This window comes from Heterocephalus glaber, unplaced genomic scaffold, assembly GCF_053883595.1.
Source record: "Heterocephalus glaber isolate CG9 unplaced genomic scaffold, H.glaber_assembly_v1.0 deba00001613, whole genome shotgun sequence".
NCBI lineage: Eukaryota > Metazoa > Chordata > Mammalia > Rodentia > Bathyergidae > Heterocephalus > Heterocephalus glaber.
In genome coordinates this window covers 8,286,617-8,358,705 of record NW_028258384.1, presented here as the reverse complement: position 1 = coordinate 8,358,705, position 72,089 = coordinate 8,286,617, and the positions used below count along the sequence as shown (strand labels likewise).

The 72,089-nt window shown below is 36.9% G+C and overlaps 4 pseudogenes; 2 read left to right on the top strand and 2 right to left on the bottom strand.

The window, feature by feature from the left end:
• The first annotated feature begins 22,999 nt into the window (after positions 1-22,999).
• LOC101713461 (tRNA methyltransferase 10 homolog B-like) lies at positions 23,000-23,953 on the top strand (annotated as a pseudogene).
• Positions 23,954-26,179: 2,226 nt separating this feature from the next.
• Positions 26,180-29,098, top strand: LOC101705155 (oxysterol-binding protein-related protein 6 pseudogene; annotated as a pseudogene).
• Positions 29,099-43,872: 14,774 nt separating this feature from the next.
• Positions 43,873-57,342, bottom strand: LOC101713816 (lysosomal dipeptide transporter MFSD1-like; annotated as a pseudogene).
• Positions 57,343-68,168: 10,826 nt separating this feature from the next.
• Positions 68,169-69,095, bottom strand: LOC101714162 (uncharacterized; annotated as a pseudogene).
• Between the last annotated feature and the right edge of the window lie 2,994 nt (positions 69,096-72,089).

The following is a 72,089-nucleotide window of genomic DNA, read 5'->3' as shown; positions in this document are numbered from 1 at the left end:
ATATATAGAGAGAGAGGATATATATGTGTGAATATATATACATATATATGTGTGTGTATATGTATATATGTGTGTATGTGTATATATGTATATATATTTGGATATATATATATACATATATATATCCTAATTAAATACTTGAGATATTTGAGGAATATAGAGTTTCAGTACACAATATTTTGAACATTTTTGGAAGAGTAAGAAGTACAATGATGCTGGCTGGTGACTCTTAGCATCATTGGACATTTTAATAAAGGGAAATAATAAGGTCAAAGTTTCAAATTTATACCCGCAGATACACATAAACAATTTAATGCTTTTAGATGAGTGCTAAAGAAAAATCTTCTCTCTATCAGTCATAGGGCTAAATTTACTAAGAACCAAGCACAAACCATCATAATGTGATTCATGAATTACAGTACAAGTTTAATGCTCAGCTTGAAAGAGTATCCACAGTTAAAGTGATGCACTGATTGGAAAAGAATGGGATCCCATTAATAGGACTGAAGGTGTTTGAGAACAACATGAATACCATAGTAATACATGCTTACCCATTTTTATTTTTTTCCACTGTTTATTGGCATATTTTAGGTATACAATGCAGTTACATTCATCATTGGGATCTTGTACCTTTACATGATGTATCTTGGTTCTCATTTTTTACCCATTCCCCTGCCCTCCCTTCACCCTCTCCAGTCTTCCCTATTTACAAAGACTTTGTTTCTATTTATTTCCTTTTCTCATATTTTTCTCTCCCCTTCTTTCCTTTCCCTACCCTTCCCACTCTCCTTACTCCTTCAGACCTTTTCTTCCTATTTCACAATATCAATTGCACATTGTGATCCTTATTTACACTTTTAGTTTTTCACACCAGAGAAACTATTTGGTGTGCCCTATTCATTTCACTTAAGAGTATGGCCTCAATGTGCATACTTAGCTATAAATGTCTCTAGTTTCTAGTTCTTTATGATGCATTCTCATTTTTATAGCAGCACAGTTCACAATATCTAAGCTGCAGAAAGTCTAGATGCCCATCAATGGATGACTGAGTAAAGAAAGTGTGGTATATATGCACAATAGAATTTTACTGAACCATAAATTTGGGTGAATTTGAATGATTTTTTTAGGAAAATATATAGAGCTTGAGATATAATTTGAAGTGAAATAAGTCAAATTAAAAAAGTTAAATATTGCTTGGGTTCTCTTACATGAGAAACCTAATAATAAATTGAAGAGTAAAATAAAAGCGCTGTTTGAGATAGGAGACAAACATCAGGAAAAGTGAGAGGGTTGGGTAAAAAGAAGGGAAGGGATTGGAAATTATCAAGAATATATGTATTTCCCCCAATCAAATACAAATACCATTTATTGCAATCTCGAGCTAATAAAGTTTTGAAAATTAGATCATATAATTATTTAAGGATGAATATTCAGAGAATCCTATGAAGATAATCCAGCACTTTAAAAAGTACAGAGTAATACAATTTATACAACTAGCAGATAAATACAAAACATTTCAGCCTATTACATTATGGTTTAATTATGTATTCTGAAAATAGGTTTTTTTAAATAGTAATGAATGATGGCTATAACTAATATGGAGATATGAAATACATAACCCTTTTTATTACATTTGTCTAGATCCCTTAAGTATGTGGGAATAATAATAGTTTCTCTTAAAATTTGGTAACAAAAATGTATTCTTTTTAAAACATACTTAACAATTCATACTACACATGGTCTGTGAAAATATAAAATTTTCATATTAAAAATTTCCCAATATTTTCATTTCTATACATATTACCTCTTTGACAACTGTATCAGTCAACTCTGGCTGCCATCATATGTCATACACTGGGTAGTTTAAATAACCAAAATATCATCCTCATTTCTGCAGGCTCAACATCCAAATCAAGTTTCTGTTTGATTTAATTTTTTGTAATGGCTCTTTACTTGGCTTGAAGATGGATTCCTCCTTGCTATGTTTTTATATATCCTTTCTTCAATGTATTTACATGCTGATAGGAGAGAGAGAGAGACTCTGCTGTCTGATGATATTATTTATCCTTAGTTACTTCCATAGACAGAGGTTGTATCTTCAAATTAAGTCATAGTGAATATTAGGATGTCATCATTTGAATGTTCATTGGACCCACACTTTAATTCAGTAACAGTAATTGCAACTTAACTTCTATATTCTCTATTAATAAATGGCACCTAACAAGATTAACAATTAATAAGACATAATGAACAGTACTGGCTATAAAAAATCATATGATTACTATATTAAAATCATTTATATAATGAGCTGAAAACTAAAACAGTGATTGATGTTCAAAATATCAATACTCAAAAACACTAGTGCAGATTTGGGTTTCAAATTCTAACCAAAAATCTCCATTAAATGAACTCATTCTATTTTTTTCTACCTATCTATCATCTCTTAACGTAGCTAGCCTCTTGAAATATTCTGGAGAATAAAAATATTGCATATCTGTGGGCATTTAATATTTCCTTTTGAAATGAAAAGTAAGTCATTTATTGGCATGTAAAAGTGAATATAGATCATATATGTATGAACATGTCCAATAAATAATGTCAAAAAACAATCCAAAGTTCAAAATTATTAAATAAAGTGAAAAATTTGTAATGAAAATTACTAAATAATTTATCTTGAGTAACATTTAGGCTAAGAAATTACTATATTTTGTGTGAAAATTAAATGAAATAATATGTTTATTTTTAAATAATTTGCTATGAGATATTAGATCAATTGTATAGCACCAAAATTTCCCAAGCATTAACAAGCAATCAAAAACTTTTTACTGATAAAAAATATTAGTAATGTTAAAGCAATATTATTAGTAATAGTACTGATGGTATTACTATAATTCAAAATTAAAAAGTAAACATGATTTTTTTTGGCTTTGCTTGCAGTGGAAATAGGGGAAATAGGGACTTGTTGAAAATTAGCTTTTTGACCATCACAACAAATGTGTGATATGGAAATATTAACAAATTCACAGGTTTTCATGAAGAGCATATAAAGTAAAATGTTAAAATCCTGTTTGAATCTGTAAACAAACAGGGTGATAAAAGTTATGGGTTCTTAACACAGAGTTACAAAGCCAACAAAATTGATTTGGCATGTAAATTCTTTAGTGATAACCCGTCAACTTGTATACTTAAAATAAAAAGTTCTGTGATTAATTATATAAAATTAACTTCAACTATTAAATTACCTTTTATTACCCAACAAACACATGCTTGTCTATGTGTTTGTATAGATGGATATAACTATAGTAGCTTCTTTTTAAAAGAATATGTGTTTGTTTATTACATAGGCAAAGTTTAACTATTAAGATAAATTGGAGAGTAGTTTACCTTATTTCAGAACTCTGAAAAACAAGATAATTTTCATACTTTTATAAAAGGCAACTACTTTTGTAAGCTAAAATATAAAATTTTCATTTGAAATTATTAGTAATATATATATTTCCAAATTTTGAAATAAATTCATATGAAATTCTGTGGCACATTGATAATTTAATAATTTCTTTGAAAGTCAAAGTTTTATTATTCTACAAATATTATTATAAATTTTTCATATTAAACATGATAATCTTAATGTCTTCATTCACATGCATTAAAGTTTAGTAAGATGTCAAAAAGATTTGCTTTGTAACAAATTTTAGATAATTTCATTTAATCTTGACAAATAAATGTGCATATGATTCCTTTCTTGGACTTCAGTGACTTGGTATACAAGGGCCTTCTATGAAAAATTAAATAATTCTGGAAGAACTCCTAAAATTATTTGAATATAAAGTTCTCAAGACTAAGGATTGTATGGGCCAGGGATTTAGCTCAGTGGTGCAGCCGCCTGCCTTGCAAGTGCAAGGTCCCGAGTTCGATCCCCAGTATCAAAAAAACCAAACCCAAACAAAAAAAACTAAGGATTGTATGCTAGCCTTGGATACAGTAAGGGAAAACTGGAGAAAGAGATTGCCAAAGTAACATTTAATTTCAAATTTTTTCTGGAACTAACTGCATTTGAGAGCATACAATAATCAAATCATCATCATCATCATCATCATCATCATCATCATCATCCTAGAACTCTGAGAAATTGAGGCAGCAAGATTGCAAGTCCAATCCTATCGTGAGCAACACAGAAACTTACTGAGACCCTGTCTCAAAATAAGGAATATATAAAAGTTTTGGGGATGTATCTCAGTTTGAAGGCCTTTTGTTCAATCCATAGTAGTAAAATAATTAAAAAATAAAAACCAATAAATAGTTACTTCTCAATAGGAACAAACTTGTTCAAAGAAGAGAAATTTCAACTAAGCTAGAGAGATTTAACAATATATGAATTTAATAAACTTTGGTACTGAGACTAATCGTAATTCATCCTTAAATTTTACATGCTTCAACTATAAAATATCTCAGGTGAAACATATTGCAGAAGTTACCTAAGTCATTCATATTTTATCCTTGAAAAAGCGGTGATATTTATGGAAACAGATGAATACTGTATTCTTATTTTAGCTTTTTGTTACCTACCAAAAATGCTGTTCTTATAAAGTCAAATACAAGCCAATTATATGAGAATAGCATTCTGCATATTTTTCTTCCTTCAGAAGCATTCATATTATCTATTTCAATAAATGTGTATAATAAAATCTTTACAACAGTAATAAAAATGAAATATATGTTATTAGAATTTCTCTATTCTGCCTCATAACTCAGCATGAAAATAAAAAGAGATTACTTGAACAAGGTTTGACATTTAACTCATCTTATCTGGCACTTAATATTTAGCCAAGCTTTTTCTTCTAAGTAATCTGAAAATATTGCTGAGATAAGCTGAATGATTTATCATTACTTTACAAGTAAATTTAAGTCATTTGCCTAAAATCAGTTATAAAATTTTCTGAAGTAGTCTTTTGAACATAAAACTAGTGCCTACTAATGTTATGAATCTACTATTAATAAGATTCCCGGTTAATATGTATTGATTTATATCTTCTCATCCTTCTCTCTACCCCAACTAGAATATATCGATGTGTCAGTATTCCATAAAGATGTGTGGACTGAATAGTAATAGTAGTATCAAATCTCATTCCATCATACAATGACATTTTTAATCTTCAAGATAGCTCCTCATGAAAGACCTTTTATTCAGGACAAAATTGTCTATCAGTGATTATTTTGCCTCTATGCTCTTTAGTTTCTCAGTTTTCTTCCCTTAAATATTTTAGGGGTTGAACATACTTAAAACAGCATACTCATTGATAAATATACTACATCTTCAGTTTTTTGTGTTTTAAAAATATTTTAATAGCATGTTTGATCACTAAGAACATGAGATTATAAGATGATGGGAAAGCCAGGGATTTAGCTCAGTGGTTTCGCCGCCTGCTGCACAAGCTCAAGGACCCAAGTTCGATCCCCGGTACCAAAAAAAAAAAATGATGGGAAAGAGAATGACAACAGAAATGCCTCTTCCAAAAATGATTCAAAAAATAGAAATGAATAGTAATCATGAAACAAATTAGTTTTCTTCAAACAAATCTATTTGTACTTATTACAAGTTATGATAAATTATTGCTTAAAATATAAAGAGACCAAATCAAGTGTTCAGAAGAACCAGTTTGTTTACATAGAAAATATAATAAATCAATGCGTAGTTAACTTGGACTTTGCTGTTACAGATAAGACTTTGAGAGAAGTAAAACTTTGAGAGAAGTAAAATACATTCCCTGAGCAACATATATAGTGAAAGAGTTGAAACATGAAGACAAATTATAGTACTATTGCACTTTGACTTCTGGCCTAGTAAGATAGAAAGGGACTGAACAGATGTAATGTATCCCATCTGTAATGCCAATTTCACATTAAAGGCAAGTGTGTCAGTGAAGCTACTACTTGAGGAAACAGATTACTTTTTTTCAAATTGAACTTATACGGTAATAAAATTACTTTTTCATACCATTTAGTTTGGGATAATTTATAAAATAAATATTGGAAGTTAATATTATACACAGACAGTCTACTCACCAAGGAAAACATGGTTTATTTGAGATCTAGCAATACTTTTCTATTGCAGTGGTCATAACGGTAATGTGTGCAGCTATTTCCCAGCCAGGTAGTCAGAGAATACTGCCTTCAGCTGTTAAATAGCTATAGACCTATAGACACAGAAAAATTCTCTTGGGCCACACTATGCAAAGAAAAAGATGTCTTTCCATTCAGACCTACCTTAACTTGCCTGTCATTTATGGTTTTGGAGTGAATCTCAAGCCAAAGCTAGTATTTTTCTTTCAAACTCCCATAGATTTAAATTAAACAAACATACATATTATGAAAAGATGCTAAGCATAAATACCACAAATTATGTTCCAAATAATATTATTTGCTCATATACAATATTATACTCACATTTCATTACTTGGTCACAAGTTCTTTGGATTTAATAACAAATGCTTGCAATTCAAATGTCTTCCTTTTTATTTAATATCATTCTAAATGACCACAATATGCTTACTGAAGCAGTCACTGCATTGTATTTCCCTTATCCAATTTACCTTGTATTTGTTTATCTTTCCTGTAAAGAGTTCCCCAGTTATCATAATTATTAAAATTTGTACATTTTATTTACAATCATATCTGTCTTGCTATTCCTTCATACTTATATTAGGTCAGCTTAATTTTAGCTGTAGGCAATAACTTGTGTCAGTTATCTTAGTATCTTCTTGTCCCATTCCTTGTTAAAAATATCCTCCTTCCAGTTTCCTGAATTTTTTTGAAAGTATAAAATCACAAGGCCAGGTGATTATTCAACATAACATCTTTATATAAAAGTGGAAATGTTGATGCAAAGAAAAAAAAAAGAAGATTATGCTAAACACAGGAAGAATATCGCCAGTAAGCTAAAGAAACAGAACTGAAACAGTCTTCACTCACATTTCTCAGAAAAAAACAACATTACTGATATTTTCTTTTCAGATTTTAATCCTTTACAACTGTAAGATAATATTTTTGTTCAGTTAAGCTCCAAAGTTGCTGTTTTTTAAATTATTTTATGGCAGTTTTAGCAAACTAATACATAACTCTCATCTTTGATCTTTTTATTTGTTCCACTTTTTCACATAACATTAACAATAATCTTAGCTACTTCATTTTAACTCCATAATTACTCTTTCAATAATTCACTAACATCTGAGAGTATCTTGAGAAGAAATAGCAATGAGCATACTTTTTCCTTATAAATCCAGAAGATATTAATAATTATAGAGAATATTGACTAGAAACCTGTTTTTTACTGAAAGATCACTATTTAGGGAAAAGCTAATACCATCACCCAAGTACAGTTATTCTAAATATTTTAAAGGAGTCTCAAGTATTATTTTTCTCTCACAATCTTTTGCTTTGGCTCTTGAACAGTTCAATGATGAAAAACACCAAAATGAAGTAGGATGATATTATGGGTTGAATTGTACCACTCAAAAAAACATTTGAATTCTTAACCCATAGTACATCAAATTGTGATCTTATTTGGAGATAAGGTGTTAAAAGAGACAATCAAATTAAAATAAGGTAATTAATGTGGATGGTGATCCAATATGACTAATGTCTTTGCAAATAAATTGGAAGAGTTTAGACATAGAAATAGTTACACATAAAAAAAGATAGTATGAAGACATACAGGGAGAACACTTCCTGGTGTCTAAAGAGATATATCTCCAATCCAAGAAATATCAAAAAATGTAGAGAAAAAACAGAAGTTAGAAGAGGCAATCTAGTTATTTTCCCTTAGAGCTATCAATGAGACTATATTCCTGCCAATATCTTGATTTCAGAATTCTAATTTCTAGAAGTATTAGACAAAACTTTTTTGTTGGTTTAAGCTGCCTAGTAGTTTTGATAACAGCTCAAGAAGGCTAAGGTGAGTGTGATGGTTAATCTCAATTTTCAACTTAACAATATGGACAAATACCATGGAAATTCGTAAAGCACACTTCCCATTGTGTCTGGAAGTTGTTTCCAGAGATGATTGACATGTGTTAAGGCAAACTAAGGAAGGAAACATTTTCTACAAGTATATGGCATTATTCAACTGGCTGGGAACTCAGAAGGAACAAACTTAAAAAGAGGAAGCCAAATAGTTCAGGGTCTGTGTGTGTGTGTTTCTTGGCTACCATGTGATGAGGAGCTTTGATCCACCATGTGCTTCCCAGCATGATGTTCAGCATTGCCTCAAGATGACTGCAATAAAGGCAAGTGATCATGGATAAAAACATCAAAAATAAATCTTCCCCACTTTAAAGTGTTCTCCCTCTGGCATGTAGTCAAAGTGAAAAAAAGCTGACATACACAGTACATTAATTTAATTCCATTTCTTTATGTGTGTTTTAAGATAAGTGACATATGACAATGTTGTGAAAGCTCTAACTAGAAATTTTATCATACATTACTCAAACTATCTTGTCATTAGCACTATTGCTACTTTGCACTGTCAGAACACCAAGAGCATTTAAGAATCTGAGCCACAAGATCTAATAGTGAATTAAACCTTATTTAAACCTTATTTGTTGTTAAGATCTAGATATTTCCCCAAATGGTTCATTATATTCAAGGTTTGGTTGCCAGTTGATGGGCTTTGAGGATGTGATTGAATCATGAAGAATATAACCTCATCAATGGATTCATAATTTAGTGGCACTTTTGAAGATGATGAAGACTTAAGAGTTAAGTAAGACCTATTTGGATGAAATATGTCACTGGATGCATGATATTTGAGACAATGTCACTTCCCTGGCTGCTTCCTCTCTGGCTCCTTTAAATTCTCTCTTTTATTCTCAGCAACTATAAACTGAACAGCTTTGCTCCACCATGTTTTTCCACTAAAATGCTCTGCCTTACCATGGTCCCAGAACAAAAAACAAACAAACAAACAAACAAACCCAGCCTGCCAGCTATAGAGAGAAACCTATGAAAACATGATCTGAAATAAGTCTTTTCTACTTTATGTTGTTTTTCTCAAATATATTATCATGGAGATGTAAAGCTGACTAACACATTATCTTACACCATTTTTGTTCTATTTATGTGTGTAATACACAGAGAAGTTCTAGGTAAAAAACGATCAATTATTGTAGTAATTCTGAGATAGGAAGATAGGGCATGGTAAAGCTGGCTGAGGGAGTGAGACTGACCTGTTAATTACAAAATCCCAGGAAACGTGCACAATTGTTCCTAAAGTGCCATATGTGGGCTTCTCATGAGAATCTGTGATGTGTGGAATGAATAAAATGGAAACAATATGCCATCAAGAGCTCACTAACATAGAACCACACATTATCCCACTCTATACTCTAGGGCATAACTTTATCTTTAATTTTATTTGTATTGTTATTTTTCCTCCCATTTTAATCAGCCCCAACTCAATCTGCAGAGCCAGTTTCTCCTCTTTCATTTTTAATTTTTCCTACCTTGTGTTTTCTACCTCAAATAAATATGAATCTTTGCCAACATTTTTGTTCAATTCTTCAGACAAGATGGAAAGAACCTAGAAACCACCTCCAGAAGGAGACTTCAGCACCCCAAAACCTGGTAACATATTTGGCTTAGCCAGCCAGGAGTTCAGGTGAGGCCTTTGGGGCACATTTTTTTTCTCTAAAATGTCATGAATTTTTTTTCCTTCTACTTTTCCTGCCTCTCTCCCATAGCCTGAGAATCTAGGAGGCTTTCTCTCATGGAACTAGGAATAGTTTCCTAATGTGTTCCACCATGTAGGATGGGATGAGTGAAGAAAACTGGCCTCTGTCTTTTTACCTACATAACCACTTGAAGTTTACTTCCTATGGTAGTTAACTGATTGTCAGTTTGAGTGGGGAACACACAGCTGAATTGGGTCAGCATGGTTCCACACACTATGAGGAGGACTGTTGTTCAAATGCTATAAAAGGAGAATAGGAGGGATGGATTTCAGCTTATCTTCCTTGGAGGTGTGTCACTGAATCTGCTTTTATTTGGAGGAGTTTTGGCAGGTTTTCTTTGAAAGAGCTTTCTTTCTTCAGGGAGCTTCAATTCTCATCTTCATCTTGGATGTCATCTCCTGGCTTCTAGTGTATATCCTCAGCCTTCTGGCTCAGATTTTTCAGGTTTTTGGCACAGACACTTCAACGTGCAGCACTGACCCTTGGATCTTTCTAGCACAGAACCTTCAGTCACCTATTGTGGATCTTTTGGCTTCCAGATACAGAAATGCACAGGACATTGCCATGGGCTCCAAGCCTTTGATTGGTTTCTTAGTGTAGAGACAGATGTTTTGTACTTTTCTACACTTAACTGTAGTAAGCATTGACTAATACACATCCTCTTATGTTTTTTTTTTCTTGCTTGTGCTCACTCTGTGTGTTTGGTATGCCCTGTTGTCTATGTGTTTGTTTGTTGTATTTTACTATCCTTTTTGGAAATTAGCTTGGACTTTGCCTACTCCAGTCTGTTCATGGCTTTTTCTTTCTCAGAGTGACATTTTGGTCTGGGGCACTGTAGGAGGCCACTGTCAGATGTGTCAAAGCCCGGGTGTCTGGGAGTACTTGAGGACACCTCAGAACACAACTCTGTTGTTTAGGGCAGGCACATGTTGGAGTTTGTTACAATAATAATGAATCAGAATAGACTACCACACATGTACCACACTGCTATGCAAGATTGCCCCAAATGTTTTGTCTTACTGTGTCTTAGCTAAGCTGATGAACTACTAAAAGTTCTGAGGTGGAAAGTTTGGTTCCTACTTTCTTGTGATATCTTCTCCATGCATGTTCTTTTCTTTGGTAACCTAGCCTGACTGGGCCTCCCTTCAACCCACTGGCTCCAGCACTTTGCATAATCTAGCAGAATGGTCAGGTGACTGTCCCCACCATGGCATCTGCAGAAGCAGCAACAGATAATGGGGAGGAACCCTGGGAAGTTACTGCAGTGTATCCCCTGGCCTCACTCTGGCTGCCAATGGCAACTTTCTTGGCAGCCTGGAAATCTCCTGAGAACTGGGAGGGAGTCCACTTGACACCAGGAGATATTTTATGGGCCTTGGAAATTCTGGAGACACAAATACCTCTCCCCCACCATGAATCATCAGAGAGGATGGCTTGGTTGTTTTTAGTTTCTTCTGCCATGTGAGACAGAAAGCAGAAGACCTTGTCCAGCAGGTAAACCAACTGGAGCAAATAGAGGACAGCTTGAAGCTATGTATGGCAGCTGTGGAAGCCATGCTGAGGGATGTTGGGTGTGCTGCCTCCTCTCAGAGTGTAAGTCTTATGCACCAGGAGAGCCCCCTTGGTGTTCCAGACATGACCCACTGTCTGGGAAAGGGTGGTTGAGACAGTATCTAAATGACTGCTATGACTTGGGTTGAGCAAGCCCAACCCCACAGGGGCACACACTTAGTCCCTTGAAGGTAAGCTAATGCCAAATCTGGGTAGATCAGATAGCAGCTGCCTTAGATGCAGAGAAGCTGGAGGGGCAGCCTTTAGGTGTGTTGCTGTCTTTGAGGAACAAAGGTAAAGGCAGCCCATGTGAAGCAGGATGAGCTGATGCTGGCAGCCTTTTACCCAGACTAGGAGACAGGCTGAGGTACCTGATTGCTAGGGATCCTGGAAGACTGGAGGCTACATGTGGAATTAACTATTTGTTGGTCCCCCCAAAATAGGCAACATGTATTAGTCAACTTGGATTCATGGCAACGCAGACTGTTTCAAAGGAAGTACTGTATACATAGAAGGATATGGAGATCACTACATTATGGTCTGGAAGACCAAGGTTACTTTGGGCATTGGGTGTTTGTCCCTCAGTCCCTACGATGTTTATGTTTTCCCAGAATGCGGGTTGTGTGTGTGAAGCAGTATTGGATGCCTAGAGGCTATAAGGAGATAAGACAGTTTTCAAGCTGGAAAAATCTGGGATGATATGCCCAACACGCAGCCTTTCCAATTTACCCATGTGAAAGCCAGGAAAGACTTAGTAAATAACTGTGGACTACCAGGAACTGAACAAAGTGATTCCTCCATTGCACAAAGCAGTACCAAATATTGCTAACTTGGTGGACCAGCTCACTAATGTTGGGTTGATACCTCTATGTGGTGAACCTGCCCAACACATTCTTCTCCATTGCTATGATGCCTGAGAGTCAGGAGCAGTTTTCCTTCACCCAGTAAGGCAAATAATGAACTTTTTTAAGTGTTGCCTCAAGGGTATATGCATAGCTCTACTTTGTGTCATGGCCTGGTGGACCAGGATCTGGCCACATGGACCAAGCCACACTCTGTGTCTTTGTTCCATTATATTAATGGTGTCATGTTAACTTCTGATGGCCTGACAGATTTGGAAGATGCTGTACACAGTCAAAAAGAAGCTTTGCTGGCCTGGGGTAGGCCATCAATGAAGACAAGGTCCAGGACCTTGGCCTGTCTGTCAAATTCTTGGTTGTTATGTGGTACTGTAAGTCAAAAGTAATCCCTGATGCAATAATTGATAAGATTCAAGCATACCTCAGATCCACAACTATACGCCAGTTACAAGTGTACATGGGCTTGCTTGGTTTCTGGTGGACATTCGTTCTGTACCTGGCCACCTTGTTGTGCCCCCTATATCAGATGACTCAAAAGGGTGCAACATGGGACTGAAATGATGCAGTGGAAGCTACATTCCAGGACTTGAAGAGGGCAGTTGCTCAAGTACAGGCCCTTTGAGTTAATGACCTTACCCTGCCTTTCACTGTAATGGTGAACGTGGATGAGGTTGGGTTTGGTTGGGATTTGTTGCAAAAGCAGGGGAAGCAATTGCACCCTATTGGCTTTTGCTCACAGTTGTGGAAAGGAGATGAAAGCAAGTATCACCTGATTGAGAAGCAGTTGGCAGCAGTAAATGCTGCTCTGCAGGCCTGTGAAGGAATCATGGAGCAGCAGACTGTGGAAGTGCAAATGAAGTACCCAATAGAGGGCTTGGTACACATGTGAATATCTTGTCCCAGGAATGGAGTGACCCATGTCCCCACCCTGGCATGATGGAGAACTCATCTATAGCAGAAAGCTTCTTTTTCAGCCAGCCCTGTAGCAGCTGAACTGGCAGCAGTGCTGAGACTCATGACATGCATGGCCCAAGAGACAGTACAGGATAATGAGTTACCAGTCATAACCCTTAGTCCTTATGTGTAAGGGAAAGAGAGACCACTGGCTTAGGCCTGGTATAATGATGGCTCTAGGCATGGCACAACCCTGCAGAGGACAGTGGTTGCTGTCCAGCCGAGTACAGAGACACTCTGGTTTGATGTTGGGACAGGTAAGTTAAGCCGATGGGCAGAGTTGTGGGCAGTGTGGTTACTTGTCATGCATGAAGACAAACCTCTACATGTTTGCACAAACAATTGGGCCATATTCCGAGAGCTGACACTCTGGTTACCAACCTGGGCACCCCAAGACTGACAGATAGGACATTGACTCCTATGGGGTGCTGAGTTATGGTGAGACTTATGGGAGCACAGTCAGACTATAACACATGTGGTGTACCATGTATCAGGACATAGACCTCTACTCTTACCAGGGAATGATTTAGCAGAGTCCTTGATAAAGGTAGCAGGCCTTCTAGTGTCATCCTCAGAAGTGGCACCATGGCTCCAGAAGAAATTGGGCCATGGAGGGCCTCATACCATGCAAGCTGTAGCACAGTGATGGCATTTGGATATGACTCCCATAGAGGCAAGAGTGGCAGTGAAAGCATGCCCTCAATGCACTCAGCTAGCCCCTTGGAAGAGGAGGGGGCCCATGCAATTGGATCCAATACCATGGACACCCCATCTCCTACAGCAATAGCACGTAGACTACATTGGTCCCCTCCCTCTCTCACAGGGTCACAAATATGCTCTAATTGCAGTGGATACTGCCACAGGTATAAGTTTTGCCTACCCCATGTCCTCTGCTGACCTGGACCATACCATTAAGGCATTACAATGGTTGATTGCAGCAAACAGGATGCTTCTAGAAATAGCATCTGCCCAGGGAAGCCACTTTACAGGGGCTCATGTACAACAGTAGGCCAGAGACAATGACATTACCTGGCCCTTTCATGTGCTGTACTTGGCACAAGCTTCTGGTATGATTAAGAGATATAATGGGCTCTTGAAAACTAAACTGGCCTATCTGGCTGCAAAGTTTATTGGGTAGGTGTGGGCCTTACCACAGGGAGTTCAATTGTTCAATGACCAGCTCCAGCATACAGGTGACACTGGATCACCTTCTGAAAGCACAGCCCAGTGGTCTGTTCATTTGAGTGGCAGAGCAAGGTCCTAAGGTGGTAAAAGGGCCTTGGCTCCTCCCTATACTTGAGCCTATGCTGCAGGGGATCTGGACTTGGGAATGGACCACAGACCCCCTGCTGGGGAATTGGGTGTTCCACTTGAAGCCCTGGGGGAGGGACTGTGATATGGCATAGAGGTATAACCCTGGATTTCAACATGGTCCCTGAAGGGCTCAATATACTCGCCACCTGATGCCAGGGCCGCCATTCTAAAGGGAAATGACATTGTGACTGCTTGTCCTATTCCCCTAGGGGTGATAGACCTGGCTCCAATTCCCTTGTATTTGGTGGCAATGGGGACACAGGCCTGGTATTCTAAACCAAGAGGTAAATTGATCTAGGCCACCATCCTATTGCAGGATGAACATGTGGCCTGCATCCTCCCTGAAGGGGAAGACCTTCATATGATAGTTTCTCTTTCTGCCCTGTCCTTCCAAACAGGATGCATTAAGCTAACAGCGTCAACTCCTGGGCACATACGTTTGCTCATGTGCACCAGCAATATCACTGTTGGGTGTGCAATAAATTCCTAGTGGATGAAGCTGAAAACCTTCCATGAAGAATTACACCAGCGTCTCTGCATCTGCTGACAGCAGAACTAGATTGGACCCGCCTGGGATCAGTGATGCCAAGCTGTTGAGCGACTGATCTGAAAGAGTACAACTGCCCCACAAGGACTGGGACGTATGATGCATACTGGTTGGGGGTGGATGATCAGGAATAAAGTAATATTATTGGATCTTGCCACACTATGTATTAAACAGGTCAATGCATCGGTGGGAAATCATAGTGGGATGGGTACCATTGCACTGGTCTAACAGCACCTTATGTGTGAATGACACAAATGCCTGGTGGGATGGCTATAATCTCCTAAGTACAGTGCCCACTGATTGGCCCATGGCAAATATCTTATGGGTCTGTGACACTACAGGTCAACCATATCTCCCTGCGCACTGGATGGGGCATTGCACCTGGGCACTTTTCTGTATTAAGGGCACTATCAGCCCCACTCTGATAGATATATCCCACAATTGGGATGCTGTATATCACAGATGGTGCTGTGTCAAATGAATGGCCTGGTGGTTTTATTCTATGGCAGTACTGATGCCAGAGGCAGGGCCCTCCAAATTGAAACTCCAGCCTAACCCATGGTCCAGGCCCTAAAAATTATGCACCAGTCTCTGATGTTGATCATGGATGAAACATCCCAGATGAGAAAGGTGGTGTTACAGAACCATATGGCTCTAGATATGTTGACTGCAGCACAAGGAGGCACTTGTGCACTCCTACATGTAGAGTACTGTGCTTTTATTCCTGACCACCAAGAACAAGTACAAGAGATGGACACAGAGGGGTCCACAATCCAGAACTTGCAACAAGACCTCCTGACCCAATGGTGGGAATCCCTAGGATCCACCTGGCACTGGGTGGCTCTCAGTGGTGCTGCAATAGTAATGGGTTTGGTGGTTATGTGTTGTTCCTTGTATTGATTTTTGTGGGCTCTAGGCACAAGGGACAGCCTTGTGTGCCATTCAGAAGAAGTGGTAGCCCCCCATCTATGAAAGGGTGGGATGTAGGAGCCTGCTATCAAATGTGTCAAAGCCTGGGTGTCTGAGGTCACTTGAAGGCACCTAAGAACACAACTCTGTCATTTTGTGCAGGCACACGATAGATTGTTATAATAATAGTGAATCAGGATGGATGACCACACATGTGTCACACAGCTATGCAAGGTCACCCAAAATAATTCATACTACTGTGTCTTAGGTAAGCTGATAAAGAACTACTATAAGTTCTGAGCTGGAAATTATAAAGTTTGGTTCCTGCTTTCTTGCGATGCCCGCTTCACATGTGTTCTTTTCTTTGGTAACCTCACCTGACTGGGCCTCCCTTCAGCCCACAGGCCCTAACAGGCACCATGTTGGGTTGTTGCATGGCTGGGAAATATCTTGTCTTGCCACTTAGCTAGATGCTATTTTGGGTAAACTATTGCCCTTTCCTTATCTTTTTTTTTTTTTAACCAACTGGCCTTACGAGCACTTGTAGATAGGGAGTAAGCCTGATTTTAGAGAATATGTGGGCTTCCTCTCTCTGTTCTTTTGAATTATTTTGACAGGTACAATGTATTACCATATGAGAAGAGAAAAATTTGACTGTTTTAAAACTCCTTTCGCTTCTGTACACAGTGGCCACTGGCAAGCAGCAGCCAAGCTGGTTCTAGCAGATTTAAATCCCCCTGGGTCCTAAAGCCCACCTATAGCTGTCACTTCCTAGAGTAAGTTGCTGATATTGGTGTGGGGGACTGCCCCATTGATTATGCTGTAAAATAAAGCAAGGCAAGTTGTAAAGAGATAACCCCACAATTGACTTATTTTAATAAATGAGTCTGATCAAAGAATATGAGATAACACAGAGCTGAGGTCAGAGTGACTCTTACCCAAATTCCATTCCCAGCCTAACACAAACATGCTTTATCTTCTTTTACAAGCCTTGCCTGTGTCAGCATTGTATCCCTAGCAACTACACGTAGCCCCTTCATGTAGCCCCTTTACCCCAACTTAACAATGCTTGTCTCACCTATAAATATCAACAGTTCTGGTTCACGGCCTTTGCATGCTCAAGCCTTTGCTTGCTCAAGCACTGGTCATCCCAGTTCCCTGTCTTTCTCTCTCTTTAATTCTGTCTCTAAGTCTTTCTTCTCACTATGCATTGTAGCATTGAGCAGGAGATCAGGATCTGCTGTAGGGGTCTCTGATATATTGGTTTGAGGCTAAAGTCTTTCCTTATTTCTACTAAAAAATGCTGGTAATTTAGAAACACATGCCTGACAGCCTGAGCAGAACAGATGAACAGCTGGTAAAACTTAACTAAAGTGACTATGAGTGTACAAAAGCAGAACTATCCTTGTTCTTAAAACTTTCTGAGGATCTTTTAAAAAGGTGTTTGTCTCTACTGCCTTAAAAAAGTATCAAAGTTTTTACCATTGGGTAGGTGCAAGAGATATTTTTCTCAAGTGGCTCCAATCTGCTTAGGTAGAACTATCAAGTGGCTCAACAGGGCTAACAAAGTCCTGAGACACTGTTTGCAAGCAGCTCAACCTTGCTTAAGTAGAGCCATCAAATGGCTAAACAGTGGCTATGGGAATCCTTTCGGAGGGATTCCACCCTGATCTCATGGAAGTTTCAAGGATTGGGTAGGGCCAACAACTTGTTCAACCCCCTTTCCCTAAGGAATTAATGGGTTCCAATAGGGAAAATCTATCATGTTTGCTTGCTTCTATTAAAGACACTGATATCACTCTAGGTTCAGACATAGACATCTGTCTAGTAAATAATTGAGTCTCACAAGGGATGTTTTGTTGGGCTAAAATCATGTGTCCTCATGCATTAGATGCTATCCTAAGGAGCCAAGACCTAGTATTGCCTATTTCTCTCTACAGGCCACACGACTATCCATGGGAAACCTCCTGGACCTTGCCACAGAGATTCTACCAACTTTACCACTAGGTCACATCCTTGATCAGTGGGAAAGTTTTGATCCTGAAAATTTGTATGTACTATTTCAATACAGTTTGGATTGAATATGAATTAGGAAATTGTGAGAGATGGGTATGGGGTGGCGCTTTAAATTATGAGACTATTCTTCAGTTACAGTGTTTCTGCTTAAAACATAGAAGGTGAAGTGAAATCCCTTTTGTTCAGGTTTTATTGACCCTTTCTTACAGGGAATGCCCAGAAACTGTGATATTCGGAGTGGTCCCAGAGAAAATGGAATATATATCTTGGATGACCCTGTCCTGAGACTCCCCCCCAGCTGCCACTTGTCTTTCAGAGGGATATGGGTTTCTCTGATCTGCTTGATGAAAACAACCACACTGAGAGGTCTCTGTGACCTCCTACTTATAGTCCTCAGGCCAATAAATAAGTGTCTTCACCTCCAAGAGACTCAGGAACTACATTTTAGCCTAGTGCCCAGGAGGATCCCAACATTCCTCAGGCCCCTCATTATGCTCCTTAGACAGCATTAAGACACACTGGGTACACACAGGCAACTTTAAGCCCCACAGATCAAACCCAAAGTAGCGCTTCTTAGTCCTCTAATTCATTATTTATCATGCCCCTAAGAAAGGTCCCAGAAGTGTAAAGGATTACTGAAGTTCAAGTCCCATTTTCAGTTGCAGATGTCCAACAGTGCAAAGAACAACTAGGTCCACTGTCAAAGGATCTTAGTAAATTTTCAGATGGGTTTCAAACTTTTACCTGTGCTTTTGCTTTATCACGGTGAGATGTCTAATTCATCTTGGCCACAGGTTGTACCACCAATGAAAGACAAGAAATCCTACAAGAGGCTAGGAACTGACACAGTGTGAGACTGTAGATGTGCAGAGGATAAAAAAGATTGCTTGGAGATGAGACTTATTTCAATCATCCAGAACCCAGAGGGGATGCTTCTTCAGCATGAGAGAGCCCCAGAGAAACAGCCCTGACCTGAGATCTCTGTGGTTTTTTATTTGTAACTCAAGGACATGAGAACAAAAATGTAGAAGAAAAACACTTGCAACATTTTTGTATAGGAGTTTTGGTCAGGGGACAGGAAAATAATAGAATTGGTTGTTACATGATACATGTCATCCTAGTTTAAGTCATCTTATTGAAGGGACACAATGGACAAAGCAAACATCTCTGAGAATAATTACTATTTAATTCTGCTGCTGTCCTACAGATTCTGCTTTAAACTCTAACCATGCATTCCAGGAATCCTGAACCATTGTCCAGAAAGTCACTTTCTTTTTTGCATTCAGTTCATGCACCCCTTTGGCAAGAGCCTAAAATTCCAACTTTAGTGGTTTTATAATCTAGCCTGGGGAAAAGAGGGAGTGAACAGAGTAGAGGGGTATTGGGCTTGATGCAGGAAGGTCATGATGGTTTCTCCACAGAGGGTCTGTTGAAACAGCATACAAAGCACTCTTAGGACTGAAAGGAAGAGCAGAAAAATGATTATTCCAATGCTATAAGAATCCAAATGTGAATTCTGAGACCGACCAATGCTTAGGATTCAAAGAAATGTTGTGAGCCTCCCTTTGAAATTTATGAAGTTGGGCTTGAAGTTGGGCTTAAATTTGGCCCCAGAGATTAGTAATATCTCCATCCAGATTTGTATGAAAGGCAATATGGAGAAGATGTTGAAACTCCTCCCAATATTTAGAATGATTAAAAAAATTGAACAATATACAGCATTACAACTAAGCCTACTACATGTCTATAAGGCTTATTGGTATTCACTGAGCCAGATGACAGCTGTTTCGAGAACATTAAGTCTATGTAAAATTTCTTTATCAATATTAGTTTGAGTTAATAATTTTGAGATAGCATCTTGGAAATTGCCATTCATAGTTTGAGTAGTTTGGATTGAGTTAGGGGAACCACTACAGTTGCCACCGTAGCAGTCAATGTAATAGCTGCAATAATAGTTCAAATAAAAATGCCTAGAAAATGCCATTTTCTGCTATACTCAAACACTGAGATGACTTTTTCAAGAGTGGAATTTCCCATCCACTCTCAAGTACGATTGATGGGGAATCAAGCTTCAACTTGCTGAGTACCATAATATGAGTAATATTTAGTTGAGAAATATTACTTGTAACACAAGGAATTAGCCAGGTGGCACTAGTGGGCAAGGAGATATTAAGTGTTTTAAAGGCTTTGTAATGATGAGTACAGGAATTATATTCAGTTATCATAAGTTTCTGATTATTAAAGACTAGAATATATGGACAGGAAGTGCAGATTATAATATTTTCAGAAGTGTCATGAGCAATCTATCTGGGCTTATCCATGTGTTGATAATTATCCATTCTAATAATATGAAGGAAGAACAGAATAGCTATGTGCAAGTTGGAGTTTTTGATAGGGGAAATGTAAGTCCCAGAGGAGAGGCATAACAAGGGTGCAGCAAGCCCAAGATTCCATAATGGTGGGCTGCTATAGTAATAAAAGGGCAAAACATAATTCCAGTTAGAAGTAGATTCTAATACCATCAAATTATCAGGTCCCTAATTTTCTAAGGTTAGCTTATAAACAAGGTGAATAATGGAGAGATTGGTGGACTGGTATAAAGTCCATCCCAAATCTGGACCATCTTTTATAGGCACCCATGGATGCGAATATATGTTAGGATTTGGGAAGTTCCTACAAAACACAGAAGAACCTAGGACTCTGGCAGTATTAATAAAGAACTGATGGCAGCCTCCATTGGTATTGTTGGGCCCAGTGAAATTAAAATTAATATACCATTGGGGACAAAAGAGAGCACAATAAGAGCTATTAGAGACCAAACAGAGGGGAAATTCTTCAGCCAAAAAAGTACCAATCATTAGAGAGTAAATGTCAGCTGTTAAGAGTATCCAGAGTGGCCATAATTCCTTAAAGTCCCAGGAGGGGGTATCCAGGCTCCACTAGTAAAAAAGGTATGGTTAGAAGAGGTGGAGGCTCAGGGTCGCCCTAGGTGACTATATTAAAAACAGGAGGTGTAAGTATATATGCCCAATATATAGTGCCACTTATTTTCGGATATATATATATTATATATATATATATATTATATATATATATATATATATCTCAATAGTATAAGCATAAATGTTGAAAAGATATATCCTTTATATCCTTTGACTGGCTGTCCTATGTTTAATTGGCCTGTATCCTTTATCACCAACAACTGGAATGCAAGTAAGGGAAAGTCAGATACTCGAGTTTAAAAGTTTATCACTATATTTTAAATTTTTTACCCCATTCTCCTCCCCACCCTCCAACCTCTCCTCCCCTCTCCATTTACAAAAACCTGTTTCCATGTTTTTCCTCCCATTCTCTTCTTTTTGTCTTCATTTCCTGCCCTCTCCTCTGTCCCTTGTTCCCCTTTCCATTTGAACATGTCCCTAATAATTCCCAAATTAAAATATATTGTGTACAGGTACAAGTTCTCCATGATGAATGTGATGAATATGTATAACAAATATGTACTAATAAAAATGAAGTTTAAAAAGGTTTATTACTGTGAATAATTTTATCCTAGAAGTCACTAGTATGATAAGATGTTTTTAGTTTTGTATCATTGAAAACCTATATATTTGGGAAACAGAAATACGTTTAATATATGGTGAAGTCAGCAATAATGAGTGTCATAAAACAGGTTGGAACTGCTTGAGAAGGCAGTTTGTCTTGATTTTTATCATAGGCTAATCTAGGTGTCTCTGTTAGTCAAGCAAAAAAACTCATGTTTAATATTAATCTCACAAATGAAAGCTATAGTCATTGTCCAAAAGCATCAATTAAACCAGAGAGAAGAGTTGAGACTTGAGAACAAGTGACTGATGATTCAGGGTTATAACTCCCTAATCTTCTTTGAGGAGTAAGGAGCTTTTAGAAGGAGTACTTTCAGCTCAGTCAAACCAACAAGAACACAGCTTAAAATAACTAAAAACATATTTTCCTTTTATAAATTGCATCCTCCACATCAGTACCTGATTGAAATCTAAGTTATGTGAGTTGCAAAACAAAATAAAAGACAAAGAAAAATACACCCTCAACCTACATTCAAAGCTAGAATTTCCCAGCAAGAAATAAAGGATAACTGGATGGAGAAATATTTGTGCAAAATGAGATATGAGAATTTTTGGATTCAAATTTAGAAGAAATTTAGATAGATAGATAGATGATAGATAGATAGATAGATAGATAGAGACAGACAGAGAGATGGAGATAAAGAGAAAAATAAACCGAAATTGAGACAGAGATAGGCACATGGGGAGAAAAGAGAAATATCAAAAAAAGGAAGTATCCACTAGGAAAATTTTTTTTTGTTGAAAACCTTAAGTCTTTAAGTGTTATACCTCCTGTGCAACCAAATTACAAATTGATTTTTTTTTGGTACCAAGAATTGAATTCATGGGCTTGCACTTGCCAGGCAGATGCTGTACCACTGAGCTACATTCCCAGCCCACAAATTGATTTTATTCTAAATGGTTACTACTATTTTGAGAACTACATAACTCTATTGTAGAACCAGATGCACCTCTATTCTACTCCAATGTGTCATTGGTATGGAAGATATTGTGATAGAGACATCCTTAAAAGCTCAATGTGAAGTCCCAGGGCTAAATACCCATTACTTCAAATAAAACAAAGTTATCCTCAGAGAATGCATACGGCCTGGAGGACATAGTGACTTCATGCACTTCATAAATATCATTGGTTAAAAGAACCATTAGTTAACAGCAAATTATATTACAAAGGAACTACTCTAGGAAGAAATTTTAAAATAGAATTTACCATTACTCTCATTTCAGTCCATTCATATTCCTATAACAAAATACATTACATTGGATAATTTTTGAATAATAAGAATTTTCGGTATTTGGAGCTGGACTAGGTGTGCTCCACCGCCACTGCGGCTTGACTGTGAGAGGTTCAAGTATGCGGAGGAGTCCAAACATCACTGAAATTATAATACCATTCATTATGTGTGCTGTTATAGTGCTTCATATTTTTCAAACTTGGCACATCTAAGGAATAGTACACATTCTCACCAGTGACTGTCTTTCTGTGGAGTGATACTTAACTGAGGATAGAGGATTAATTACATGGACGGGAAATTGGAGGGAGCACTCAGAGAGCAGTCACTAGTGCTGCAGGGACAGGAAGGCATCATAGAGGATGAAGATGAACTCTCTGAAATCTTCCAGCTTCTGCAGATCAATGTGGAGTGTGAACAGCCAGAAAGGGAGACCCTTCCCACAGGCAGTGAACCATGGGGCTCAAAAAATGTCCAAAGAAAACAGACACTAGGAAAGGATAGTTGCAGCAAAGAAGAGTGGAAGAAAGCAAGAAAAAGAAAGAAAAACAGCCAATGGTTCAGAAAATTCAGGCATCTGCACCCAGCATAGCAAACGTTTCCTGAGAGCCTTAACCAAAGAGAAACTTCTGGAGGCCAAACACTCAGGACCAAAACTGTGTATTGATTTGAGTATGAACCACCACATGTCAAAGAAGGAAATGAGTAGGCTGGCTGGGCAGATCTGAAGGTTGTATGGTTTAACAAAAAAGCTGACAAACCCTTTTGGATCTGCCTCACTGGATTCACAGCTGATAGTCCCCTCTATGAAGAATGTTTGAGGATGAATGGTGGGTTTTCTAGTTACCTGCTAGACATAGTTTATTTTATTTATTTTATTTTATTTAGCTTTCGTTTATTTCCTCTGGAAACCTTTGTGTATCTGACTCCTGACTCAGAACATGCTCTTGAAGATGTTGATCTAAACAGAGTTTATGTTCTTGGTGGACTTGTGGATGAAATCACTCAGAAGAAAGTGACATTTCAAAAGGCCCAGGAACACCCTGTCAAGACAGCCCATTTGCCAATCTAGGAATACATGGTCAGATGCCAGAATGGGAAAAACTATCATTCAGAGATACTAGCCATCAATCAAGTATTTGATATCCTGTCCACTTACTTTGATACTCACAACTGACCCAAAGCATTGCAGAAAGGAATTTCTCCAGGAAAAGGCTATGTTCTTCAGAATTCAGAGGAATGACAGTAGCCTGAGATGTCTTCACTAAAGAACAAGGTAAAATGCAGCAGTGTCACACAACTTGGCTCTGCTTGACCCTCTTTGGCTCTTTAAAGTATAAGCTACTGATGGCAAGGATCATATTTTATGCTTTTGTATCGCCTATAGTGCCTGGCTCACAGGAGGTGCCCTGATTAATGTTAAGTTTACCTAATAAGGAATTAGCCCTAAAACTACATGACTTTGGATATGTTAATTCATCTTTTATATCTATTTGTGAAAGACTTGCTTTAGATTAATAATTAAATATTATGTTGAGCTTAATTTTCACTAAACTGGCATGAAGTTTTATGGCATTTCCTCCTCTGAACATGCTGATTTTTCACTCAGTGACATGCTGCACATAAGCTTTGGAGGATCAGCTTGGCCTGTCCCTCTTTCAAGCCCTCATAGCATTTTGTTCCCTCCTGTGGCTCTTACCCTGTTTTCCTTAAGTATGGGCATGCAAAGCTTCTCTTCTTGTGTGTGAATAGCTTTGGATCCTTCTGAGCTTGTACACTTGAGATTATTCATGTATATTAGTAATTAACAGAACAAGTTGTTGCATTCTGACATGTAAGCTTACTAGATAATCTACCTCTTACTCTACAAAGATCATTAAACTTTTCTTGTATCTTAGATATAATTGCTTCAGTTACTTTTACTAGTTTGAGTTAGTTGACTTGCTGGTTAAACTACTAGAAAATTCAGAAAATGCATTGTACATCTCAGAAGAACCAAACAGTTACTTCTTTGCTTCACCCCTATCCCTTTACCATTTAATCCCTTGGGAACTACGATCACTTGATAAATTATATCAATGTGTTTTCATTATTTAAAAACAAGCCAATCTTCAAAAAAACATCTTTTTAAACATACAGTATAATGCTTCTTGGTCACTTTCAACATATTGAATGAGTTTTTAATCTCTTTCTTCCCAAAAGGACTATCTATGGATAGGCTTCAGGGGGGTCTGTAACTTATATTCTGAGGTCTATGACCCCAAAGCTATGGAACTTTTCTCATCTGCCAGTCTTCATTTTTACTTATAAAGGCTGTTAATATACCAAATTTCATGAAAGAACGTTTTTCTGTTCGAGCACACACCTTTCCCTTTGCTTCAAAATCCAAGCAAGTAGGTTTTTGCTTAGCTTCTAGGAAATGATTTTAGCAAAATAACGTTTGGCCAGACTTGGATTCAAAGAATCCTGATCACTGTGTTAGATAACAACAAAAAAAATTGAATATGTCCAGAATATCCCATAACATGAAAATATAATGCAACTACTGAATTTTTAGTAATCATGAGAGAAATGTTATATTTTGTAGTGTTCAAAAGTATATTGCAAAGGGTCGAAGCCGGGGACTGCGGCTGCGCGCGCAGGCTGCATTGGTGCTCTGCTCCTCCATCGGCCGGGGCCACCCGCAGCCTCTAGCCTGGCGCCGCAGGATCCGCCGCCGCCCTCAGGTTCTGCCCCTTGCTGTTTAGTAAAAGAAGGAATTTAAGGAGTCGCCTCTGCAATTTACTCACATAATACCAGCAGGGCCAACAGACTGACAACGTTTGAAGGAGAGGAGCTACGCCCATCTAAGGATAAAGCACTTCGAAAGAGCTCTGACGGTAAAGCCAAACTAGAAGACTTTGATTCTAGGATACAAGGCTGCAAGTCCATGACTTGGGAGTGACTCTGTGACTAGTACTATTTGACTGTTCCCTGGTATGGTCTTGGGTCTGAAGTATGGGGCCCAGTTGACAGCCTGCACACCTGTGCCTGGTGGTAGACTGAAGACTCTGCTCTGGAAGGCTAACGAGTTTGTGCTGGAAGCCAGGAGATGGACCTCCAAGGTGAAGGTGAAGAACGGAGCTCCTCTGAAGAAACAGAAGCAAGTCTTCCTGCTTCTTTCCCTTTTTGTTCCATCCACGCTACAAACCTATTGGTTGGTACCACTCACACTCAGGGAATGTACAAGGGTTAACTCAGAAACATTTTTTTAGCCAACTCATCAGTGTACCTCAACTCCATGCAGAAAGGTTATTTGGACAAGAAATTCCTCCAGAGAAAAGGACATGGGCTATTCAAGGTCACTTGGTGCCTTGGCAAACCTGATTCATGAAATGGAATGAAGCTGAAAAACCATCTACGTCTTTGTCTGTGAATTTGCGATAAGATTGGGATGGTCTCAGGTGCACATATCTAGACTAATTGCAGCAATGAGTTCAGACGAGAAGGGCATACCCCCTGCTCATAAAACGTCCACTCTAACCCATAGAAGTGCCCCCTCTTCAACATCCTCCCAGCGGGACAGTAGGCAGAGCATCCACACCCTGGAGAGGACTGCTTCCTCTAGCACCAAGCCCTCTGTAAGCCGCCATTTCCTAGAACTAGAGCCAGTCCCCATCTCCAAGGAAGCTGGGAAATTATAGAAGGGCTGAAAATAGGCCAAACCAATGCCCAGAAACCAGATAAACCTGAAGGCTTCACGCTGAAGAAAAGAAAATGGCCTTTAAAAGGCTGGCACAAGATTCAGAAGGGGAAGGTCCACGGAAGCATAGATGTCGGACTGCCGTCATGTCAATTAAAAAGAAAGCTCAGAGGATAGACCTTGACATGGAGGAGCACATCTATCATTTGAAGGTGAAATCTCAGGACTGGTTTGATGCCTGCGTCTCCAAACTGCGCCATCATCGCTTGTACCGGCAGAATGAAATTGTGAGATCACCGAGAGATGCGAGTTTTCACATATTTCCTGCAACCTTCACCGCTGAGTCCTCCCCAGCTGCTAATGTTTCTGTTATGGATGGAAAGGTGCAGCCCAACAGCTTTCCATGGCACTCCCCACTGCCATGCAGCAACAGCCTCCCTGCAACCTGTACGACCAGCCAGAGCAAAGTGGCAGCCTGGCTGCAGGACTCAGAGGAAATGGACAGGTGTGCAGAAGATCTTGCACACTGCCAATCAAACCTTGTGGAACTTAGCAAACTCCTGCAAAATTTGGAGATACTTCAGAGAACTCAGTCAGCACTTAACTTTACTGACATGCAGGCTAACTGTGTAGATATTTCAAAGAAAGACAAGCGAGTCACAAGACATTGGAGAACAAAAAGTGTCAGCAAAGATACAAAAATACAACTGCAGGTCCCTTTCAGTGCCACCATGTCGCCGGTTCGCTTGCATTCCTCCAACCCCAACCTTTGTGCAGATATTGAATTTCAGACTCCCCCTAGCCACCTCACTGACCCTCTGGAAAGTTCAATGGATTACACAAAGCTGCAAGAAGAATTTTGTCTAATTGCACAGAAAGTGCATTCTCTCTTGAAGTCTGCATTTAATAGCATAGCTATAGAGAAAGAGAAGCTGAAGCAGATGGTTTCAGAGCAAGATCACAATAAAGGCCAGAGCATGCAGATGGCCCGGCTGAGGCAGTCACTGTCTCAGGCACTCAACCAGAATGCTGAACTAAGGAGTCGGTTGAACAGAATACATTCAGAATCTATTATTTGTGATCAGGTTGTCAGTGTAAATATTATTTCTAGCCCTGATGAGCCTGGTGAGCAAATTCATGTCAGTCTCGCCTTGTCCCAGCAAGTAGTCAATGAGAACCACCTCTCCATGTCAGAGTCTGTGTCTGAGTTCTTTGATGCCCAAGAGATGCTCCTGTCTGCAAGTTCATCAGAGAATGAGGCTTCAGATGACCATTCTTACATCAGTGATGTGAGTGATAATATCTCAGAGGACAACACCAGTGTTGCAGACAATATTTCTCGGCAAATCCTGAAAGGGGAGCTCACGGGTGGTGCCTTCCAAAATGGGCGGCACACATGCCTGCCCGCTCCGTGCCCCGACACCAGTAACATTAACCTGTGGAACATCTTGCAGAACAACATCACCAAAGACCTCTCGAAAATCTCCATGCCTGTGGAGCTCAACAAGCTGCTCAACACTCTGCAGCACCTGTGCGAGGAGATGAAGTACAGTGAGCTCCTGGACAAGGCTTCAGAGACCGATGACCCCTACGAGGGCATGGTTCTCATTGCTGCATTTGCAGTTTCAGGCTATTGCTCCACCTATTTCAGGGCAGGAAGTAAGCCATTCGATCCAGTCCTGGGGGAGACGTACGAATGCATTAGAGAAGACAAGGGATTCCAATTTTTCTCAGAACAAGTTAGCCATCATCCACCCATTTCTGCTTGTCACTGTGAATCAAAGAATTTTGTGTTTTGGCAAGATATCAGATGGAAAAACAAGTTCTGGGGGAAGTCAATGGAAATCCTGCCTGTTGGAACACTGAATGTTATGCTTCCAAAATACAGAGATTACTACGTGTGGAATAAAGTCACTACATGCATACACAGCATCCTCAGTGGGAGAAGATGGATAGAGCATTATGGAGAAATAACCATTAGAAATACCAAAAGCAGTGTTTGCATTTGCAAACTCACATTTGTCAAGGTGAATTATTGGAATTCCAATCTGAATGAAATACAGGGGGTCATGATAGATCAGGAAGGGAAGGTAGTGCACCAGCTGTTTGGGAAGTGGCACGAAGGACTCTACCGTGGTGTGGCCCCCTCAGCCAAGTGCATCTAGAGACCAGGTTCCATGCCAACCAACTATGAGCTCTGCTATGGCTTCACACGGTTTGCTATTGAGCTCAATGAATTAGATCCTGTACTCAAAGATCTCCTCCCACCAACAGATGCCCGATTCTGGCTAGATCAAAGATTTTTGGAAGAAGGAAATTTGGAAGCTGCAGCAGCAGAGAAGCAAAGAGTAGAGGAGCTCCAGAGATCTCAAAGACAATACACGGAAGAAAACAACCTTGAACATATACCAAAATTTTTTTTAAAAGTTACTGATGCGAATCAAAGAGAAGCCTGGGTTTCTAATGACACCTATTGGGAGCTTCGAAAGGACCCTGGGTTTAGCAAAGTAGACAGTCCTGTTCTTTGGTAAACTGGGAATGTAGAGCTAGCCCACGTATCACACTCTGAATGAATAAATAACTATGCACAATTATGTTTCTTATAGCTTCGTGTGGTTTCTGGGTTGACTGAAAAACCTACCATTTGCTTTTCTATTCATCTTTATAATGAACTTTCAAAAGTGCATTAGACAAAGCCCCTAACCACTTTTGGATCCTTTCTGTTTTGCTGCAACCATTCTCCTTTAAAAAAAAAAAAACCCACACCCTCCTCGGAAAGCAGAATAAAAGGAGCAGAATCTAAAATCCAAAGTCTGAAGGATTTGTAAAGAAAACCAAACTGTAACTGGTGCTGAATCCTGATCAAGAGGGTTAAAAAACAATGTATAAACCACACATTTGGTCCATTGTCTGGGAGCACCATCCCCTTTCTCTTAACAGCTCTGGGGCCACAGCAGTTGGTCAGTTCAGACATCAAGTGTGTTCTGTTGTGGTGTGCCGGCCTCCCCCAAAGACGTGATGCTACCAGGGCCTGTGCCATCTGTATGTCATTGTTTATGCCTTAAGAGATGCAAAGATGTACAATAAACCATTTTTTTAAATGTATGTTTGTAGGTTTAAAGGACAGATCTTTTGAATCATGACATGATTCACTTTCTCAATCAGAACAATGACTCGGCTAACAAATAAATTTAAAAAGTGAACACCATGTGTTTAACTTTGATAAGTGAATTGCTATGTGGTATATCTGAAGGGCACAAAAGAAAAAATGTGCTGAGTAGATCTCTGTATTTACATTGTTCATTAAGTTCCTGCTCTGTGTCCAGATAATAAACCATCCCTCTTCTGACTAACCTCACAGCTTTGCCCTATTGTTTGGCAAAATCTGTTTGATTTGGACGTTGTCACCAATGTGAAAACTTTGGAGGGAAATGCCAAATAGCATATGAAATTTCAGTGTGGGCTTAGTACTATAAGCAGTCCTGTTTCTGAATGAAGCACAATGTATCACACATCTCTAACCCATGACCACCTGGTCGCCACTATTTCAATTCTACTGAGAATAGAATCAAGAATGCTTGAAGCTTATTTGCATTGTTACAATGGGTTCTATGCAAAATTATATTTCTTATTTTTATCAAGTGATTCCATATGATATATAACTACATATCAGGAATTTACTTTTCTAGGGGCAGGGATATAAAATTTAGGCTAAAGAATTTATCCATCCCAACAGGGGAGAGGGCAGAAATGTGTTTTGCATACTTCAGGATTTGTTTTTCCTCCAGAGTTTACAGAAGCTTCCATAGGAAACTTGCATCGGTGTTCCTAAGTTTCTGCATGCAGATGACTATGTAAAATGCCTGTATGTCTTTTTTTAAAATCTCTTAAAGAGATTTTCCTAGACAATTATAAAATTACACATATTTTATTGTTAGATTTTTATTCTTAGATTCTTAACATCTAAATTTAAGTGTTACTTTAAACTCTGGTGATATGGTTACTGACCTTTTATATTCAGTTAGGAGGTGTTGATTTTAGTGTTATTTCTCCTCAGTACACCATTTCTAATAATGGCTAATACACCACCAAACAAAAACTGCTAAGAATGTAAGGGAAAACTAAAATTTCCACTAGATGGAGCAATATTTAGTTATCCAAAACTCATCCCTCCTTTCATTCAAGTCTTTACATTATGTGTACAGTTCATGTAAGTTTACAATGGAATTTCATTCTCAAATACATTCCCTAAACCATCACCAGATCTAAGCATTCTACTTAACCAGACCCTCCCTGTGCTTCTCAAATCTTTTAACTCCCATTTTAAATCTTTGTATGGCTTGCCCTACAGCTGTAAAATCTTCCCTGTCATCCATGATTTTTCTGTTCATTCATCTTGACAACCTGTTATCACCATCCTCAAATACTTCCCTTTCATTTTAATTGTAATTTAATTAGAATATACTGACCTCCTCACAGAAAGCTGTTCTCCTTTGATTAGTAACGCTTAAAATACTTTTTAAAGTGGTCTTAGCCTGCACTTGCATTTTCCTGAACAGTCTCAAAATAGCATAAATATAAGAATCCATCAAAGTCAAGTACTGTAGGTAGAGATTAGGAAGGGGAAGCAGCCGATGACTGATAGGTCTGACATCAGTGAGGAAGCTGGAAGAGCACCCCGGACGCATCAGGGAAGCAACCATTGTACTACGGTTATAATTGAGAAAATGAAACACTGTAGTCAGGACCTTGATTAAATAAATTCAGCCTGCAAAATGTTGATCAAAGCTAACCTGTAACTCTGATTAGGATTTCAATAGAAAAAAATGTCAAATTAATTAGAATCACCATATTTTATAGCAGATTTAGACTCTCTTTTGGAATTTGTGTACCCTGATTATTACCATTTGATGGGCCAATTAAGTATTAGATAATATTCCTTTAACACCCAATTGACTGATGTCCCCCTCAGACACCCATATTGGTATAATGGTTTCATCCCTCTTTTTCACTTTTTATTAACAATGATGGTTATAGAGACTTCCTTATTGGAATTTTCATCTTTATAATATGTAGACTTTGGGGACTGAACAGCAAAGGATACAGTATTAGATTATTCTGATGATAAACCTAATATATTCCTTGGAATTTTATATAAATCTTTTTGCTTTGGGGACATTTTTTGTTTTCTTTTCCCCTAAAATGATGCAGGATAGTGGAGGACTTGATATTTCTGAACACCTCTGACATGATTTACTTCTAAAATCCCACCTCTCATTTGATATGGTCATTTAGGAAGTTGACAATAAATGGCTATGACCCTGTAGACCAAACAGATCAGTGGCATACACCAGCATTTGGAGAGCCAGCCAGAAACTAAGTATTTTGATTCTGATGCTACTACCCAAGATGGAATTTTACTCTCCAATTGTGCTGGTTTTTTTTTAATCAAATCATTATTTTCTCATGGGTTACTTTAAAATATCTCCCCCATAATTTCCATGCAATTGTAAAAATAAACCTCACTTAAGGTACATTTAATACTACATAATAAATATATGTGTGGGCAAGGACCCGAATGTGGTTTTCTGGATAGGAGCAAACAAGGGCCTTTCAATACAAAGGAGGCCACGTTGTCAGTTTTCCAAAGCTTTTGCTCTCTTGATTATTCTGGCCCCATTTCTTTCAGCTGCTCCACTAATCAATCACTAGATCCTGTTCCAAGGAGCAGTGGGAGGGGGGTTAGGGAGGAAAACCTGATTAATCTGTCTCTGCTTAGTACTGGTTACAGTTGTGGCCGGAGAAGCATTCATAATCATAATCCGAATTATATTTTTGTTATTGCCTTGTGGATTTTAATTATCCATCTTGTCTAAGCTTGTTCTCTGTCATCCTGGATAACAAAGTGTTTGTGGGAGCAGAGCTTCACACACACCAGGGGGTGTAATAAATGTTTGCACTTGGCTCAGTATATTATGATGTGGCACAGTAAATAAAGTTTGTGTACAAAATACTAGCTTATTTCTATGGGAGCCCTTATGTTCAGGATATATAAAATGTATCTAATTAAATCATTATGAATCTAAAAAAAAGTATATTGCAAAAGATACTCTGTAATTCCAATTTGAAAATTTCAGCATATTTACATGTACTGGCTAAAAATATAGGCCAAGTTAAATTCTGTGCCTCAGTTTCTTCACCTGTGAGGAAGTATCTTGTAGTTAATCCATGTAAAAACACTTGAAACCATACTTCCTACATGATAACATGATTATTAACTATTACATACTCTTCCTCTGACATATAGGATTACAGATGACTTTGGTTCTTTGTACTTTTTATGTATTCTGTATTTCCTTTGGGGAACAGACATTAATACTGTAATCAGAACATAATTATTTTAATGCTGATTTCCAGATCATTAAAGAAGCTGCAACCTGTTACCTTCCAATAAATGAACTGTAATTTTTTTAGTAAACTTTATTGTATAAAGCAAAAGTCATGATTTCACAAGAACATGAGTGAAAACAGTAATTTCCTTATAAAAATATTTTACTTAGGACTCTAATTAGACAATACATACATTCACATCTTTCCTGCTGGAGATTTAATAGGAGAGTTCACCTGAAAAGTTTCCCTAGGAAACCCAGTCTCTTGGTTCAATTGGCCCATTAACGAAGTCCACATTTATCAACTTTCTTCCAGTCTGGCAAAGATTTGCTTTCTTTGGTCTGCTGTCATGTGTTCACAAGCTTCTAAAATCTTTGCCAACATTAAAGTCTGTTGAATGGTTAAAAAAAAAAAAGAATTTTCTACCCAAAATTCTGTAGGTTGAGAAATCAAAAATCAAGGAACCATCAAATCAGGTGACTAATGATGGCTACTACCTTTTTCCAAGATTGTTTGTTATTTTGTGTCCTCACATGGTGAAAATGGAGAAGGAAAAAAAAATGAGCTATTAGGCTCTATCAAGCCATTTTGCAATTCATTCCCATTATAATAATGTATTGTAATGTATACTAATGTAATATAATGTATTTCATTTTTGAAAATGGAGCCCTCATGACCAATCACCTCTCAAAGGTTCCACCTTTTGATACTATTGAATTGGGAATTGTGTTTCAATATATCTCTTCCTGCTGAATTGTTCCCTTTACATGTATGTAGTATCCATCATTGTCTCTTCTGATCAATTTTGGCACAAAATCTGCTATGTCCAAAAATAAAATAGCCACTTCTCCTTGATTTTGGTTTCTGATTGCATGGTTTATCATTTTTCATCCTTTTGTTTTCAGTCTATTTGGTTACTTTTGGATGAGGTTTGTCACGATTAAACAGCATAAGGAATGAACTATATTTTTTGTTCCAATCTGACAGTCTGTATCTTTTCATTGGGAGGTTAAGGTCAATGATACTTATAATTATTATTGTAATATATTTACAAAATTCTGGCATTGCATTATATTTCTAATGCTAATTTCTTTATTTTCTCTTTCATTTAATGACACTTTCAGTTAGAGGTATACTTTCCTTTGAGTTCTTTGTTGCTGGGGGACTCCTTCTGTCTCATATTCCCTTAAATATTTTTGGCAATGCTTGTTAGATTCTTTAGATTGACTAAGATTTGTCTGTTTATTCTTTTGAAGAACCTATTCTTCAATTCATTAATTCTTTATATATTTTTGTCTCAATTACACTGATTTTTGCTGTGATTTTTACAATTTCCCTCATTGTACCATGGGTTTAGAACCCATCGATAACCATGGGTTTTGTTTGTTGTTTTCCTAAGAACTTGATGTGTATTTTTAAGTTATTTATTTGGGCTCACTCTGTTTTTCTGATGTAGGCATTTACAGCTATAATCTTCCTTCTGAGGACTGCCTTCATTGTGTCTCATATGTTGTGCTGACATTATTGTTTAGTGCTAGGAACTGTCATTTATTTTTTGATTTCTTCAATTCATCATTTGTGTTAGAGTACATTGGGTTTTTTCCCCATAATTTATGGGTTTTCTTTTGTCACTGATTCCTAGTCTCATTTTTTGCATAGCATAATTTCAATTCTTTTAGATTTATTTAATCTTCCTTTTTTGGCTATAATGTGGTATAGTAGCTTGAAAACAGTTCAATGTGCTACTGAGAATGTGTATTCTGTTGTTTTTGGATGGAAAACTCTAGATATATTAAGTGTACTTGTTCAAAGGTTTTGTTCAACACATATTTTTGGTTCTTTTTTATCTTTTGGATCTGTCTAGATGTGTTTATTTTTCTGATCTTTTATGTCCAATAGAACTTGTTTTTTGAAGGTAGGTGTAATGTTGTTCAGTGCATATATGTCAAGAATTGTTTTCTCTACCTGTTCAGTTGTTCCCCTTTTTCAAAAAAATTAATAAATAACTTATTAAGTCTTCATCCATTGAACAGCATTTAAGGTTTGTCAGAGAAGCTTCATACTTAAATGTCTCATCCCAGAAAAACTATTTTCATGATCTTTCAGTGACTGTACCTAAGCATGGAGTTTTTTCCAACTTAGGTTTTATTATGAATAATCTTCCATATGAGTCAAAGTTAAAATCAATAGTTAATATACTTAAATCACTGTAATCCCAGCACTGAGGAGGCTGAGAAAGGATTGCTGTGAGTTTGAGGCCAGCCTGGGCTACATAGTGAGTTACAAATAAGCCTGAACTACATAATGAGATCCTGTCTCAAAATAAATAAAAAAATATTTAAATAAAAAGATACAAGAGAGTGCAAGCAGGGGAGCCAAGCAACGTGAAGCCCCCCCCCATCCCCCGCGCTCCATCCCGGGCCCCGCCCACTCCACGGTGAGGTCCCAGGCGTGGGTTGGAGCCCCAGCCCCTTCTGTCACTCTGCTTAGCCCCGCCAGTCCCACTCCCCCCACCCCCACCCCCGCCTCTGGCCTCCCGGCACTTCTGCTACCTGGTTCCACACTACAGAGGCACAGGGGACTATAAAGGCCCTTGTCCTGAGAGCCACAAGATAGAGCAGAAGTTAGTAACAGAAAGAGGGAGGGCAAGAGGGCTTCTCGGGCTCCTTGATGAAAACTGAAGCTCAGCAGAGAAGTAAAGAGAATCTCTACAATAAAGGCACACCGGACCACTGTACTTGGTAAGTTGGAGGGATCATCACCTGGGTTCAGCACCTCCCATCAAAACCTGAACTATCTTCAGGAAAAGGGCAACTGGAATCTGCAGTAGAACTTTGCAGAGTTCAACCCTGCAGGAGGACAGGAGCTCAAATTGGGACTAGCAGCGAGAAATCTGCCTGAATCTCATAGGTGCGCTGCTGGCTTGCTGAGACTCATTGATTGTATATGCACATGGATGCTTACGTTGTCTACTGTGACAGCAGAGACATACCCTGAAGGAGGCCCATAATTTTTATTTTTTGCTGTTTGCAAAAAAGAGAAAAAATTATTTCTCTTATTTTTAATTCTTAATTTTTACTTTTTTCTACTCTTTTCAAATTTTTACTTTTCTTTCTTTTCTTTCTTTTATCTTTTGTTTCTCTCTCTCACTCACTCTCTTGCTGTCCCACATTGCTCTTCATCTCACTATTTGTTCCTTTCTGCACTGAATTGGGATTTCTCCCTTACTTTTCTTTTCCTCTCTTTTTCCTTCTCTTGATTATCATTAGTTTTAAAGGAAAGAAAATACAGTATATAGCCTCCCTGTTGCTGTTAGGTGATTCAGTTCACATCTTTGTTGTTTCATTCTGCCTTTTCCTCTTGCCTTTAACAATTTCTTAGAGTTTAGGTGATCTTCCTGTGTCTTCTGGCCTCATTGCTAATCTTTCCTGATCTTTCTACCTGTTCTTCCTTCTCTAACTCCTTCTAACTCCCCACCCCAAAGGGGAAAGATGCTATATTGAAGAGTTTATTCACTATAAACATGTTGGGTTGGTCCTCGGTTTTGATTTAATTCACATAGTTAAATGTGAAAGATTAATAACTAACACAAATTGTCATTTTCTAAGCTGCACTTGATGCTATGGTATTGTTGATTGTATCATTTGGGCTAACATGTTGTGATTGATCTAATCAGTTTTCCTTCGTGGTATAATGAAAATAAAATAGCCTCAGAGTCATTAGAGTCTCAAAACCTAAACACAAACCATATCTGGAAGACACCTCTGAAAAGCAGTCATTCCACAAGGGTTTTAAACAAAAGCAACAAAGATACATACATTAAATAATTCTGAAATATCAACCCAGGAATTAAACCAAGGACAGTACCAAAAACAAAAATGAGAAGACATTTAAGCAAGGCACAAATGCAAGCTTCCATGCCACAACAGGGAAATTCTGGGGGAAATGAGGTGGAAAAGTCTGATAATCAATCACCTGGACACGCTGAACTGATAGCACAGGAAGTAACAAAGCAGATGCATGAGGCTCTAGAAAAATTGAAAGCAGAAACAATCTCCCAGATAAATACAGACATGGTGAGCAGAATGAAAGACATGATTAGAAGCTCTAGAGCAGAAACAGATAAGAAAATAGATGAGATCAGAAACATGCTGGAAGCCATGAATACCCAGCATAAGAAAGAAATGGAAACCATGATCACCCAAAATAAGAAAGAAATGGAATCAATGAAATAGATTCAAACAGATATTTAGGAGATTAAAAACTCCATTGAAAGCATGCAGAGCAGACTAAGAGAATCTGAAGACAGAATATCAGATATAGAAGACAGGATGGTGGTTAAGGACCAGGAAAATAGAGATTTCTTAAAGATAGTAATGGATGATGAGAAATCAATCCAACAGCTGCTAGATGATGCAAAGAAGAATAACATAAGGCTGATAGGAGTCCATGAAAAAACAGAAGAAAGTACAATTGACATAAAAAAAACTGTTCACAGAAGTAATAGTAGAAAACTTCCCAGACAGAGGTGGATAATTGGACATACAGAAAAGTGAGGCATATAGAACTCCAACTAGCCATGACCAAAAAAAATCTACACCTAGCCATATAACAGTCAAGATCCCAGAAACCCAACAGAAGAACAAAATTCTACAGGCAGTTAGAGAAAAGAAACAAATCACCTACAAAGGAAAGCCTATCAGAATCACAGCAGACTTCTCAACACAAACCCTCAAATCAAGGAGATCCTGGAGTGAAGTATTTCAAGCCCTAAAAGAAAATAACTTCCAACCTAGAATGTTGTATCCTGCAAAATTATCTTTCAAAATTGATGGGGAAATTAGATACTTTCATGAAAAAGAACACCTGAGACATTTCATGAACATGAAACCAGCACTCCAAACAATTTTAAGCAATATCCTATAGAAAGACAATGAAGGTCACAACTCCATGATGCTCAACAGAGAGAAGACACCACGCCAGGTAAGACACTAAAGCGAAAGGGGGGGAAATAAGAAATAAAAGAGCCAACAAGAGTAAAACATCATGACAAGGATGTCAATATCTCTCAATTATAACTATCAATGTTAGTGGCCTCAATTTACCAAAGAAGTAGACTGACAGAACGGATTAAGGAACAAAACCCAGCAATATGCTGTATACAAGAAAAACAACTAACTCAAAAGGAAAGTCATAGACTGAAAAAAAAAGGATGGAAAACAGTTCTCCACATGACAGGAACCCAGAAAAATGCAGGTGTAGCACTCTTATGTGCAGACAAAGTAGATTTCAAATGAAAACTAATTAAAAGAGACAAAGATTGCCACTACATCCTTGTGAAGGGAACAATCCAAGAAGAAGAGATGACAATCCTAAATATATATGCACCAAATATGAATGCTCCCAACTATACAAAACAAATATTAATGGACATGTAAAACCAAATAAGCACTAATACAATTGTAGTCAGGGAACTCAACACCCCTCTATCACAAATAGACAGATCATCCAGAAAAAAAATAACAATGAAATTCTAGAACTGAACCAAGCTATTGAACAAATGGACTTATTAGATGTGTTTCACCCCACAAAATCAGAATACACATTTTTTTCAGCTGCACATGGGTCATTCTCCAAAATAGATCACATGCTAGCTCATAGGACATGTCTAAGTAAACTTAAAAGAATTGAAGTTATCCCCAGTATATTATCAGACCATAGTGCAATCAAATTTGAGGTCAATAACACAAGGAACTGCAAAACTCCCACAAACACAGGGAAATTGAATAACACAATCCTGAACAACCAAATGGGTGACAGAGGAAATTAAAGAAGAAATTGGAAAGTTTCTACAAGTAAATGATAATGTCAGTACAATATACAAGAATCTGTGGGACAAAATGAAAGCACGGGAAATTCATAGCAGTGAATGCCCATATTAGGACAACAGAGAGAACTCAGTTAACCTAATGCAGAAACTCAAGCTCCTAGAAAAAGAAGAGCATAACAAACCCAAAGGCCATACAAGAAAGGAAATTATAAAGATCCAAGCAGAAAACAATGCAATTGAGACTAAGAGAACAATACAAAAAATTAATGAATCAAACAGTTGGTTTCATAAAAGAATAAATAAAATCGATAAACCTTTAGCCAACCTTAAAAAAAAGGAAAGACAAGGCTGAATTCCATGCAATTAAGAATGAAAAATGTGAAGCCACAACAGATCCAGCAGAAATCCAGAGGATCATCAATACCTACTCTGAGAACCTGCACTCTAATAAAATGGAAAACACAGAAGAAATGGACAGATTCCTAGATACATACTAATTGTCAAAGTTAAATGAAGAAGATATAGAAATGCTAAACACCCCAATTACAATGAGTGAAATTGAAAATGTAATAAAAAATTTACCAACCAAGAAAAGCCCAGGTTCTGATGGCTTCACTACAGTATTCTACAAGACATTTAAAGAAGAAGTATCACAATTACTCTTTAAACTCATCAAGGAAATTGAAAAGGAAGCAAGGTTTCCAAATTCATTCCTGGAAGCAAGTGTTATTTTGATTCCAAAACCAGGGAAAGACCCAACCTAAAAAGAGAACTACAGACCAATCTCCCTAATGAACATAGATGCAAAAATCCTCAACATGATACTGGCAAACAGAATACAGAGTGTCATAAAGAAGATCATACACCCTGATCATGTCAGATTTATCCCAGGGATGCAAGGAGGGTTCAAAATTCATAAATCAAAAAAATGTAATACACTATATTAACAGAGTCAAGGACAAAAACCATGCAATTACCTCAATAGATGCAGAAATGGCATTTGACAAAAGCCAACACCCATTCATGATAAAAATGCTACAGAAAATTGGAATAGAAGGTCTTTATCTCAATGAGATTAAGGCTATTTATGAAAAACCAACAGCCAACATCATACTAAATGGTGAAAAACTGAAAAGTTTCACACTAAAATTAGGAGAAAGACAAGGATGCCCACTATCACCACTCCTGTTCAATATTGTTCTGGAAACATTACCCATAACAATTAGAAAAGAGAAAAGAACTAAAAGGAATAAAGATAGGAAAGGAAGAAGTGAAACTGTCATTAGTTGCCAATGATATTTACAAAAAGACCCAAAAAACTCTGTCAAAATTCTTCTAGACCTAATTGACAGATTCAGTAGAGTAGCTGGATACAAGGTCAACACTCAAAAAACAATAGCCTTATTATGCACAAGTAGCAGTATATTCGGGAAATAATTCCTTTTACAATAACATCTAAGAAATGAAATATCTAGGAATCAACCTAACAAAGGAAGCAAAAGACCTCTACACTTCAGCATTCTGAAGAAGGAGATCAAAGAGGATATAAGAAAATGGAAAGATATCCCTTGTTCCTGGGTAGGAAGAACCAATATAGTGAAAATGGCCATACTTCCAAAACTACTATATAGATTTAATGCAATGCCGATTGAAATTCTGACAATATACTTCACAGAACTAGAGAAAACAATCCAAAAATTCATTTGGAAGCAGAAGAAACCTAGAATAGCAAAAGCAATTCTAGGCAACAGAGACATGGCTGGGGGTATCATAATCCCCAACTTGAAACTATACTACAAAGTTACTGTGATAAAAACAGCATGGTACTGGCAAAGAAACAGACCTGAGGATCAGTGGAATAGATTAGAAGATGCAGAAACAACTCCAGACATACTCAGCCACCTTATCTTTGACAAAGGAGCCAACCACCATCATTGGAGGAAAGATAGCCTATTTAATAAATGGTGTTTGAAAAAGTGGCTGTCAACCTGCCAAAGATTAAAACTAGACCCATATTTATCACCATGCACTAAACGAAGATCAAAGTGAATGAAATATCTAAATATTAAGACAGAAACACCAAACTTTCTGAAAGATAAGTTAGGTAGAACTCTTGAAGACATTGGAATTGGAAAAGACTTTATGAACAAAACCTCAGTAGCACGGGAGCTATCACAAAGAATCAACAACTGGTATCTCATCCTATTAAAAAACTTCTGCACTGCAAGAGAAACTACCAACAGAACTAAGAGACAACCTACAATGTGGGAAGAAATTTTTAGCAGCTGTACCTCAGACAAAGGTCTACTATGGAGAATATATAAAGAATTGAAAAAAATCAGACCCCCCCAAATTCAAAGACCCAATTCAAAAGTGGTCATCCGAAATGAACAGACATTTCTCAGACAAAGTAAAAGCAGCAAATAAATATATAAAAAAAATTCAACATCACTCATCATTCGAGAGATGCAGATGAAAACACTGAGATTCCACCTCACCCCAGAAAGAATGGCTGCTATCAAGAAATCAACCAATAACAACTGCTGGTGGGGGTGTGGAGAGAAAGGAAGCCTTCTCCATTGTTGGTGGGAGTGCAGACTGGTGCAAAAACTGTGGAAATCAGAATGGAGATACTTCAGAGAACTAGGACTACAGGTTCCATTTGACACAGCTATTCCCCTACTGGGTATCTTCCCCAAAGAATTAAAAGAATCATACCACAGCGACATATGTGTGCTTATGTTTATAGCAGCACAGTTTGTAATAGCTAAAACATGGAAACAGTTCAAGTGCCCATCAACTGAAAACTGGATAAAGAAGATGTGGCTTTTTTTATAAAATGGATTACTACTCAGCCATAAAGAATGAGAAACTAGAGACATTTATAGCTCAATGGATGCATATTGAGGCCATACTCTTAAGTGAAATAAATAGGACACACATGTATGAATACAGAATAGTTTCTCGTGTGAGAAACTGAAAGTGTAAATAAGGATGAAAATGATTAAAATGAATAATTGATAGTTTGAAATATGAAAAGGTCCAAAGGTGTAGGGATGGCAGGAGGGGAAGGGGAAAAGGAAGAAGGGAAAGGAAAAGTTATGAGAAAAGAAAAAAAATGGAAACAAAATGTATGTAAATACAGAAATTTGGAGGGGTTGAAGGGTGCACACGTAATGGGGGAAAAAATAAGAACTAAGATACATTATGTTCAGGTACAAGCACCCAATGATAAATGTAAACATTTTGTATACCTAAAATGTACCAATAAATATATGAAAAAAAGATGCAAGATATCAAGTACATTTTGAAATGTTATTTATCTGTGTAGATACACAATGATCATACATTGAGGAACCTTTTTAGTCATTAACTGGTCCATACAAATAATATACAAAAGTTTGTATTATAAAATCATGTCTCAGGTGATTAGGTTCCTCAGTAAGAGAGATAAACTCCAAAGGGCCACTGCTCAGTAAGCCTAACTGCAGCAGAGCACAATCTGCTAATGTTAAATGTGAAGAGAATTTTTATCATTATTCTTCAGAGTAAAGAAAATATGTATTACAAAGTCATCATTCATTCCATATGAGACAGCTCTTCTACCCCTTCAAAGTTGTTGCTATAAAAGACCATGTCCCTAAAATGTACTCGTTAAAAATTATCTCAGTACAAGTGTAAGACCGCTGTCCTTACCAAATGCTCCGAGGAGCTGACTATAGTGAAGCACACCCAGGGATCCCAGCGGTGCCTCCAGAATGTAAGGCCAAGGGCCTTCCCAAATGCTCCAAGTAGCTGGAGGGGAGCACACCCAGGGATCCCAGTGGTGCCTCCAGAATGTAAGACCAAGGCCTTACCAAATGCTCCAAGGAGCTGGAGGGGAGCACATCTGGGGATTCCAGTGGTGCCTCCAGAATGTAAGACCAAGGGCCTTACCAAATGCTCCAAGGAGCTGACTGCAGGGAAGAACACCCGGGAAGGAACACACCGGACAAGTTGGAAAGTGAAACAGACCTTAGTCTGGCCAGATGGCACTCCCAAAGCAGAGTAGTTTAGAGAGGCATAGTCCAGAGTCCAAGGCTCTTTTTATAGGGGCTTGCAGGGGAGTTAACAGGCGAAATTTACAGAAGAAGGAACAAAGGTTTAATGGTCTTACATTTGTATGTTAATTAGCCTGACATGTACTGTTAGTCAGCAGATGCTTTGTAGATTGGTCTATAGTTAGTGGTGTCCGGAACAAAGGGTTGGATAATTATGACTGATAGGGATCTTATCTAGTGTCCCAGAACTAAGAAGCATCTTTATCTATTTACTCACATTCAATCACAGGTGGGGCTAGGAGAGTTTTATGATTACAGAGTTAGGCAGTTTTACACAAGATCCAATGTTTTGTATTATTTATTGTCCTTCCTGAAATTCACCTGTATGTTCCAGAGCAATTTCCTAACCTGCCCACTGATGATTCACTGTTGGGAAGAATGCTACATAATTCTAGGGAAAAATCATTTGAGTAAGCCTAGTTCTCCTGCCTACAGGCCAGCTATAACATTCCAAGACATAATTCCATTTTGGCCTCAGGTCACAAGGGAGATCTCAATGATCCCATGATGCTGTAATGCTCCAGGACAAGACCATACCTGCAAGAGACACCCTGGGAGGAACCAAATCTTCATCTCTATAGTTCCTGGGAGGAACTAAATCTTCATCTGCATAGTTCCTCATTGTTCTTAGATTTCCACCACCCCCACCCAGTCTTTTGTTACACCTTGTTCATCCCAATGTGATACTGAAATCTACATATTCATTTGTTACATTTGTTTCTCCTGATGTACTAAATAAAAGGTGCTGTAAACTAGGGGTTCTTGTCTTTGCTGCCCAGAGCAGCACTGATCAGACCCAAAGCTCAGCTTCTTCTCAGTCTCATTTGTCTACCTTTCCTGTAATTCGCCATGTGCTGCTGTGGCTCACAGGAGACTAGGATTTACTGCAGAGGTTCTGGTAACATCCCCTTCCCCTGTTCTCTATAATTCACCTATTCTGAAGCAGAATTTCTCATCAACAAACTATATAAGACAATTGACTAATATATTACTCACAAGCATACTTTGAAATAGGTGTATCTGAAATATAAATATTATTTTCCTAATGTCTGAACTCTAAATTTAAAAATGAATTTGGAGGTTTTCAAATCAGTAATGCATGCGTCTCATTCTCATTACACAGACATTTAAATTTCTCATTTGGTATGAGAAAGTTTATTTTATCTTGCAGAATAATTTGATTTCTCACTCTGGACAAAATGTACCAAGTAAAGTTAGACCACAGAGAAAAGTGCCACAGAAATACAGTCAATGAAGAAAACTTCTAAAGGCAAATGTCCTTGAGTATCCAATATTATGCCAGCAATGATGGTAATGATTTCCAAACCAAGATTTTGAATGGATTGTGGGAAGCTATGTGCAGTTCCCAGCTGATGTTCAGGAACTACAAATGCCACCATTGGCCACAATACTCAGGGAAGCAATGAATAGAAAAGTCCCAGAAGACACATAGAAATCCAAGTATTCCACATGATAAATGCCAGTATTGTGTGGGACACAAGAGTGGCTACTGCACACAGAACCCAGATGATATCCCAGATGATATTCTTCCTTGTTTTATCCACTAAAAGCCCAAATATTGGATACATGAGAACTGACATGACATATACAACACTGTTACTTGAACTTGCTGCCTATGAAGAAATTTTAAAATTCTCTGTAAAGAAACCTTTCCGGAGTTCAATTGAAGTGAGCATCACAACATAATACCAGACAGATGATAAATAGCACCCATAGAAAGGAGAAGTCCTTTATATCAGTAAATATAATAATTTCCCATTTTCTTTGTTTTTTTGAAGAATTCTTTCTGTTCACTGATATAAGTAATCAAGAGCCAAGGCATTTATTGTAAATGAACAAACGATTTTCCTCCAATCATCAATGTGTAGTCAAAGGGTTGTGTGACCAGCAGAAACCAAATCTTTAATCTTATAATACAACCTCCCCATTGCTGAGGACTCCCCACCAATCCAAACATAAACCTTCCAAATTCCATCAGCCAATAAGCATTAAATATTCCACCCAGAACAAAAACATCTTTAAAAAAACAATGTAAACCAAGCAGCTAAAACTGATTGTGCTCAGTTGTACTCCAAATAGCCAAATGAAATTCTGAAGACAAATGTATATTATAATTTATTCACTAAAAAAGCCACTCTAGAAATACAAAAGTACATTGGGCTAACAATACCAGGCATACAGCAACATTCATCTGCATATCCCATTTTATTTTATCCTGAAGTGCAACAGGATTATCACAGCAAAAATAGCTAGTTACCAAAAGCAAGTAGGCCAATCAGCAGCAGTACCAAAATACAGTAAACCAGGCTGATGACATCACAGAGGGATAGCAGGGGATGGTGGGAGCTCCACTGTGGGCCTCATCAGGAGGACTAAACTTCTGCATCCTTCTTAATTTTACCTTCTTGAATTCCTGAGATATAAAAATAAAAATAAATTCATTAAACCTGGAAGGATAATTATGTATACTTTGCATGATAAGAATTAAGACTTTTAAAGGAAATTTACAAGAAATGTTTTCCAAGACAAATTAATGAATCTTTCCAAACAAACTTCCTTTTTTCTCAAAGATACAGAGATGTAGCTGTAAAAAACAATTTGTTTGCTAAAATGAAAAAGTAGTTCAGTCTATAGGAGGAAATTTGATCACCCGAACATCTTATAGAAAATATCACACTTGTCGTATAAACACCATGAGATCTGGTTTTTGTTCCTGTTGGATTGTGGGGATTCAGTGTGCTTTGAATGAATAATATTCTCTGCAGTCCTCTTCCTACAGTGATCTATATTTTTAGTTAAAGTTATTTACATGCATAAAGATATGCCATGTATAGGAACCTAAAAACCTCAATGAATATAATCATTATATGCCATAAACATGAACTAAAAATATCAATAAGAATGAAAATGGGGAAAGGGGAATTAGAAGAGAAAGGAGGGAGAGGTAAGAATGGAGAAGGGGATTAAAAAATGGAAGCAAGTTGTATTATATATACATACCCACTCCTCAAGATGATTGTAAAATGCATGTACTGCAAACATATATTTGATTAAAACATAAAGAAAAAAGCTTTTAAAATCTTCCTCAATATAAGAGAGTGCATAGCCTTGAAAAAATTATTTTACATGGAATTATATAGATCTTAAAAGGATAATTAGATGAGAATCATAAATGTGTAAACCCATGTAAATATCAATTATATCAATCAAATAAAAATGGAACATTTTTACCTTTGAAGATGCTGCAATGGTAGTTTAAAATTATTTATTCATATTTCCTTAACCTATAAATAACAATCATTCTTATTTCTATCACAAAATATAACTTTTTCCAATTCGAAATGTTCATACGCATGAAACCTCATGGTGCATGTACTCCTGGGGTGTGACTATTTTTGTTCACATTATTTGAAATGCATCGATTTTATGTGTAATGTCTTCCTTTTGACTGATTTGTAGTAATCCACTGTATTTTGCACAATTGGTTATTTTATTCTGACAATGGATATCTGGGTTATTTCTAACCTTTGCCTATTAGGAATTAAGTTGCTATAAATATCAAAGATCTCTAGTGTGAGAAACTGAAAGTGTAAATAAGGATTAAAATGATTAAAATGAATAATTGATAATTTGAAATAGGAAGAAAAGGTCCAAAGGGGTAGGGGAAGTGGGAGGGGAAGGAGAAAGGAAAGAAGGGAAAGGAAAAATTATGAGAAAAGAAAAAAATGGAAACAAAGTCTATATAAATAGGGAAGGGTGGAGGGGGTGAAGGGCACACAGGTAATGGGGAAAAAATAAGAAGCAAGATACATCATGTACAGGTACAAGCACCCAATGATAAATGTAAACATATTGTATACCTAAAATGTACCAATAATAGAGTTTAACCAAAGAAAAAGATGTCTTTCAATGGTCAAAATAATCTAAATATTTGAACAGCTATTATCATCAAAACTATATTAATTTAAACTTCATTAGTCATGACTTCTTATAATTTAATTTTTTTGGTGCTGGAGATTGAACTTAATACCTTGCACTTACAAGGCAGGCCATGACACCGCTAAGCTAAATCTCCAGCCCTATAACTGTATATTTAATTGAAATGTTTTTCATTTTTTCTCATGGAAGCTAAGATATTAATTTTAAACAGAAATTTTACCTTTGCTAATATACAAATGTAAAACATGGGACCAGGTATGATGTATAACCTAACCTCAGATTAGAACCAAGTAACCACCAAAGTTGTGAGAGACTGATAATTTGCAGTGTGTCTGTAATAGAAAGCATATATCTAAAATCAATTGTCTCTGATTAAAGAAAATATTTCCTAATTTAAGTCCTAAGGAAGAGCATATTCATATAAAGCAACAAATCAAGGGCATATATAATTAAGATAATTTAACCAGAAAAATGAGGATAAATTTATATTTTCAGCTAATTAAAAATTCTAATTAACTGGGCCTGAGATTTAGCTCAGTGGTGCCATGCCTGCCTCACAAGTGCAAGGTACTGAGCTAGATCCCCAGTACCACAAAAAAAGTTCTTTTTAACTAAAGGCCTACCATGTTATATTTTGACAATGTTTTATTATACATAAAAATTTTTATTTATCCATTTTTTCCCATAAAATCACTCAGTAAGTGCTATGTTTTGGAGATGATTTGAGTGTATTCCCCAAGGATTCTTGTGTTGCAAGCTTGGTCCTCAGCCTGCTAATTTTGAGAGATGGTGTAACCTTTAAGGGTTGGGGCTTACTGCAAGATAATTAGTTTGTTGGTGATGCTGCCCTTAAAAATAACCAACACAGATCCTGTAGAGTGAGTTAGCTTCTCTGGCAAGAGCAAGTTGTTATGTAAAATCAGGGCTGAACTCTGACTTGATCTCTGGGTTCCTGTTTTGCTATGTGATTCCTCCCAACTCTGATTTTCTGTATCAACATGTCCACACTTCTGCATATCTTCTCTTAAGATACCAACTGATAAGATGTGGTATAGCAAGGGAGACCTTACCAGAGCCAGCACAATATTGTTTTAAAAGTCAGGCTACAAATTTGTGAGCTTGCTAACCTCTTTTTTTTTTTAACATATTGCCCATCATCAGATATTGTTTGTACAGAAGCACCAAGGAGACTAATAGAGTCAACTAAAAATTTGCCTGATGCCATTTTTCTAAAGTGTTTTGACTGTCCTAATCAGCAAGATTTCTGCTGTCTTTTTTACTTCTAACATTTAACTTAACATATGCATAATTTACTTGTTTCCAAGCATTTTCTTTCCAAATTCATGAAGCTCATCCTTGATAAACTCTGTGAAGATAATGAACACAGTTTCATTAATCTATACCAATTTTTTGAAGTTTTAACTACTCTGTGCATTTATTTGCACATAATAGATGCTTCTTAAATATTTGTTGGATAAAATTGTTCTATTAGCAATTGTCATAAGTTGGTAATGATAACTGTTAATAAAGTAGTTAATAGAGAGCAGGTGTTCATTAATATTTAACTTTCTACAGGCAAAATAAACATGTTCATTGTATGATTTAAGCATAATTCTACTTTAAGGTGCATATTTACTTAATGTTCATTCATTAAATATTCACTTAGTACTTGTTTGCCACAATTTCCTTCAAATTCTGAAGTTTCAGAAGAAAAAAAATATACTCATCATAATTTTTATGATTTCATGATCATAGACAACAAATGAATAAGCATTTAGAATTTCTATCAGTAGACATAAATATAAATAAGTATACCTGACAAAGACAAAATTTGAAAGAAACAAGAAAAGTATATATTATTTACCAGTTGATTTTAGATCAAATGGTTTAGCATTGAAAAAAATACTTTCTCTCACAACTTTAACTAAAAGTAATTTGCAATGAACTCATTTATCAAGAAATATTATTTGAGCACCTTATGTGTGTCTGATGTTATTCTTGAACATAGTGATAATGAGAAAAAAGACAGGTGTTTGCCCTTTGAAGCTTACACATTAGTGGGAGAATAGAGATAAAAAAATGAGATAACTCAATTATCATACTGTATAGTAGATCTATGCATGTACATTAAAATAAGAAAAAATATACTAGATATCTGCCGCAGACCAGCTGCAATCGATGTGCAGTCGATGTAGGGTAGGAAGGGGAGATGTCCTGGGCCAGCGATGAGAAAAGAACCTTCACAAGGAATGTTTAGGTTCCCTCTGATAAGTCTCAGGGTCTGATTTATTTTTATATCTTTAAGCAATAGCTGGGAGGCATTGGGCGGAGCGTGTTTACATTTTAAATTGCCTTAGCAATTTTTATTGAAGTAAAGGTTATTTTTTTGTTAAACAAAGTACAATTCCTCTAAGCTGTTTCATCATGAATACATATTTAAAAATTACAATTGTCCCCTTATTTACCCACACCTAAATAGAACAGAAAGTAACTTAATCAAAATCTTTATATCAGCGGGGGTTCAAGTGAGATTTAATCAATTAAGTGTCAAACTTGTGGTTGCCAGCTGGCCCTTGAGAAACTGCACAATGGTTAATATAGTTTGCTATTAGCTCTCTATTTTTCTTTACCTCTATTTATCTTAACTAAATGTCATTTGGGTTCATTGTCCATGAGCAGGAGATATTTACAGCACTTTGAGAAATATTGAGTAACTTGTCTCCTTAATGAATTTACCTGTCTTAACGTTCTTTCTATTTCCCATTTTCCACTATTCCTTACATCCAAAGTCTGTCCTTCCAATCCTTTTGTAAGACCCCTTTAGTAAATAGAATGTCAACAATAAGAGGGGGAGTTATAGTAGTGGGGGAACAGAAGAGGTTTTAGGAGAAGTTTCTTTAGAAGTGGATGTGGCAATAGAACTAAGAGAAACTGGAATTTGGGACTTGTGAGCCAGATCAGATTTCAATATATCATTACCAATTTGCCTTATGGAGAGTTTGTTGTTAGTCACAAACACAATGACTCCTGTGATCAGAGTAACAATTATAAACATTATGGCAAGAAAAAATAAAACATGAGGGTACGATGTATTCCACCCTTTCTTTCCCCCAGCTGGAACTTTGTCAAGCAGCATTGGAGGTCAGTTGGGCTTCGCCAGATATCTCAACAGAAAATACATGTACTATATATGTTACATATTGATTATACTATAGCAAAATACGTTATAGATTAAACATGTGTTGGAGAGTTCAGAAAAAAAGAAAAAGAATTCTGAGGTTAAAAATAGACATAATATGAAGAAGGGCAAATGTCAATCTTAATAGTGGTAAAACAAATGAGAAAAAATATATCACAATGAAGAATTTATAGAGATTGTATATGGTTGGAGCACAGAATTCTGGGGAGGAGGCATTGCTTACTTGAGATTATTACATCAGGAGCACAGAGAATGTGCCTAATAGAAAAGTTAGGGTGCAGCTCTCTTGAATAAGGCCCTTCTTGGTTTTCTGTAGTGCATAGTCAAATATTACTAGGTTGTGAAAAGCTGTAATTCATAATTTTCAAGAAAGTGTTGTCAAGATTTTTCTGGTATCAAATGTATGGAATAGGAAAAATTTTCCATGCTACTCCTTGGGAAAAGGACCAATTTTTAGGACATATAAAGATGCAAAAATTGCAGCCCCAAAATTAAAAGCCAGTTCAAAAATGGTCAGTTGAAATGAATAGAAAATTCTCAGAACAAGATATATAAATGGCCAATAATGGAAAAATGATTAGCAACTTTTACATTTAGAGAAATGCAAATCAAAACAACTCTGAGATTCCATCTTGCTCCAGAAAGAATGCCTAACTTCAATACAGAAAAAACACAAAGGCTTTGGAGAAAAAGAAAAACTACTTTGTTGGTTGGAATGTAAACTAGTACAACCATGATGGAGTACAGCATGGAGATTTCTCAAAAAAGTAAAAATAGAAGTTCCATTTGACCCAGTTGTAACTCTTCTGAGTAGCTTTCAAAAGATTTTAAAATATCATATTACAGAGATAAATGCATACCCATGTTTATAGCAGCATGATTTATAATAGCTAAATCATGGAAGTGGCCTAAATGCCCACAAATGGATGAATGAATAAAGAAAATGGAATATAGATAATTAATGAAATACTACTCAACCATAAAAAAACATCAATTTGTAGGAAAATAGTTGCACCTTAATCCTTTAATGCTAAGTGAAACAAACAAGATACAAAATATTATGTATCATATTGTTTCTCTTATATGAGAAACTAAACGTATAAATAATTGCAACAGCAAAATTAAAACAGAAGATAAAAATTAGGGAAATATTTTTTGTATATGGGCAGGGGATCAGGGTATGGTAGGAAGCAAAAAGAAGGAAAGTAGAAAGAGAAATAAAAAGTATTAAAATGTGATATGTATATCTACAGATTCTCCACAATGAATGTGTTTATTATGTATAACAAACATATACAGTACTAATAAAAATTAAACATACAATACCTAATATAATAAGGTATGTAGATTTCAGATTCCAAGTGCTACAAAACTGAGTATTAGAGAGGGGGAATTATTGTAAGAAAAACAGTCTTAAAAACACAATTGATATCGAGTATCCCTACTTTAGTCCACTCTCCCACCAATTTGAAAAAATATATAATATCTACAACTTAAACAAGAAGAAATTAGACTTGCCATGGATTCAGAGGATTCAGTCCATGGTTAACTGGTTGTAAATAAGAAGCATTATGGCAAAAGAGTGCAATGGAGAAAAGAATCTCAGTTCATAGAGGCCAAGAAGCAGAATAGGAGAACAGTATAAGAGAGAAAGGGGTAAGGAACCAGAGATAGACCTCTAAGCCACACCTCCAGAATTCACACAGACATGCCCACCAATGAAGTGTGCTCCACCAATGTCTTGGTTGGCTCCAAAGCCAATCAAATTGATGTTCCCACCTAACTGCAACATCTCAACCCTTGTCAATTTGACACTCCAACACATTGTTTTAAACCTTAATTAAAAAAGTAACAAATTAACCATTCTTACCAACATAATAAAAGTGTCCCACATGCAACCAAAAACACAATAGCTCTTCTTCAAAGTCTCAAGAGACCCAGCACTGTTACAAATTTCAAGTCAAAGTCTCTTGACACTCAAGGCAAGATCTCAGCTGTAAATGCCTATTAACATGAAGAAGTTACATCATCCCAAGGTGTTATAATTCATGGTAAACCTTCTCATTCCAAAAGGGAAGAAAACAGGCTCACAAAGAATGAGACCAGAGAAAAACTGAAAACCTAGCAAAGCAAACATTAAATCCTGTACCTTCTAGTTTGGCATTGAGGTAATGGAAAGCAGGAAGCACAATACATGATGATGTAATGAGAATTTCAGAGACATTGGGCTGTCCCATCCCTATGTCATTGCTGCTAGTAGCCTTTATAGACTCTCCTGAGCTGACTACTCATGGCCTGCACATTTTCTGAGCAGAAATTCCAAGTTCCTACCATCTCTAAATTTCTGGGGACTTCACTCATAAGGACCCCTAGCTTCACTTAATAGACCTTCCTTGAACTATGAGTGGAAGCTTCCTCAAACCTACATTGTTAAAATTCTAATCCCCAAAGTGATAGCACTTGAAGATGGAATCTTTGTGAGACAGTTTGGCTTAGGTGAGGTCATGTGGATAATGTTATCATGGAAAGATTATTGTCTTTATAATAGGAAGAAGACTGAGAAAAAATAGTGAAATGGAAGTAAACTTTGTGTGACTCTGCAATTGAAGTGTATCAGTGCAATGATAGAAACTATATACCATTCAATGAAAGGGATGACAAGTTCTTAGAATAAGTGGAGAAACAAAAAGGGAATTAAACAGCACAGAAATTTGGAAAAGCATTGCAGAGAAGGTTATAAAGTCATTTATAAATTCAACCTTGGCTCCTAGCTGGAGGGCAGGAAAAGGGATAAATTATGAAATCAGATCAAGTAACCCTCATTATTACAAGGTGGTTAGAATTCCTATCAACAGGGCTGTGCTGGTTGCCTTCTCATTGCTTGGATTAAATATCCAGCACCAATAAATTAAAGACACATTTATTCTGGTTTATGTTTCAGTCCATGTATAGCAGGCTAAAACACAGAAACAACAGGATTGAAAGACCTTGTCAGAGAAAATTCACGTGATGGAGGCCAGATAGTAGAGAGTAAAGGAAAAACTCAAGGAAAGAGATATACCCTTCCTTAGTGACCTGCCTCTTCTGGCCAGCCCCCATGTTCCAACAGCAAACTCAGCTGTTGAACTAACCAGTAGATGATTTCACTGCTAAATACAATGTCCCCATGATCAAATCACCTTCCCCAAACCCTGCCTGTGAGCACATGAGGCCTTTAGGAGACATTCTTGATCTACATTATAACAAGGGGAAAGCTACAATCTATGTAGGCTTTCGGCTCAGCTGAAGGATTTGTTCTGAAAATAACTACACCCACACAACAAACTGACATTTTACTCAACAACCTCTCAAAAAGCTGTAACAAGAAGCCATCTTGAGACAGGCCCTATTATTAGAACTAATCTCAAGAATTGGAATGCTTGGAGAGATCATAATTAAGTCTCCCAGTGGATGCCCTGCTGCATTGACTGGTCCAGAAAGAGCTGTGAGAGACAGTCTTGGCTGAGGGGAGTGTGAAACAGAAGACTATGAAGAAGTTAGAGCATTGAAGATCAAGGGCCATGATGTACAGGGAAGGGAAGAATCCATATCGTCAATTCTTCAGTAACTAAAAGTGAAAACAATGTGCTTGAGGAAGGTATGTACCCAAGAAGAAAGCAGGCAGATAAATCTTTCCTCATGACCACCCATCCAGCACAAAACTCAATGCCTTCATTGTTCTCCCCACCCCCTGAGGATTCTCAGGGACATGCCACTGTGTTGCAGTGTCAACTGGTTGCCAGACTCAGCATGCATCATCCAGATTCATTTAGGCTTAAGGGCAACAAGGATAGTCCACAAACCATCAATTTATAGACACTGAAATGGGCATGCTGTGCTACATGCAGGCATTATTTCCAGGCCCACAGAATGAGTATTGAGAGAAAATTTTGAGCACTTGCCCTGCAAGCTATAGAGGCTAGCAAGCTCTGACTAGTAAAAAGGGCTCATGGTAGCCAGTCAGATATTTTCTATGCTGATAGATGCCCTGATAGGGGAGCTTGAAAGAATATTTAGCCATGATGTTCCAGATGCTTCTAAGACTGAGTTAGAGACAAGAACTCTATTGCCACTTAGTTGTTGGCTACAACCCCAGATATAATCAGAAAAGCTTTGTTCAAGAACTGCATCCTGGGAATAGTCAACATTTTCTCAGCTGGCCCACACAGAAATATTTGTCATGTCCTGTAATCTGTCCAAAACAGTTTGATGCAAACTGAAAGGAAGGAAACAGATTGTAGCAGTTTGCCAATATCTACCCCCTAACTGTCACAGTTTGCTTATCCAATCCAAATTGATTACCAAGCAGGAATTTCTGACTACTCTTTAGGTTTATTTTCTATTTGTGTAGTTGTTTTGATCCTTTACTTTCCCCTTGCTGTCATCATCCTATTTTCTATCACCTATATTTTTTCTTCTTTATTTCTCACTATTTTTAAAATTTCAATTTACATTATTATTTTACTTTTCTCTCTCCAGCTTTTATAGGATTTTATCTCACTCATCTTCTTTCCCATTTTTCCTGTTTGCTTTGTATATTTCTTCTTACTGTTTCTTTTTTTCTACCTTTTAAACATCATTTCTGTTATTCCTAATTTTCTTTTCTGTGTTATACTTTGTTTTACATCTTTAACTATCATTGAAGATTTCTTTTTTTTTTTTTTTTTTTGGTACCCGGGATTGAACTCTGGTATTTGTGCTTGCAAGGCAGGAGGCACAACCACTGAGCTAAATCACCGACCCAACCATTTCTTTTTTTAAAAAATTATTTGCACAATTTTGCAGTGCATAATGCTCAAATTCATCATGAGGAATTTGTACATGTGCATAAAACATCTTATTTTCTGTATCCTTCCCCTCACCTCCATTCAAATCTTCCCTTCCCTGTTTGTAAAAGATCTATTTCTGCTTTTTCCTTCAATTCTTTTTAAATTTAAATCCCTTTTCCCTTTCTTCTTTCTGCCCTCCATCCATCTTTTTCCCCTTCACATTTGAAAAAGTTCTTCCTTCTTCCTAATATCTATCCTAAAATTTGCTCCTTATTTATACTTTGAATTTCTCACACAAGAAAACAATGTAATATTTAAACTTGGGTATCTAAGTTATTTCATTTAAAATTATGGTCTCAAGGTGCATCTGTTTATCTAAAATTCCCACAAGTTTATCCTTCTTTATGGCAGAGTAGGACTTAATTGCACATGAATATCATATTTTCTTTATCAATTCATCTATTGATAACCATATGAGCTGTTCTCCACATGTAGCTAATATAAATTTTGCTGCTATAAACATGGGTGTGTACTATTATTTGGGTATGATTATGTTCATTTTTTGGGGAAAATACCTAGAAGGGGAACACCTGGGTCAAATGGAACCTCTAGTTTTAGTTTTTTGAGGAATTTCTATACTTATTTCCATAGTGGTTATACCATTTACACTTCCACCAACAACAGTGAAGGGTTTCTTTTTCCTCACAGTCTTGCCAGCATTTGCCATTGATTTATTTCTTCATAGTAGCCATGCTTTCTGAAGTGAGGTGGAATCTCAGTGTTGTTTTAGTTTGCATTTCTCAAATGGCCAGTGATGTTGAACATTTTTTCATGTATTTATTGGCCATTATTTTTTCTTTATCTGACAAGTGTCTTTTCATTTCATATGGCCATTTTGGATTGGGGCTTTACATTTGAGGGGTCTAATTTTTAAAATTTCTTTATATTTTCTATATATTTGTCCTCTGGGAAGTAGATGACAAAATTTTTCCCCATTTTTAGGTTGTCAATTTACTGTGTTGGCAGTTTCCTTTGCTGTGCAGAAGCTTTACAATTTGATATGATCCCTTTTGCTGATTCTTTAATATTTCTTGTGCACTTAGGGTTTTGTTCATAATGTCTTTGCCCATACCCATGTTTTCAAGGGTTTTATCCATTTTATCCTTTAGCATAGTGTTTATGTTCACTATTTAGATATTTGATCCACTTTGATTGTAGATTGGTCCATAGTGAGATATGGGTAGCCAGTTTCCCCACCATCATTTGATAAAGAGGCTTTCTTACAGGAAAGATATTTGGCCCCTTTGTTACAGACAAGTTAGCTGAGTGTGCCTGAAGTTGTTTCTGAATCATCTGTTTATTGATCCACAAGTCTGGTTTTTTTGCTTTGCCAATACCATGCTGTTTTTATCACTGTAACTTTGTAGTATAACTTGAAGGGTGGGATTGTGATGGCTCCTGCCTTGTCCTTGTTGTCCAGAATTGCTGTTACTATTCTAAGCCTCTTAAAATTTTAGGAAAGTTTTCTCTAGATCTGTGAGGAAAGCTATTGGTATTTTGATTGGTATTGTGTTGAATCTGTATAACAGCTTTAGAAGTATGGTCACTTTCACTAGATTTGCTCTGCCTATCCAGGAACTGATGATAGCTTTCCATTTTCTGATATTCTCTTCTATCTTGTTTTTCAGATTACTACAGTTTTCATTTTAGGGTCTTTCACTTCCTTAGTAATGTTAACACCTATGTAATTTCTTTTTCTTTTTTTCCATTAAGTTTATTGGTACATTTTAGGTATGAAATATGGTTACATTCATCATTGGGATCTTGTACCTTTACACGATGTATCTTAGTTCTTATTTTTTCCCCATTCCCCTGCCCCCCATAATTTATTTTTCTCAATGCTACTATGAAAGGTGTTGTTTCCCTCTTTTCCCCTCTCAATGAGTTTGTTATTGGTGTACAGGTATGCTATTAATTTTTGAGTGCTAATTGTGTATTCTGCTCTGTTTCTGAAATTGTTTACTAATTCTGGGAGTATTTTAGTGGAGTTTTAGGGACCTTCTATAAAGATGATTAAGTCATCAGCAAATAATAATAAATTCTTCTCTTCCTATCCATATTCCTTTCATTTCTTTCTCTTCTATAATTGCTCTGGTTCGTGTTTTGAGAACTATATTGAACAGGAGTGGCTTTAAATTTATCACTTGTTGCACTTGTAGAGGAGTTTTCTTGAAGTAAATCACTGTGGAATTTCCTGGATTTTTCACAGATCATAGCTTAATTAATGCTATCACCTGCCAGCTGTTTCTCACTCAACCACTTTAACAAAAGTTTTTCCACCTCTTCTGCTTGGTTAAAATTCTTACTCCTTTTGCTACATCAATTTCTTTGATGACATCTTCGTCATTCAAAGTAGTTGAGAATCTCAGTTTTGCTATCTTGTACTCTGAGGCCAGATCAGTTACACAAATACCATGCTCATACTTTTCTACAATTCCCTTCTTCATTTCAGTGGTTATTTTCTTCAAAATCTCCTTCTTACAATTCTTCCTTTGTATTTTCTTGTTACCTTCCTTATTGCTCTTCATGTTCTTGTAATGTTCATTACCTCTCTGCACATTCTGATTATCTTCATTACCATTCTGCAGCTTTGTCACCTTCATTACCGCTGTGTACTTTCTTTTTATCATCATGCTTGCTCTGCACTTTCTTTGGAGCCATGCTGGATTTAATAATACTATGCACTAAAATGACACAAATAAGCTTCACAGAAAGTAGGCACAGGTCTTTCTGTAACTGTGATCGTGACCAGAGGAAACCACAATGACATATCAAAGCAAGAAAGATGGCCGTGTTCAGTTCCTGCAGGGAAGATGGCCATGCTTATGTTCATCATCCAATGTAAAGTTCATGAAAGGAAGCAAATTTTTGCAGAATGCTTCTATTCATCAACTGAATTGTTCACACACAGAAGGGTTTATGAACTCAGGTATTACTGTACTAGTAAGGATAAAGTGCCAAAATAAGAATGTGAAAAATAATAGAATTAGAAAAACTAAACAATGGAAGATGGGAAGGTGGTAAAATTAAAATAGAAGATACTATTAAGTAAAAAGATATATTAATATTAGAAAACAGTCACTGAAAAAATAAACTAGGAAAAGTATAAACAATAAGAAGTAGAGATTAAACTAAAGGAAAAATAAGGAAAAAATACAAAGAAAACAAGTTTAAAGAGAGATAGTAAGAAGAGAAGAAAGAGAAAGAAAGAAAAGGAGGAACTATTCAAACAAAGAAAATAAAGTAATTCTTAAAAAGAGAAACATAAAAACTGATGATAAAACTCGAATCTCCAACAAAAAATTTAATAAATTTTTAAAAATACCAATAGTGCGGAAGAAAAAAATGAGTCAAATAAGGGGAAAAAATTCCAGATAAATTTTTTTTTTCTTCTCCAGCCTGCAGTCACATTCCTCTATACCTCTCTTTAGAGCCTGTTAATTTGTGTGGTGTTTTCTGTGTTCCCTGGGTCCCCTGTCTATAATTCCTTGACCATAACAGCTGTCCCCCCCAGGACATGTGCTCTTTAAGAGTGTCAAGCATTAGACTCTGTGTGAGTATTTGAGTGGGCTTGGGGCACCTGGTGTGGATTCTGACTGGTTAGAGACCCATGCTGGGTACCAAATGTACATCCTGGTATCCATGAAACCAGTCTAAATGAAGGCTTGTGCCATGCTAGGACACTCAGTAGAGACTCTGATATGCACAGGACTGATATTCTGAGATTCTGGCAGGCTCAGGGAATGCACCGGGCACTGGGTGGAGTCTCCCACAGTTCCAGGGCACTAGAAAAATCAGATAGACTTTTAACCAATGCTGAAGTCCAGACAAACTACTGGCCTAATGTGTTGGGTGGAGACTTTGCCTGGGACTGTGGCTAGGTACAAGATGGAAACTCTAATTTGCCCAGGGTGAGGTGGGCCTCTTGGCACTGAGTGGGGGGATCCAGAAAGTCTGGTGCACCAAGTGGTGACTCATGCAGGACTGGGGCTCCCTGTGGAGACCAAGGCTGCTAGCATTGGTGCTGGATATCAGACAGTTCCCAGCAGGTGTCAGTGTGGTGATGGGAGTAAGTGCTAGGTAGGGACTCAAGTAATCTCAGGATGCTGGACATAGACTCAAAAGGATGTGTATTAGCTCTGTGAGACAGATGGCCAAGCAATTTGAGGCACTTGACAGTGCCAGTGACTCAGGCATACTAAGAGCCCAAGAATCCAAGAACAAAGAGCTGGGTGGACTCTGAAGTTGGTGTTGACTTTTTCTCCTCTCACTGCCTGAGGGCAGGTGGGTGGGAAAGGAGCCTCTCCTACCCCTGGTATGCACCAGTGAGGACGGTGCAGGATGTGTTATTCTGCTCAAGCAAGGAAACCACAACTGGAACAGCAGCTGCAATTGGAGTCTTCACTTGATTCAGTTTACGTCATTCTGCAAGACCCATCCATCTTCTATACAGTCCAAATACGAGAATTAAATGGAGATGTGGTGGAAACTACCACCTCTGCATCTTTCAAGTTCTTTATAGTGGCACTGATCTCTGCAATTCATCCAGGGATGTGATACTGTTTTTGGTTTACTATTTTACCAGGTAAAGGCAACTCTAATCACCTCCATTTGGCCTTTCCAACCATAATAGCCCTCACACTATAGGGTAAGGAGCCGATGTGGGACTTCTGTCAAGCACTAAGTATATCTATCCCATTTATGCATTCTGGAACTTGGGAAATGACTACAGGATGGATTTGAGGACCTACTGGACGCATTGTGAGTCAGATCATTGCTAAAACTCTATTGATCAACCAATCTCCATAGAAGGGGAACAAGCCTCCCCTTCATTCAAGAGGTTCTAGGTGTGTAAACTGCTTCAAATTTGGGAAGTTGTTGAGGGGTCATGATTCCCTGTTACTATGATTTGAAGTACGTTTCTATTCATTTACACAAAATTTTTGATTATACAAAATCTCAAAAATTTTGTAGGCTTCCTGTCTATTTCATTTTTGGGAACACCATGGCTCATCAGCCAATGCCATAGATATGTCATACTATTCTGGTCATTGTTCTCTCTCTGCTGAGCATTACAGTAAGTACGTGCACCTTGCCTTTGTTGATTAAGTGCTGCCACTTGACCCCTGCCACTCCAGTATTCAAAGAAATCCATTACCCTTAAATTCCCCAATTGTGTAACTGTGGTCCCCACTGAAAGGTCTGGCATACAGAGAAGAGTAATGATAGGCCTCTTCAGGGAGGCTAGTGCTTATCTTATCAATTTGTTTCTTAAGGTGTTAGTGAAGGGTACATTTTCTGGATCATTCCAGTGTGGAAGATTAGATGTAACATGACAGATTCACTCCAGGATTCCCATTTCCCTAAGCCTCCAATACCCTCATCAACAGTTAACCTTGAAATATCAGGCACCTAACCCATTCACAGTGGACCATCTTTTAATCTATTTTTTAACTCCATGAGCTGTAACATTGAATTCAGAATCTCTGTTTAATAGCCCCATATCAACAAACTTAGCCTGGTCTAAGTGTATATTTTTATCACCATTATTCAACACCTGAAAAATCCATTCTGACACTTGCTTACCAGACCTCTGATTATAAGTTAGGAAACTCAGGAAATTCTTGGGAAGAATAGTGAACCTCCTCATGGGTCCTAATACATACCTCACCTTTAGGAGTCTTCTGTGAATTGAGCCTGGTTATAAGGCCTAGAGGCAAAAGTGTGTGATAAGGGTGGGTCCTGAGAAATATAAGCATTATCATGCTTGATCAACACAGGATTAGTTTTCTCCAATATACTAGGAAAGGCCAACACCACAGGTGGTGGGGGCAGGGTTGCCTTCACCACTGTGGGGGAGGAAATCTCTTCTTCTGGCAAAATAATCTCATTAGAGTCTTGGAGTTCAATATCCTCAGCCTCATCAAGATCCTCCCAAACATCTCCATCCCAGCTTACTGGATGCCATTCTTTTCCAATCAGTGCCATCAACTTTACTTCAGATACACTTCAAGACTAAGCATTAAACTTATGCTGTATTTCAGCCAATCAAATTATGAGAGCCTGTGTTTGGGTTTCTGCAATCTTGGCCCTGCAGCTAAAGGAGAGGAGATTCTCTTTCAGTACACACTTAGAAACTTTGAAATTCTTTCTGTGTTTCTGTAGCTTGGAATTTGAATTTTTGAGCTCCTTGTTTTCCTTTATTAATTTGTTGTCACAGTTAGAAGACTTTAGCTTTCTTATGGATGTTTTGAGCTCATCATTTTCTTTAACTACCTTGTCCAAAGATGCTAAGAGCAACTAGCCAGCACCATTATATTTCCCACTCTGCCAAAAATAGTCAAAAGTATCATATATAGATTTGCTAAATTCCTTACATCTCACAAGTGGTGAATTAGGATAATCAAATGGGTCTAAATTTCATATTACTTTAAATAGTTCACACCAAGGACTGTCATTATTCCCCACAGTATTAGAAGGAGAAACCATGGCATCTTTAGGTCTCTTCAAATTAGAGCCAAATCTAAGAACCACTAAAACCGTTAAAGAATTTCATCTTTACTATTTCTGTAGCTCCACTCCCAGTATCAAAATCCATTAATCAATACTTACTAGAGAAACATATTTAATGCAAGATATACAAATATATAAGAATTTACAAGACTGAGTTACAATGGCCACCCATAAAATCAGATATGAAACAGTGCAAAAGAGCTCTCTGTGTGGTGGAAAGGATCCTCTCAAAGGCCTGGAGCTCACTGTAGTGCCCCACGTGAGTCTATATCAGAAGGCCAAAAGGTCTGCAATGGAAGGCTGAAGTGTCTGTGCTGAAAGCTGAAGAATCTGTGCTGAAAACCAGGAGGTGACTGACTTGAAGGTGATGACTGAAGCTGAAGTTCAAGGTGATGACTGGAGCTCCTCTGAAGAAACAGAAGTGAGCCTTCCTTCTTGTCCCTTTTAGTCTATTCAGACTGCAAGCCTATTGGTTGTTTTTACTCACACCCAGGGTGGGTCTTCTGTCTTCAGTAAATCCCTTCAGCCATACCCATAGCTATGGTGATCCAATTTAGTTTGGCATTTCTTACTCAAGTTAACATAATCAGTTAACTATCACAAGCTTTAAAACCTAACTCCTCACAATTGTGAAACAGAGCAGTTTTAAAGTCTGAGATTACCCATAAAATAGGAATAACATAAAGTAGAATGTTCAGGATGATCAACATCCAACACCCAGACTGTGATCTTCTAACCTCATTTAGTTCCTTGATCACTCAGTTTGTTCAACACATGTCAAGCAGTAATTCCATAAAACATGCTGCATCTGTGCAATGTATCAAAATGCAAGAGATCTTAGAGAAGCCCACAGCAATAAGGATCCAAAGATGCAAAAGTAAATTGAAGAAGGTGACTAAAATAGTAGAAGGTTCAGTCAAAGGTCTGAAATTCAATAATAGATCCTGAGTAGAGTTTACTCAGGAAGTGTAAGAAAAACTAAGGGCCAAGTGTATAGATAATAATCTTACTGAGCAAGCTTTGGAACATGAACCTCAATGCTGAAGTAGATACAAGCAGAAATGAGAATCAATATTTAACAGCTCACATAGACAGGAACTGCATAGGTAATATTTGAGCTGAGTTGTTGAGGCCTCTTGTCTGTTTAGTTGCTGGATTGTAAGGAGATACAATTATCCTGAGGGAGGGGCCAGAATGGTCAAGGTGATCATGGTGGGATGATTTGGACAGCTGTGAATAACAGGTTCAAAGTAGTTGGCATAGAAATATTTCAACATGCTTAATAACTACTATAGCCACACTCATGAATATAAAAATTACCTGTTCTAGAACCAAAACTCAGACTAGATTATGAATAGACCAAGCAAGCAATACTGTCAGCTGCATGCTTACACCTTTTATGGCCCTGAAGTTGGATTATGATGATTTACTATGGCTCTCTGATTGTATATCAGCTAGACTGTAAGCTCAGTAAAAAGTAGAAATTACATCAATTTGTCCACCATTTCTGTCTAGCAAATATTACAGTGATCAATAAATATGTGTATTGTAAATGGAGATGAAGGCAGGTTATTTTAGTACCTGGAATATCCTGAAGTTACGTCTATTGGAAGAAAGTTCTCAGAACTTATTCTTGTTTTGAAAACATTCTGTGAGTGAGCTCAAGCTTTTCCAATATTGTTAGAACACTTATAATAAATCTTAACCCTCTCCTAAGTAGAAGACTACTACAAGGCATTCTACAATGATATAGATTTCCTAAAAAGAATTGAATCCTTAAGGAAGATCTTGAGATGTTTCCTACACTTTGAAAATTGTATTTTGCAGAAATTGGACCAGTTTGCAATGGTAGAGAGAAATAAATTTCAAGAAATAAGCTATCCGTGAACTTCAATCACTTAGACAAAAACAAGATTTTTAACAGTTTATGTTTCTTATAATATAATATCTCCATTCATTTGAGGAAGTAAAAAGCAGAACTATATTCCAATTTTGTAAATTATAAATTTCTCAGCTTTAAGCAGAAATAGCAGAACAATTAAAAGAGCTGCTTATAACAATGATTTGTGTTTTAAAGACTAGTTCATAAAATTTAACAAGTGATGCAGTGTATTTACACTGCAACAACTACTAAACCAAAACACAATAATAAGAGCATTTGAGGCTGGATATGTAGCTCTATGGTAAAACAAGTGCAGGGCTCTGGGTATGATCTCTGCTGCAAAAAATAATTACAAATTTCTGTTAGGCCTTGTGTACAAAGAAATATGATTGAGCATCAAAAGTTACAAATTGTCCAGTTTTGAAAAGACAGTTTTCTGTATTTTAGTATTATGAGAACCGTTTTGGCCAACACTTCTTTTTTGTTGTTGTTTCATATAAGTACTTCATCTTTAATGGATTTTCACACTTACATGGCCAATTAACTAACTTTCCATGAAATGACTAGTCCTGAAAATACTAAATCACTTTAACTTGCTGATTTCTTCTTACATGAATTGAAAATTACACTTAACTTCATAATTTTTCTAATGTTTTACACATACTAATGCTCATTAAATCATCTCTTCACCTCACATCTAAATAAATAAATAATAATGATATATTAGCTGAATTTATCTCTTAAAAATAAATTCTTTGTAGTTGGCTACATGCATATATTTCAGTATATTTAATTTTGTTTTCTGCCCCAACTCAAGAATTATCTACTTTGATTTTCATTTTCAAATACAAGTTCCAGTAAGATATAGAAAATCTGTTTATAACTTTGAATGTACAATGGCAGTGCTATCTCTTGTATTAAGAACTTGCTTGTATTAAGAACTAGCTTCTTTTGGAAACTAATCCATGAGACATATTAAGCCTTACAGTTCCAGGAATACAGGATAGACATTATACCTTGTATAGGTTTTGTTTGTTTGTTTGTTTGTTTTTTGTTACCGGGGATTGAACTCAGGTCCTTCTGCTTGTGAGGCAGGTGGAGGAACCACTGAGCTAAATCCCCAGCCCTCTTGTATAGGTTTTGATATTTCAAAGATTATCCTGACAAAAGTTACCCAAGATTGAGTCAAACCCTTTCTAGGACCTACAATTGTTACCAGAAATTCAGAGACAGAATGTAAAGTAAACTGATTTCTACAGGCAGGTAGCAGCACTGTATTAGGTATTATTCATAACCTCCTATACTTGTTCTCTGTGGAAACAAATTAATCCTTTGAAACTGTTGAGTCAATAATATTCTCAATTTTTATACAGTCACAAAGCTAATCACTCCTGTTACAGTGAAACAGAAAGAAATTCATTACTAAAATGTTTCAAAAAATATCTTGAAAAGGTTCAGTATTGTCAACCTATAAGGAAAAATAGAATGAAGAATGACTACTTACATCCAAATTATGTCAAATCATATCATATGGATAATTCATTCAAACATTGAAGTTAGCAAGTATGAGGTCAGGATAAAACATAACAGCAAATTCCTTATCTTTCCTTTATAACTATTGCATTAAACTTTAGGGAACTTTCATTATAAGTGAATGTATTTACATAATCAGCATTTTAGAAGGGGGAAATAAGTATAAGAAAATATTAAATCTGAGTAAAATTAAAGGCATTTAAAATTTGATAGTGGCTAAATACTGTGGTTTTCTTTTTTTTTAATACTGTGTTTTTTATACAGAATTAGGTGGTCTCATGACTATTAATAAATGGATCTGCTTCATAAACATTAATGCATATTACTCTACTTAGGAAATTTACACACATAAGAAATATTAGCCAACATTTAATGTACTTTGTAAAGTATAAAGCTGACCATCAATATATTATCATTTTGGTAGCTCATATCTAAAATGTCCAAATTTGGGCTGGGGATTTAGCTCAATGGTTCTGTCACTTGGTGCGCAAGTGCAAGGACCCAAGTTCGATCCTCGGTATCAAAAAAGTAAAAAAATAAAATGTCCAGATTTAATAAAACATACAATATATGCACAACTATTTTTCAGTATCTACACGACACTAAATCAGGTTTTGCAAAACCTTTACTCACTATCTTTTTAGAATCAAAGTCAAATGGTTGGAAATCAATTAAAATAACGATAGAGGTTGATGGGGAAAGGAATAATGAAGAGGAAAACAGAAGATAAAACAGGGGTTCTTATTTTTAGATTATAAAATTTTGAAGTGAGTACAAATAAAAAAAAGAAGATTAAATCAAAAAGAAAAAACTATTATAGCATTAAGGTGACATTCTATAAAATTTAATAAAAGAAAAAAGAAATAATTGAAGAAGAACATGATTATTAATACACAAATCTTTATAATGCAATCACACAAATTCTGTAAGTGAAAAGTTTATCATTATTTTGACAAGCAAGAGTGCATGACAGTCATCTTACTATTTCTGAAAGTGTAAGCTGTTAAGTGTGGAAGGTATTTTTTTCCAAACTGCAATAAACAATACCATTCCATAAGGTATATTTTGCTAATTTATTTCATGTACATCTCAAAATTTCCATATCATCTTACTGAATTTCATTGTAAGCCAGAATCATGACTATGAATAATGTGAATAGCATACAAAGTTGCCGAAAGACTCTCTTTATTACTACATAGTGGATCTCTATGCAGTTTGATCACTTAATCTATATGTTTTTATTTCTTCCAACCCTAAAAATAACCAGTAATAACATAGTGGTTTAAAAAAATGGTGAAAATTCAAAATGTTAATACCCAAAACTTTACCATTTTTCTTAAGGCTTCTTTCTACTTTCTTTCAAATATCACTAAAATTCTATTTTTATTTAAAGTTTTTTTTAATTAAATTCTTTTATTGGTACATTGTAGGTATACAACACAATTACATTTCTCATTGGGAATTGTACCGTTACATAATGCATCTTGGTTCTTATTTTTTCCCCATTTCTAGCCCTCCCTTCACACCCTCCACCCTTCCCTATTTACAAAGACTTTGTTTCCATTTTTTCCATTTCTCATCATTTTTCCTTTCCCTTCTTTCCTTTCCCCTGTCCCTCCCACTACCCCTACCCCTTTGGACCTTTTCTTCCTATTTTATATTATCGATTATTCATTCTAATAATTGGTACATTTTAGGTATACAATATAATGGCATTCATCATTGGAAATTTGCACCTTTACATAGTCTCTCTTGGTTCTTATTTTTCACCCTTGTCCAGCCCTCCCTTGAACCACTCCATTCCTCCCTATTTACAAAGATTTTGTTCCTATTTTTCCATTTTCTCATATTAATCCCATTCCCTTCTATCCTTTCCCCTAGCCCTCCCACTTCCTTCCCCTTTGCCCCTTTTCTTCCTATTTCACATTACCTATTATACATTTAGTCCTTATTTACACTTTCAGTTTCTCACACCAGAGAAACTATTTGGTATTTATTCATGTGTGTCCTATTTATTTCACTTAAGAGTATCACCTCAATGTGCATCCACTTAGCTATAAATGTCTCTAATTTCTCATTTTTTATGGCTGAATAGTACTCCATTTTATAAAAAAACCACATGTTCTTTATCCAGTCTCCAGTTGATGGGCATTTGGGCTGTTTCCAAGTTTTAGCTATTACAAACAGTGCTCCTATGAACATGGGTGCACATATATCACTGTGGTATGATTCTTTTAATTTGGGGGGGAAGATCCCCAGCAGTGGAATAGTGGGGTCAAATGGGACTTCCAGTCCTAGTTCTTTGAAGTATCTCCATACTGATTTCCACAGTGCTTGCACCAGTCTACACTCCCACAAGCAGTGGAGCAGGGTTCCTCTTTCCCCACAGCCCCACCAGCATTTGTCATTGGTTGATTTCATGATAGCAGCCATTCTTACTGGAGTGAAGTGGAATCTCAGCATTGTTTTCATTTTCATCTCTTGAATGACCAGTGATGTTGAACAATGAAAGCAGTTTTATGAGGGAAATTCACAGCAGTGAGTATGCATATTAGGAAAACAGAATGAGCCCAACTGAACAACCTGATGCTGAACCTCAAGCTTCTAGAAAAAGAAGAGCAGGACAAACCCAAAGCTCATACAAGGGAGGAAATTATAAAGATCAGAGGAGAAATCAATGCAATGGAGACTAAGAGAATGATACAAAAAATCAATGAAGCCAAGAGTTGGTTCTTCGAAAGAATCAACAAAATTGACAAACCTTTAGCCAACCTCATCAGAAAAAGGAAAGAAAAGGCCCAAATCCATGCAATTAGGAATGAAAAGGGTGAAATTACAACAGATCCAGCAGAAATCCAGAGGATTATCAATACCTACTTCCAGAACCTATACACCAATAAGATGGACAACACAGAAGAAATGGACAGATTCCTAGATACAGATGAATTACCAAAGTTGAATGAAGAAGACCTATTTGAAGTATTTTGTTTTAGTGTAGGTCCTCAAAGCACAATCATCAGTATATGATTTCTTTTAGTCTACCCTTATTGTCATAATTAAAACTCATGTGTGTCAGATATACAATGGAGAATATTTAAACATCATTCAGAAGCACATAGGAAATGTACAAACTTGAATGTGGTAATAATTAAAATGTATGAACAGTAAGAACATACAGTATTAAAGCCCATTTACTATAGTTTTCTCCTATAAGAATTCAAATGTACCATGAGGGCTGGGGATTTAGCTCAGTGGTTTCAGCTCCTGCCTCACAAGCACAAGGTTCCAAGTTCCTTCCCAAGTATCCCCCACAGCCTAAAAAAAAAAATAATTTAGATGTACCATGAATCAAATCAGTTTTCAAAAAAAAATGTAATAACCACACCTCAAAGAGATCAAATATGACATGATAAGTGAAAGAAGACTTGTTAGTGTCAGCTCTTAGGTTAGACCAACCAACTTACTCACTGTAAGTTACTGTAAGTTACTTACTGTTGATTCCTATTGTAGATATGATACAAGTTCCCTACTTGCTTCATTTAACATTTATAAGTGGGGTGTGCTAAATTTAGAATTGTTCACATGGGAAATGTTAGGACATTTCTGTATTGCTAAAGAGTGCAGGAGAGTTTCCTGAGCTTTAGATGTTCTTGAGAGTTTTGAAAGCTAGTGTGATTTACATTATTCACTAGCAAATTGAAAGACAGCAAATTGCAAGCCACAAGATTTGTTATGGAACAGCACCTTGTAACATTTTCTTCCAAAAATTGTTTGTAGAGTTCATTGACCTTTATTTCCATATAACAATTAAGCATAGAATCAGAAAGAGGCTGCTTATGAAACAACATACTTCTTTCTCAAAATTAATCCCCATTCAATAACTTTGAAGTGGAAGTTTTCTCTTGAAGCTCAATAAAAATAGGAGCATGACCCGATGGTATATCCACCAAAAATAAAAGGGGACCATTAAAAACATCATCATGTATGTGTTTCACAAAGCAACTCGAATCATATATGTTCCTCACATGGTCACTTCTACTTCTGTAGATGATGATAATGCTGGCAAATACTTGTATATGAGCAGGATTGATACAAATCCAATTTTTTATCATATTCTTCTCTCCCTGGAACAGAGAATGCAAGGGACACATTTTCTGGAGCATGTGCAATTTTGCATTTCACCATGGATAACTAATCAACAGGTTTTACTTTATTTAATATTACTTTATCCTATTATGCTTTCATTTGTAATGATTTTTAGAATTTTCTCTCTTATGAGGAGCAAGTAAATTGTCTTCTATATTTAAAAGCTTCCTTTTCCAAGTTTCCTTTTCAACATTTGAGGTCTTATTACGTTAGCAGTTTGCAAAATTTTGTATATTTCTGTTCTTTGTATATGAGTTTAATTAGGAAGGCTTCTCCAAGCATTGTATTTCAAAAGATTTCTAAAATGTGTAGAATCCTATAATATAAAACAACATATTAAAATAAAGTACATGAAAATGCAAATAAGAATGTACCTCATATTAAACCAATGTGATTCAGAGAGGTAGTGTTGCTAAAAAGATAGGGAATAAGACTCTAAATAAAAAGACCATGGATCCAATTCTGTCATTAACTTTTTAACATTGAGTAATTTATTATTTCCAGACCTCAATTTTCTCATCAATAAAATAACAGTAGTATTTTCCTTACCTTCTTCATAAGATTATTGTTCAAATTATAATATATGTTGCTCATGTAAGACTTTTTAAAAGTACAAATATATACACATAGAGAATTATTTTCAGCTCTTTTAGAATTTATTTGGAAATTATTAAATTACCTAACCCTTTTCCCAAGAGTCTACTTAAAATGGAGGCTTCTTTTGAGACATTGGTTTTCACTGTACTTTTAATTAATGCTGTTTGAAACATAAATTGGAAACATTTCTATACCTTAAAATGTATACAGATGTGGAAATTATATATAATTTGGATTCATGCAAACATTCAAATTTATATAAATATAGTCATTTGCTTTCATATAATGTAAGTGAAAATTGGTTTCTCAATTTTAATTCCATTCCTCCCCCCCCTTCCTTTATTTTCCTCCTTTCATTTCTCCTTTCTCTCTTCTACTCTCTTTTCTTTTCTTTCTTCTTTCTTTTTTTTCTTTCTTTTCCTACTTTTGGACTCAAATCCTACTTCGCTAACCACATATTTTAGTCTTTTACATAGTACTTTATTACAATTTTATCTTTTAATTTTCCCTTTCAATTTTCAATTATAAAGGTGTAAAAGGAAAAAGCAGATTTGATTCAAAAAAGTTCCCCTCTTATAGATATATAGAAGTGATAGTTAACCTTTCAGAGTCTGAGTGTTCAAACTGCAACCCAAAACACATTTATCACAAAGTGCAAACACTGCAATAAAATACTGAGTTTTTAGTTTAGAAAAAAAAACTGTTTTCTGATGCTCGGCTCCTGGGGAGGTTTGTTTTGTGTGCCAGCAAAGAGGGCTCTGTGTGACTACCACAATGTGTGCTATAAGTTAGTCACCTCTGGTCTATGGTGTCTACTGTAAATGGTTTCAGGAAATCTACTTATACTTATATTTAAAAGATTTTTGGAAGAAGATAAAACACTGTAAATCCTAAATATGTAAAAATTCAAAGGTAAGGGGCCAGTGGGGCAGAGTGTTTGCAGCCTGACTGGGACCTGATTCCTCCAGCTTGCTCCACCAGATTGCAACCAGGACAGGCTTGCGACCAAGATAGGGTAAGGAGAACCCCCGGCACACGCACCAGCTCCAGATTGGCCACCCAGGCTCCTCCAAGAACAGTCCCCGCCTCCACCCCACCCCTACCTCTGGCCTTCTGGCTGTGCAGCTACTTGGTTCCACACTGCAGAGGCACAGGGGGACATAAAACCCATTGTCCTGAGCTGCAGAAGTGAACAACACAGAGAGAGGGCCTTTCTCAGGCTCCATGATGAAAACAAGCCCACTGGAAAAGTGAAAAGAATCTCTGCAATAAAGGCACATCAGTCCACTGTGCTTGGTAAGTTGGAGAGATCATCAGCTCCAATTGGAACCTGGACTTTCTTCAGGGGAAAAGCAGATGAAACCTGCAGTAGAAACTTGCAGAATGCAACCTTGCAGGTGGACAGGGAGCTCAACTTGGGACTTGCAGCCAGAAATCTGCCTGAATCTCACAGGTCTGGGACTAGCTTACTAAGACTCATTGACTTATAACTGCACAGTGCTGCCCAAGTTGTCTATTGTGACAGCAGATGCATACCCTGAAGGAAGCCCTTCATTTTTAAAGGTGATAGATTAATAACTAACACAAATTGTCATTCTCTAATGGTGTATTTGATGCTATGGTGTTGCTGATTGTATCACTTGGGCTAAGGTGTTGTGATTGATCTAATCAGTTGTCCATCCTGGTATAATGCAAATGAGATAGCCTCAGAGCCATTAGAGATTCAAAACCTAAAGACCTGGAATAATATCTGGAAGACACCTCTGAGAAGCAATCATTCCATAAGGGTTCTAAATACATCAAGAAAGATACTTACAATAAGCAACTTTAAAATATCAACCCAGGCACTAAACCAAGGACAGTATCAAAAACAAAAATGAGAAGACATTTTAGCAAGTCACAAACTCAGACTTCCACCTACCAAAAGGCAAATTCTAGGGGAAAAGAGGTGGAAAAGTCTGATAATCAACAACCTGGACACCCTGAACTGATAGCACAGGAAGTAACAAAACCGATGAATGAGGCTCTAGAAAAATTCAAAGCAGAAATAATCTCCCAGATAAATACAGACATGGTGAGCAGAATGAAAGACATGATTAGAGGCTCTAGAACAGAAACAGATAAAAAAAAAATAGATGAGCTCAGAATCATGCTGGAAGCCAGGAATGCACAGCACAAGAAAGAAATGGAAACCATGATTGCCCAACATAAGAAGGAAATGGAATCCATGAAACAGATTCAAACAGAAATTCAGGAGATTAAAAACTACATTGAAAGCATGCAGAGCAGATTAAGAGAATCTGAAGATAGAATATCAGATATAGAAGACAGGATTGCAGTGAAGGACCATGAAAACAGAGACTTCTTAAAAATAGTAAGGGACCATGAGAAATCAATTCAGCAACTGCTGGATGATGCAAAGAAGAATAACATAAGACTGATAGGCATCCACGAAAAAACAGGAGAAAGTACAACTGACAAAAAAAAAACTGTTCACAGCAGTAATAGTAGAAAACTTCCCAGACAGAGGTGGAGAATTGGACATACAGATAAATGAAGCATATAGAATTCCACCTAGCCACAATAAAAAATAATCTACACCTAGACATATAATAGTCTAGATCCCAGAAACTGAACAGAACAAAATCCTACAGGTAGTTAGAGAAAAGAAACAAATCA